Source organism: Schistocerca serialis, chromosome 4 (genome assembly GCF_023864345.2).
Source record: "Schistocerca serialis cubense isolate TAMUIC-IGC-003099 chromosome 4, iqSchSeri2.2, whole genome shotgun sequence".
In the NCBI taxonomy this organism is placed as follows: Eukaryota; Metazoa; Arthropoda; class Insecta; order Orthoptera; family Acrididae; genus Schistocerca; species Schistocerca serialis.
In genome coordinates this window covers 418,148,437-418,220,525 of record NC_064641.1, presented here as the reverse complement: position 1 = coordinate 418,220,525, position 72,089 = coordinate 418,148,437, and the positions used below count along the sequence as shown (strand labels likewise).

General features: G+C 47.6%; 1 protein-coding gene across 1 annotated transcript; it reads right to left on the bottom strand.

Annotated features, from left to right (window-relative positions):
- Positions 1–24,079: 24,079 nt before the first annotated feature.
- LOC126474502 (uncharacterized) lies at positions 24,080–68,039 on the bottom strand. The gene is made up of 2 exons (XM_050101972.1): positions 67,418–68,039; positions 24,080–24,294 (listed from the first exon to the last, which is right to left on the bottom strand). The coding sequence occupies exons 1-2, from the start codon at positions 68,037–68,039 to the stop codon at positions 24,080–24,082; spliced, it is 837 nt and encodes a 278-aa protein (XP_049957929.1).
- Positions 68,040–72,089: the final 4,050 nt, after the last annotated feature.

Below are 72,089 nucleotides of genomic sequence, written 5' to 3'. Positions count from 1 at the left end.
TCGCTGCAGCTTCCTAACTTACTATCCTATTCTAATTAACTAAATCTACTTCCTATTCTACGTCATAATCATTGCGTTGTCTCAGTTCACGATCACCCCAGTCCCCCTGCTCCTGCACGTGGCGGATTCCATCTGTAAAGTCGACCTATCCACGAACAGTCGGTACGGGATTGGGGCAGTGGTCACAATCGGTGATTTCTATTTATCTAGTCATGAAGGTCTCTCAAAAAAGTTTTTAATACTTTTTGTGATACCTCGTTGGCTAGCGTATTCAGTCTCTGAATGGTCTCCTCTTATCTTAGAAGGTCATAAGTGTTTGTACTTGGTAGTTGTCGTCTCAGTGTTTCGGCTACATCATCGAAAAGGGGGCACTCGTAAACCACATGGTCAGGAGTACCCTACGGTGCGCCACAGTCGCACGCAGGCGTCGCCCTTTTCCCAAACCGACATAGATAAATCGTGTAGGGGCCATGACCAGTGAGGAAGTGGATCAATCCCCGAGTTGGCTCGAAGTATTTCATTTTCAATCTTTCCTTAACATCTGGTAGGAGCTAAAAGGTTCTTCTACCAGTTTCTTCTGACTCCCATATCTCCTGCCATAGATCTTACCCCTTCACCGTATCTCACCTTTTTCCCTGACTGGTGCCCCCATAATTTCCTCTACTTTGGTGATGATATCTTTCTTGGCCCAGTACCATGCAGCCGGTTCCCTTATCTTTATATCCAGGGGACAGAGCCCCATTATAATTAAAAGGGCTCCTCCCGGAGATGTTCTATATACTCCCACGGACCTTAGTATCATGTTCCTTTGTACTCTTCTCACCATCACGGCAGGCACCACCCTCGTGAGCCTGTGGGCCCAGACTTCCGAGCCGTAACCTACTATTGACGTCAGTATGCTATTATGATAGAGCTTAATTAGATGAGGCAGGAGGGGGAATCTCTTATGTCCGATGGAAATCAGGTTATTTAGTAGTTTTAGTGCTTTCTGGGTTACGGTTTCAATGTGCCTTGCAAATTTCCACCTTTCATCGATGACGAGTCCCAAGTAGCCTGTTTCTCGTCTCCGAAGAACCGGCGTACCATCAATTTTCACGGTCGGGTTTCTTATTAGCTGTCCTTTGAGTAATAGGTAAGTCAACTTGGTTGGTGAGATAGTCATCTTGGTGTTGCGGCACCATAGTTGTAGTTTGTCTATTGCTCTCTCTCTATTTTCGGTTCTATGTCCTCGCGACTTCGGCCACCGGCCAGCAGGAGGAGGTCGTCAGCGTAGGCTATCACCTCTAGCACCTGTTCGCTCTGTTGCAGGCTATCCAGACATTATCTTGTTATTTAGCCTTTCCCTTACTGTGGGTAGAGACCCGTGGACTCTACGGGAAGGTGTCTCTTTTTATTTTTTTTTAAATTTTCTTTATTTCAACATCTATAATATTTATACAAAAGGAACCCAGCACCTTAATGATTAGTGGGTCATAACAATACTACAATGTTATATATTCAGCAGCTATTTTCATTGTTATTACAATGGTACTATGTTTATTATTGTGAGCTACAGGCAGGATACAATACAGGGTAATAGGCAGACTACAGCTATTAATCTATACTACTTGCTAATTGCTAGTTTTCTTTCCTACTTGTTAATTCCTAAATGCCTGCAGCGTTACAGGAGTGTCAGCGTAGATATAAACCTACTATTTTAGGCCCTGCTCATCTAGCTAATCCCGATGAGCGTGCCCCTGACACTGGGCAGGCCAAGATTGTTTGTCGCTGCAGGTTCCTAACTTAATATCTATATCTAAAGCTACAACTACTGTACTAACCTACGTCAATTCCGGTGCTTTTGGTCTAAATTAGTGTACCCCAGTCCCCCAAGTCCTGCACGTGGCGGATTGCAACTGAAAAGTCGACCTGTCCACGCACAGGCGGTATAGGATCAGGGTAATTGGACACGGTCGGTATTTGTCATTAGTCGTGAAAGTCCCTCAAGTATTCTGTCAGTACTTTCCGTGATACCTCGTTTGCCAGTCTATTTAAAGTTTCAAAAGTTTCTTAATGTCTTAATAGGTCATATGTATTGTTATGTGGAAGCTGTTGTCTTAGTGTCACTGCTACATCATCGAAAAGGGGGCACTCGTAAACCACATGGTCGGGAGTGCCCTCCGAAACGCCACAGTCACACTCGGGTGTAGCCTTTTCCCCAAACTGACACAAGTATGTCGGGTAGGGCCCATGACCAGTGGGAAAGTGTATTAGACCCCGTGTCGGCTTGAAGCCTTTCTTTTACATTTGGCAGGAACCCAAAGGTTCTTCTGCCAGTTTCTTCCGTTTCCCAGGACTGCTGCCATAAGTTCTCACCCCTTCTACGTATTTCTCCATTGTCCCTCACCAGTGCTCCCAGGATATTCTCTATTTTCGTGTTGTTCCCCTTCTTAACCCAATACCATGCTGCTTGCTCCCGTATTTTATATCTAAGGACAGAGCCCCATTATAATTAATAGTGCACTTCCTGTAGATGTTTTGTACGCCCCTATAGATCTTAATAGCATGTTTCTTTGGACTCTTCTCACTGCCATGGCAGGCACCACCCTCGTGAGCCTATGTTCCCAGACTCCCGATCCGTAACCCACTATTGACGTTAATATACTATTATGATACAGCTTGATTAGGTGTGGTGGAAGGTGAAATCGTTTGTGGCCTATGGAAGTGAGGTTGTTCAGTACTTTAGTGCTTTTTGAGTTATGGACTCAATGTGCCTTCCAAAGTTCCACCTTTCATCGATGATGCGAGTCTCTTGTCGTCTTACAACTGGTGAGCCTCCGATTTTGACTGTAGAGTTCCTTACCAGCTGTCCCTTCAGTAATAAGTACGTCGATTTTGTTGGTGAGATCGTCATCTTAGTATTTGTACACCACAGTTACAATTTGGTCATTGCTCTGTCTATTTTTGGCTCAATGTCCTCATGGCTCTGGCCGCCGACCAGCAGAAGGAGGTCATCTGTGAAGGCTATCACCTCCAGCACTTCTTCACTCTGCTGCAAACTATCTAAAAGCGGTTCCATATGGATTTCCCAGAATAGGGGACCTAAGACAGAACCCTGGGGACATCCCTTAGTTATAGTTTTTCCTACTCTACCGCTAGGGGTTGACAGCCAGACCTCCCGCCCTTCACAATAGCTCCTCAGACAACCATATAGCAACCCTGGACACTCCTTCTCCCGCAAGCAGGAGAAGAGTGAAGGCCACAACAAGTTGTCAACCATGATGCCAACAACGTACTTGTATGGGGTAGAGCCGCAGACCTCAGCCGCCAGTGCGATCGCATCAGTTGCCGATCGCCCCGGCCTGAAGCCGAACTGCCTGCCACTCATCCTGCACAGCACTCGGTGTGTAGTCAGTCTGTCAGCTAGCAATTTCTCAAGTAATTTCCCGAAGATGTCCAGTAGGCAGATCGGTCTATAGGACTTGACATCTGCTGGGTCCTTGTCAGGTCCCTTTTTGATGATCACAACGTTTGCCTCTTTCCAGATTTTCGGGAATTTTCCCTGTCTTAGGCACTCATTGTATAGCTGGGTTAGTGGCGCCACCAGTTGGGGTGCCAGAAACTGCACCACCTCCGCCACAATGCCGTCCGGGCCGGGGGCTTTCCCTGATTTTAGTGCTTTGATGTGGCCAGCTACCTCCTCTTCAGGGAAGGGGTAGACTGCCCTGTTGTTAGCTATTCTGTCCAGATCTTGATTTCGTAGCTGGACTGGCCTTCCATATCGCTCGCCTCATCGTCATCAGGCAGCAGGGATCGGAGAAGGACCTCGGCAGTCTCCTGCCAGGACTCCGTCATCCCATCCCCGTGCCTGACCGTTGATAGCATCATTGGGGAACGGATCTTTTCCCTTACTAATTTGTAGGGTACTCCCCATGGATCCAAGACCAACTGGTCCAGCACAAATCTTTCCCAACTGCATATTCTGACGTCTTTCAGTTCTTTTTGAAATTTCTCTTTTGCCTCCCGGTATTGCAGTAACCATCTTTGCTTTTCCCACCAGATGACACTGCGCTGGTAGTGCCTCCTCAGCCTTCTGACAGACTGACGCATTTCCTCAAGTTCAGCTGACCGTGGTGACGGGGAGGCCGCCATGGCCCTCCTCCTGGTTAGAACAGCAGCCTTTACCGCTCTGGTAACCGCGCCCACCAGTTCTTCGGCCCGCTTGTCTATGTCCAGGTCCTGTTGTGAGTCACCTTCTGGCAATGGAGGAATGTCGCACTCTCTCGCTAGTCTCTCCCAGTCAGCTCTCTTGAAGTTCAGTTGCAACTCCCACCCTGTGGCCCAGAGACACCATCTATTTCCTAGGCTGAACATAATAAGATTATGGTCATTTGTTGTAGCATTCTCTTTAACTTCCCAGTTCTGGATGATGTTGGCAGTATTTGGTGCAACTAGCATTACATCTATATTGCTGCCGAGGCCCCCTCCCGCCGCATAGGTGGGAGGGTTTCCAGGTCTATTTGCAACCACAAGTTGTAAAGCCATAATCATATCCTCCACTTTTTCGCCACTTTCATCTCTTGTGCCACTGTACCGTAGGGGGGATTTTGCATTTATGTCGGCTGTTATAGCCAGTTTGCGTCCCCGCAACGTCGTGGCTACTCTTGTTAGGTGATCCAGATGTTGTTCAATATTGTCTCCATATTGAAAATACATATTTGTAAAGGTTATAATTCCCATGGGAGACTGTATCTCCACGACGTTGCAGTGACTGGTGGAAAATTGTGCGAGTGTTGTTACATGTAGAGACTGGTTTGTAATGATAATTGCCGCTTTGGGGGCGTCCCCACTACTAGCTATTTGCCATGTAGTGGCTGCAAATGAAAGTTTCCCAGCTTGAGAGTACGGCTCCTGTAAGCAGAGTACGTCAAGCCTCTTCTCCTCCACCTCCCTTCGGAGCTCCTGCATCACAAGTCTGCTGTTACGCGTGTTTAGTTGTCCAACAGTTAGTTTGGTCATTATGGGAAGTAAGTATGCATTCTGTCATCAGGCCAAGTCTTGCTCCAATCAAAGGCGATTCGACCGTGAGCTAGGGAAGGTGTTTGCATGTTTTAGCTCTAGAAATACCACAGTTAACCAAGTAACATGTGTACGATCTAAGGAAACATAACTGATTTAATTAGCCATTCGCGGTTTCACCTTAGTGCAGCTTGTACTGAGACATGCATGGCTTAATCTTTGAGACAAGCATATGACTACTGGCAGGATCAACCAGGGACCTATGTCAACTAGAGCTGAACAGCCGGGCGCCCGGGAATGTGTCCCAGGGTCCCACGTGAACCCGCAAGCGTTTGCTCAATTATTCTGCAAACAGGAGGAGGCAGAGCTCCCCTACACGATACACCTCGAAACCCTCTCAGGTCCCGGCGGCGTGCAGCGCCGTCCTAAGTGCTTGGTCGGGTTCGAGAGTGTGCAATCGCCTGTAGTTAGGTGAGTAGACACTTTCAGTGCGGCCCCCCGTGCTCCCAACTAAGCTTGTCGCTGCCGACAGAGGCCCGGGAATGCGCTGCCGTGCCGTCACCGGCGGGAGACAACACGCGGTCACCTATGGTTACTGGCAGCTCCAAAGCCATCGCCACGGAAGGGCTTAGCCCCACTTGGGTGCCAAAGCAAACTCTCCCAGCACAGCGCACACGACAACACGTCCACACAGCAGCAATACAAACCACCAGCAAGAACACCGGGGCGACCAAGCAGCAGACGGCGTCGCGGCACCGAGTGCTGGGCGGCGGCGCATCCTCAACGCACATAGTCCTCAATCGCACCAGCACACTGCAGATGTCCAAAGCGCTTCACACCAGGTGCGCAAGAACTGACTTTGGCCTCACGGCGCCGCGCGCGGGGTGTACCAGCGCGCAGCTGCGTCTGGTGCCGCGTCTGTCGGCGGACACGCCTCCCACTGGGCGCCCCCGCCAGCAGGCTGTAGTGCGTGCACCCACACAGCGTGTGGCCAGCACGCCAGGCGGTCCCCCCTCACTGGCTGGGGACAGTCCCACCCAGTCACAGTCGCATATCGCTTCACACTCACATGCCTATTCACGTTCGTGTGTATGGCGGGTATCACTGAAAGAACCAGTTAGTAGCCGTACCAATCATCACCATCACTGGCTGAACTCCAGCCTTAACAACCGCTCAACAACGGGTTTCCAGTTGTTCATTTGCATAACTTGGACATTGAATGTTGACGTCCATCTCCATTTGCGAATTCAACGATTCTTGCATGCCTGTATGTTATGTGCCATGACACGCCATGTCTGCCCACATACACGCAGCAAAATTGCACGACAAGAGAACACATGGAAGATGGCCCACATATGTATGCGATGTCCATTGCGCGGCCGACTGTCAACTGGCCTCTATAGCATGTAGCAGATGTGGAACGCCGTGCACCATGCTATCACATTGTGTGAGAAGAGATGAAAATGGTTCAAATGGCTCTGAGCACTATGGGACTTAACATCTTAGGTCATCAGTCCCCTAGAACTTAGAACTACTTAAACCTAACTAACCTAATGACATCACATACATCCATGCCCGAGGCAGGATTCGAACCTGCGACCGTAGCAGTCCCGCGGTTCCGGACTGCAGCACCTAGAACCGCACGACCACTGCAGCCGGCGAGAAGAGATGACTAAGTCCGTTCCTACCACACGCCTCTATGGCGTACCACACTGCAATCTAACTGTAATGGGGAGACGAGACATGTAGCTGAGTGCACAACATATGGAACCTGTGGGTCGCCATTGTTGGGTGCAGCCGTTGTACGGTCACACATGTGCCACACATGCAAACTCCTGACTGACCAGCTTGAGAATGCGGGGGGTGATATACGTCCTGCTGCCATACACATTACAGTGGATAGCGTGAGAATATGGAAAGTAAGCAACACTCGCATGGTGTTGACATGAGGGTACGCACTGTAACATGAAGCGATACGCAGGACACCGGGCAGTGCGAACCGGCAAACTATTTTGAGAGGGTTGCAGTTAGGCAACGCTACATTAATTTAACCATTCATATTACAATTAAAGAGCAGGTTAAGCCACAACGTGGGTTAGGTTAAGCCACAACATGGGTTAGGTTCAGCCACAATGTGGGTTAGGTTAAGCCACAACGTGAGTAATCTTAAGGCACAACGTGGGTTAGGTTAAGCCACAACGTGGGTTAGGTTAAGGCACAACGTGGGTTAGGGTAAGGCACAACTTGGGTTAGGTTAAGGGACAACTTGGGGTGAGGGAGGGTGTATGGGGGCAGGGTTGATTCATAGTGAGGATAGTGGGTGGATGCCTCAGGCAGCATCAGATATGTCAAATCAGGACGCACGTTTGGCTCATGTCAGGTGGCGCTCCGGTTCCGTGCCTGTAGCAGTGGAGTAGCAGACCTGTGCCTTTCAGTCCTGCTATTGTTTATGTCTTTTGGCATGAGGTAATGTGGTGATGTTGGGTGCACCCTATGTAGGACACGTGTGGGTGTTGGTGGCTGATCTGAGCAATGCTGCTTGTGGGCAGAGTGGGACGTTCTGTCTTATGAGTGGACCTCACGTTCTGGTTGTGAAAGTTTGGATGGTGTAATGTGGCGGAGAGGATGCACTGGATGATGTTCTGTGCTGGTGCATAAGTGTTGTGGCTGTGTCTGTCACAGGCATAGAGTAGTGTGTGATAGAGTGTATGGGTGAAGTGGGGTTTACCTTGTGTGCAGCGAATTTAGGCATGTATAGGGTCAATTTCTTCTTTTATTTCCAATTTTATGAAACATACATAACCCACTGTCTGACACTTTTGAGTGGGCGTATTAAGACTAACTAACTCTGCTATTAGTACTACAGAAGTGGTTTATTAATGCATGCGCACTATCTATTTAATAAGCAACATTGTGCTATATGTGAATGATTGGCCTCTTAGGCTCTCTGGAATCCTCCCAGACAGTTGCCCATCCCTAGCCACGTGGAGGCGGGCCACTGCTACTAGAAGAAACCACTCCACTTATACTACTCTTTTGTTCCCCCACCACCATACTGAGCTAACTACTACTACTAGCTACTACAAGTCAAAGACTTAAACAAGCATAGTATTTACATATTTGCAATTTCGCATTAGATCTGAAGCGCTTTTACCCTCTCCCTTGAGATTTTATTTACCAATATTGCGAAATTGCTGCACAATTCGCCATTTGTCAATATTTCATTTACATTCCTTGTTTGCAGAAGCTGTCTCTCAACTGAGACAGCCTGTTCGTATATTGGACACTCAAACACTGTGTGTTCTGGCGATCCTTCATGGGCACCACACTCCTGTGTTGGCCTATTTCCTATTTTATGCAGGTACGTGGGATAGGGACCGTGACCTGTAAGGAAGTGAACTAGGCCCTGTGAGGGCTTCATTATCTTGTTATTTAGCCTTTCCCTTACTGTGGGTAGAGACCTATGGACTCTATGGCCTGTACTGGACCCATCCCTTTCGTCCTGCCAAATGTCAAACATTTGCTCTGTTCAATAAGATAATATCATTTGGACAAAGAAGATTTCATTTGCCGTCAAAAGCAATAAATATTTATCATAGCAGTATATTGGCACCAATAGTAGGGCACACACCCAGTGTGTGGGCCCACAGGTTAGCTCTGGTGTGGCCTGCCGCTGCTGTCAGGCGAATACAGAGGAACGTTTTGTTGAGATGCATTGGAGCATTCAACACAATTCTAACAGATGCAGGCCCTGTGAGGGCTTCATTATATTGTTCTTTAGTCTTTCCCTTACTGTGGGAAGAGACCTGTTGACTCTACAGCCTGTACTGGACCCATCCCATTCGTCCTGCTAAATGTCAAGCATTTTTTCTCGGATGGCTTCAACGCTTACCAGAGGACTGCTCATTATATTTTGCACCATGTCGATGTTCTGTTTGTGCAGCCAGTAGAATACTGCATGCTGCCTTATTATCAGCTCTAGTGGACATAGATCCATGATTACCAACAGTGCATCTGCTGTACTTGTGCTGAATGCTCCAATGTGTCTCAAGTAAACGTTCCTCTGTATTCACTTGACAGCAGCGGCAGGCCACACCAGAGCTAACCTGTCGGCCCACACACTGGATGCGTGCCCTGCTATTGGTGCCAATATACTGTTATGATAGATATTTATTGCTTTTGACGGCAAATGAAATCTTCTTTGTCCAATTGATACTATTTTATTGAACAGAGCTAAGGACTTTGACGTTATTTGCTCAATATGCGGAATGAAACTCCAATTCTCATCTAGATAAACCCCTAACTAACGGGCATATCTTTGTCGCGACACTGCCTGGCCATTAAGTCTGACTATTGGGTCCATATTTAACCCGCCTTTTAAGAGCATATACAGCGATTTTTGTGGTCCAATAGACATTTTAGTCTTCTCACACCAGTTTATTAACAGACTAATAGCCAGTCGTGATCGATCTTCGATCACATTGCGTCACCTTCCACTAGATTTACTAGATCATCCGCATAAGCAACGACACCCAGAACTGCAGTATCTCCCTGCAGGACGTTCAACAATGATTCCATGTTGATATCCCAGAAAATGGGACCACACACCGATCCCTGGGAACAATCACGGGATACTCTTTTAGATACGGCGGCTCCAGGAGCCGTTATTTTAGCAGTTCTTCCATCACAGTAGGCCTCCAGACAGCCATATAGCAGCTGCTGGCACCCAATCTCTCTTAGGCGAAAGAAGAGTGCCGGTCACCGTAGGTTATCGAAGGCCCCTGAGATGTCATTATGCCAAGAACATACTTTGATGTAGCAGAGTGAACAATACAAAAAACCTCATTGATCGCGTCCTGAGTGGGGGTGGGGCATGTATGGGAGCGGGTGGAGTGGTTGTCAGTCGACCACTTGTTACGGCATGGGCACTGGAGTTGGGGCGCCTGTGGTGGCCAGAGGGTGCAGGCTTTGTGGGTAGGGTCGTAAAATGGGCACTGTGGGCACCATCGATGTCGTAGTCAGCTTGGCGTCTCATAGATGGCGGTATCGTCGTTGGAGGCGGACTGGAGGAGGCCATGGTTCGAGAGACTAACAGATAGCGGTGTTGTGTGTGGTGTGCTCGACACGGTGGACGTAGTGTTGTCAGATTCTCGTAGATGGAGGTATTGCATGTGGTTTCGTCATATTTCGGTAGATGGAGATACTGTGTTTCGGCAGTATGGTGGGCATAGTTTCGTTGGATTCCTATAGATGGAGGTATCGTTTCTGGGCTGCATGTGAATGTAGTTTAGTCACATTCTCATAGATGGCTTTGTTGTGCATGTGGGTGGCATTGTCGATGTCGTTGAATCGGAGTCCGATAGATGGCAGTATGGTGTCGTCACAAAATAGGCAAGTGAGTGGCGCGGGTATTTCACAGATGGCGGTATCGTCTGTTTTATTATGTTTATTGTCGACGTTGATGTCGTGACTACGAGAGGGCACGCACGAATGCGTTGTCTATGTAACATATGTCGGTGTCGTGCGAACATTATCTTTTTATTTATTTGTCATTTGTTTTTGCTAGTATTTATTTGGTTTTTTACGTATTTATTTCCTTATTTTTTATATATTGTTTATTTATGTTGTGATTTAATTTATGTGCGTGCAAATGTGCCGATACTACTGTGTTTCCTTTCTATTTCATTTATTGTGTAGCTGCCTAATACCTCTACACACTGTCCTCACCGTATCGTCTGCAGGCAACGCTCACCTACGGACTTATCCCCACCGACACCAACCGCCCCGTGGACTTCCCAACGACACACCCTATCCAAAGTCTATTTTCTTACAAGACATCATCTGTTTTAAAATTGTATTTCACATTAATAGTTAAAGGTGTTTTAGTTCACCGAACTGCGGTGCACGCTATGTCACCACACGTCGGTGGGGTGGAGGAAAACGTACCATTGGCTGGCAGGCACCACAAGCCAGTTATCCCTGTGGTAACTTCTCTGACACTTCTTGCTGGAAACTCTCCAAGCCAAAGGATGGATAGGCCGTGCTATCACAGTCCCTATGCGTACTGAACATCGGGATCATTCCAGCTTTTGCCCTTTTGCTCTACGCAAGGTTTCTGTCCTCGCTGAGCTGGCCTTAGGACACCTGCATTATTCTTTGATAGATGTACCACCCCAGTCAAAATCCCCGCCTGGCAGTGTCCTCGAATCGGATCACACAAGGGAGTAAACTGCGCCGCACACTCGGACGCGCCGACACACACGGGACAGGCTTGCACCCATACACACCGCATGCTGTGGCACACGGACACGGAGCCGCGGCGCGAACGCAACCAGAACACGCTTGGCTCGAGAACATCGTGACGCCGGGTTGTTATACCACAATGCACGCATTCCACCTAACAAAGTAAGTAAAGAAACAATGAAAGTAGTGGTATTTCACCGGCGATGTTGCCATCTCCCACTTATGCTACACCTCTCATGTCACCTCACAGTGCCAGAGTCAAGCTCAACAGGGTCTTCGTTCCCTGCTAATTTTTCCAAGCCCATTCCCTTGGCAGTGGTTTCGCTAGATAGTAGATAGGGGACAGCGGGAATCTCGTTAATCCATTCATGCACGTCACTAATTAGATGACGAGGCTATTGGCTATTTAAGCCATCTTTATTCAGAAGAATAAACGATACATACATATACAAGTAGCAGGTATGGTATACATTGGTGTTCACTACCTCGCCATGTCCTCCACCGGAGTGGGGACTTACAGGGAGAAACACCAATTAATATATGTATATACTAAAGGAAAGGAAGAAAACACATAAATGAAAGAAGAAGAAAAAGCAGAATAAAGACGTTCTTCCTCCTGTGAAACTCCCCAGGAGTCAGGGAATTAAGAATATCCAGCACTCTATCCGACGCCGGCGCATGGCATCAGCCTATTCGCCGCTCGAAGATACGGTAGCTGATGCAGCAGCTCTGCAGGACTCTGGTGCTAAGTACCACCAGCTCTTGAGGTTGGAACCCCAGGTTAATGAGGTCCCTCGCCGACGCAGGAGACCATGTCCCCCTCCAATTCAACGTTGAGGTGGACACTGTCAAGTCCTGGACGTCTTGGTGCAGGTTGGAGATTGCACGGCGGATGGACGGCGTGTTATATTAGGTCGCCCTCTGTGTGTGACACCAGTCGAGCCGAAGATGGTTGCAGACTACCTCGGCGTCTATCACCCAGGCGCTGAGCGGAAGCGGTTATCCCCGCTAGATGCTCCCAGATGGTGGCATCGGTCGACCCCTCCGTCGGCGGCCGGGTAGTGTCGGCCGAGAAGTCCTCAGCTGCGTCATCGGCTGGCGCAGTCCTGTCGCCCGCGTCGGGCTGCGACCTCTCCACTCCCCAGTGGGACGCCGGCTCTTCCCCCTGACCAATCCCAAGTGCCTCCATAAACTCCCAGACGAGCTGCCTTCGGCCACTGGCACTTGATCGCTTCGAGTCTTCGGCAAGGGAACATCTGTGTCAGTTCGTGGTTGACAAAGAAGAACCGTGCGTCCCTCTCGAGAAACAGCTCGGCCTCCACTTTGGCGAGCGACAAGACCTCTTCCTCTGTCAACCTCGCATGATGTCTCACCGTGACGATGTCCACGTTGGCGGCGGAGGTGGACCCCAAGTCCGCTCTTGGTCATAAATGTGTGGTGACACTCGCTGCAGGCGTAGATTGCTGCAACTGCTACCGGATCGGCGGCACGGCCGTTTGGCCGGCCAGGTGCTGTGGAAGCATGGGTGGCACCTTCAGCGGAAGGGCCACCACTCGTAATTTCTTCTGTGCTGCCCTGAACTGTAAAGGGATAATGCGATGGAGGGCTGGTAACCCCACGAAGCCCCTAATGCGGTCTTCCACTCTGCGAAATCAGTGGGCCCATGTGAAGGGGAGAAGACCGCAGGAGAGGAGAGGAGAGGTCCATGTGTTGTGCATCACACTCTGTGTAACTATGACCCAAGGATGGCGCCTGACAGCAGCAGTATAACTACAGCAGAATCGCGCTTCAGAAAGCGGAGTCCAGATGCAGCCGTGACTGGGGACGCCGCCTGATGTCATCCTGGGCATGCTCCTGGATGCCCTTGCATTTGTCGGGTCCACATCGGACCTCAGATCCTCGGTCGCAGAGTCAACGCTGCGGACTTTTCTGATGACATCCTGTTGTTCGCGTCGACTCTGAGGGGCCTACAGTCCCTCATAGATGCAGCTGTCACAGCCCTCGCTCACCTGAGGCTGCAGATCAACACCCAGAAGTGATTCACCATCGCCTTGGTCATGTCTGGGCGCGAAAAGAAGGTGAAGGTGGACGGCGACGTCACCTTCGAGGAAGGAACACCACCGTGCCTGCCCTGCAAGTGGGTGAGACCTTCCAGTACCTGGGGCTGCAGTTCTCCACCTCGGTTCGCTGCGTCTTCAACCCCCAACGCCACCTGGGGGAACAGCTGCATGTCGTCTCCCGACCTCCGCTGAAGCCGCAACAGCGCCTCTACGTTCTCATCAATGTGCTTCTCCATGGCTTGTACCATGGGCTGGCCCTCAGCCGCACCTGGGTGGGTTCCCTGAAGTCGGCGATCTCTATCATGTCCGCCGTCAGGAGATGGTTCCGCCTCCCAGCGGACACTTCCCTGGGCTACTTCCACGATCCTGTTGCCCAGGGGGCCTCGGCATTCCATCGTGCTGCTGGATGTGGCCAACCCTCCGTCATTCCCATCTCCTGGCGCTGAAGAAGATCTGGCCAGCCTTCGATGGTGCAGGCCTGCACGAGGTGCAGCGTGAGATCGAGGTGCTGGAGTGGCACCAGATGTGGAAGGATCACCTCCTCAAATCGTCAACACAGGTTGGAGGGATGTGCGCCGCGCACCTGCACATCGCCATCGACAGTGCGGCGCTGTCATCACCTGCCGCAGTCTGAGGGCAGCACCAATGGGTCGACTACCATCTGGGCATGACTACATCGACGCCCTCCACGCCTGCATCAACGCCTTCCCAACGAGGGTACAGAGCAGTCGGGGGCGTGAGGGGAAACCAGATGTCGCGTGGGCTGCCAGGCCATTGAGACTGCCAACCATGCCCTACAGGCTTGCTACAGGACACACGGGTCCTGTGTCAAACAACATGACGCATTAGTGCAGTATGTCGCTCCTGGGCTCGTGCAGAGGGGATTCAATGTCTCCGTGGAGCCCCACCTCCGAACACCTGAGGGGGTATGCAAGCCTGACGTGGTGGCAGTAAAAGATGGCATGCCTGCGTGATAGACGCCCAGGTAGTCGCTGACCATCTTTGGGTCGACTGGTGTCATACACATAAGGCGGCCTATTATAACACGCCGTCCATCCGGCGTCCAATCTCCAACCTGCACCAAGATGTCCAGGAATTGACAGTGTCCACCGCTACGTTGAATTGGAGGGGGTCATGGTCTCCTGAGTCGGCGGGGGACCTCATTAACCTGGAGTTCCAACCTCGAGAGCTGGCGGCACTTAGCACCAGAGTCCTGCAGAGCTGCTGCACCAGCTACTGTATCTTCGAGCGGATGATGGCGAATAGGCTGAAGCCACGTGCCGGCGTCGGATAGAGTGCTGGATATTCTTAATTCCCTGACTCCTGGGGACTTTCACAGGAGGAAGAATGTCTTTATTCTGCTTTTTCTTCTTCTTTCATTTATGTTTTCTTCCTTTTCTTTAGTATATACATATATTAATTGGTGTTTCGCCGTGTAAGTCCCCACTCCGGCGGAGGACATGGCGAGGTAGTGAACACCGATGTATACCATACCTGCTATTTGTATATGTATGTATCGTTTATTTTTCTGAATAAAGATGGCTTAAATAGCCAATTGCCTCGTCATCTAATTAGTGACGTGCATGAATGGATTAACGAGATTCCCGCTGTCCATATCTACTCCAAAATGGCTGCCATCGCGTGTCGCGTCAATTATGCCATGAGAAGATATCTGTAGTTGTGTGTGTATTACTCGCACTTTGTTGTTTGGTGAGAGTTCTTCTCGATATCGTCACATTCGAGATGCGTTTCGCGTGGGTGTGTTCGTGTCGGTATTCGAGAACTGTCGAAACGTGTGGTGGAAGTGGTGTGTTTGCGCCATAACCTCAACAGTGGGACGAATTATTTATGTTGTTGTGTGGTTCTTGCGATTTCGTCGCTTTTGAGCTCAGAGATTCTTCTACCGTGTGAATTGTGAGAACTGATTTCACTCTTGATTGTGACTATCTGATTGTGACTATTTGATTTTGAACCTCCTAATCTGTACAGTGTGCCTCGAGATATCGAAATCTGATGCTGCAGGTATGCTTCTGCACCTGGAGCGGTAACTTACGTTCATGTGATCTAATCAGTGACTAAAATTTATCAAGTAACAGTATCAGCAGCAAATTAACCTTTAAAACTTTCTGTCAGACATGGTTCGATCTGTGTACCACAGGTGTGCATAGTTCGATCTTTGTACCACTATCGTCAGTAGTTCGATCTGTGTACCACAGGCGGTAGGAAACGACTTTAGTTCGATTTGCATACCACTAGTCTCTGGGTGACTCTTGTTCGATCGTTGTACCACTGCGAAATATTACATCAGCTTTACATAAGACTCTGAATCCGACTCTATCTCACTCTTAGCGAGAGTGCGCCAGACGTTGGGTGAACCCTGCCTCGCTCTTTTGCGAGATATTGTGTGTGCTTACAGTTCGTCCAATAAACTGTGCTATATGCTGTTATAATGTCATCCTCAGAGGACGAAGAAGGAAATGTGGGGGATGAAAGTGGTGGGGGCACCAAAACAAAGAATTTTGAGGACTATTATACGATCATCCTGAAATTCATAGATGAACACACGACACCTACCAAAAAGATTACAGTAAATGTAATGAGTGAATTGCAGAACGATCTCGCATTGTGGGTGATATTCCAATACAAACTAGTTGGTAGGAATGAGGAGCTCGTCAAGCAAAATCAGTGTCTGCGAGAGACACTCATTGAGAAGAGTGAGGGAATCTCTAAAGAAATCAAGACCATTAAAGATGAGATCCCAAAAGTGGCTGCACCTACATTTGCTGAAGTTGTAGCAAAATCTAGTGGGTACATACCCACCACCAAAGCTAAAATAGCATCTGCATAAGCAAAGGCGTCGAATACACTATTCGTGAGATCAAAAGATGAGAGTGACGCAAAAGTAACAAAGCAGAGGTTTGTAAGTATAATTGACCCAAGAAAAGAGCAAATTAAAATTAAAAATATGCGTACTGTAAACAGTGTTCTCATTGTTGAAACTGAATCCCCTGCTGATATCCAAAAGGTCTCCTCAAATAGTAAAGTCGCTGAAATTTTGAAGTGTGAGCCACCTAGAAAGAAGCCTTGTCTTATCATTCTTTATGATGTGCCAAGTGAAATGGGTGAGCAAGAGCTAGTAGAGACAATCTGGCAGCAAAATCTTGCTGACAAGATAACCAAACAAGAGACCTCGGAAGAAATGCGACCCTGTTTTAAGACTGGTCCTAAAGGAAAGGTGGAGGTAAACCATGCGTTTGAAGTAAGTGCAAGCAAAACGTGTGTATGTGGATTTTAGATCACTGTCAGTGAAAGACTATTTTGCTTTCAAATGCTTTAAGTTCACCGGCCGGGGTGGCCGAGCGGTTCTAGTCGCTACAGTCTGGAGCCACGCGACCGCTACGGTCGCAGGTTTGAATCCTGCCTCGGGCATGGATGTGTGTGATGTCGTTAGGATAGTTACGTTTAAGTTTAAGTAGTTCTAAGTTCTAGGGGACTGATGACCTCAGAAGTTATGTCCCATTATGCTCAGAGCCACTTCCTTTAAGTGCCAGAATTTCGGTCACAGAAGTGCAAAGTGTACTGCCAAGTCCCTTGTGTGTTCACATTGTGCTGAAGACAATCACCAAAAATCAAGTTGTCCGAACTCAAATAAGCCAGCAAAATGTATTCCACGTTCTTCCAGAGGCAAGGTGTGCAATACACCAGGTCCTGAGTGCTCTACCTATCATCTATACCTGCGAAGACCAAAATGTACAGATTATGGAGAGTAATCTATAGTGAAGAGTTCACACCATGTAGAGACTTCAAATGTCAGGAAATTGCACAAATAGCTGAGAAGAATATGACACGTAAGAAACATAAGCCACTCTCTACGAGGTTTAGGAATTGGCGTAGGGCAATCGCATGGAGGAACATGCTACATGAAAACAGACAACCTCCACGTACTACAGAACAAGTACATTGTATGGATGTTAATACATTAGAGGATAATATGGCAGTTGTAAGTGAAGATAGGATGTACTTTAAGGACACGTCAGATCGTGAGTTAGACAACAGTGAAAATAATGATAACAATATAGTTGATCCCGAAAAGAACAATATCACAGACATTAGTATTTTCCCCCAAGAACAGAGGAAAAATCGTTTTTCATCTATTCAGGACAGAACTATTAGCTCTAGCGTTGCAGGGAGTAAAATGTGTGTCAACGCTGGCCTCGAAAATCATGGAATTTTTTCCAAGATTAGGTCTAAGTTAAAGAGCAAAAGCAAAAAGACTATCGAGCCCTGTCATAAACCTGACATGATCACTACTAGTACTCAGACCGACTTTATAGACAGTGAATACACACTGAAGCCTTCAACAAATGAGGGAAATGATTGTAAACAGTTGGATCCTTGATCGATCTATGTTGATCTCGAAGAGAATTACAGACTATCTAGATTAGAGGATATGAGTGTTTTAGTTGTAGTCCTTAGGCACATTGTCAGAATAGGGCATCCGAAAGGGAATACAATTAGCTTTCCATATTCAGAACTGCCGATAGGCTGTATTTGCGATGTAATAATCTACCAACCGGAAGGCAAAAGAATTGGGCAAGATACTTCAGCGGGCATATATCTGATGCAACGAAAAAATTGATCACGAGGAGATTTAGAAGGAATTTGTGGACTGTTACGGTAGAACAGTTTATGAGTACGACAAGACAGGCTTTAGATTTTATAACCATGTCAGACAACCTTAATGAGTAGTAGGAATTTAGGTATAGCCGTTGCTCAGATTAATGCTATGCGCAGCATCACCGTAATGACTGAAATATGGAAAGTTGCGGAGGATCGAGGTCTGGATATTATATGTATCCAGGAGCCTTACACTGCGAAAGGGAAACTGATACATTGCCCAATGGGTCCAAGAGTGATTCTGAATGGAGAGAACCCAATGGTGGCCGTTGTGATACTGAAAAGAGAAGTTTCAGTGACAACAATTGCTTAGGTAAGTGATGAACACTTTGTTACTGTGGAGCTAACGACAATTGAGGGTGTCTATCTCTTAACTAATTTGTACTTTCGATATGCACATAAGATACAACCTTATCTCGATAAAATGATAAGAGCCAACGAGATTGGAGGTAACAGATACCACATTTTCACAATAGACGCAAACGCTAAATCAGTACTGTGGAACAGCAGAGAAACTAACGAGAGAGGACTAGAACTACAGGATGCTATTGCAGAGTAGAACTTAATAATTGTGAATAAACCTGGGTTTACCTACTTATCATAATAGGGCAGGGGCAAAATCTAACATTGACATTACTTTGGCAAATGGTAGTGTGCTAAAGATGATACAGGCACGGCAAGTTCTGAACAGAGTGATTACAAACGATCATAATATGATTACTTTTAGCGTTGTAAGTGTAAACAATGTAAACAGCGAGGAGAACTATATAGGAATCTACTTCGATTATAAAAGAGCAGACTGAAAGCGTATGAGGGAGGAGATCCAGCAACAGGTCCCAGTTGGAAATTGCTTTGATATTGATTTAGCGGCAGAAACAATACAGGTTCATACACAAAATCTCATGAATACCTTCATACCTAAGCGTCCATTCTTTCGAGGCTCGAAAGTGCAATGGAGTTCCACACTAACAGAATTGAAGATAAATGCTCGTAGAGCACGGCGGGCGTATCAGAGGTCTCTCGGTCACAGAGATAAGCAGAGAAGGTTACTAATTTATCGGGAAATCAAAGCAGTTTATAAGGAGGAATTAATCAATACGAGAATAAAGCACTGGGAAACCTTCGTCAAAAAGGAATTTCAAACTAATGTATGGGGCTTACCATATAAAATTGTGAGTCAAAAGCTTAAGACACCTCTCATCCTATCTACGCTTCATTGGCCAGATGGCTCTACCACATCAGGGTGGCGAGACTCGGCAGAATATTTAATGGAAAGTTTGCTCCCAAGTGATGATCCAGCTTCAGATAATGAACACCAGGCACTCTTGAGACAGAAGATGCAAGAGGAGTATCCAGATGAAGGAGTGGTTCTACCATTTGCTCAGGAGGAAGTGAGTCAGGCCATTGACTCCATGAAGAAAAATAAATCCCCCATAATAGACAAGATCACAGCAGAAACGTTACAGCAACTGAAAAGTAAAATCGTGCCATATCTAACAGCTCTTTTTAATGAGTGCCTCTTGCAGGGAAGAATACCAAAGGTATGGAAGATCGCTGAGGCAACCATTATCAAAAAATGGGAAGACAGAGATCTGAAATTAGTGAAGAGTTACCGTCCAATATGCCTGCTGAATACTATGGGGAAGGTCCAGGAACGGTTGTTGTGTTAACGGCTGAGCGATCATATGGAGCTCCATGGGCTCAACCAATGTCAGTACGGTTTTCGGGCAGGACGGTCGATAGATGATGCGGTTAATCAAGCATTACATATAACCTCAACCTCACTGGCGAAATATGTTGTCGGTGTGACGATCGACATACAGGGTGCTTTCGATAATCTGTTCTGGCCTTCGCTGTTCGCGAGACTGCGAGAGCTACGAACTCCAAAGTGCCTATACATGTCGCTGTTTGATTACTGCAAGGACAGAAGGGTAATATGGAGATCCCCAGAACACACGATAATAAGGCACATTAGTAAGGGATGCCCCCAGGGTTCCATCTGTGGGCCTATATTCTGGGATGTTTTGATAGAACCACTCTTGGAATTATTGGAAAATAATGAAAATGTAGCTGGTATAATAGCATATGCAGACGACCTGCTCGTAATCATAACTGGCGATTCTAGAAATTTAATTGAAAATCGAGCAACTACAGTGTTAAAAACTTTAAGTGAGTGGTGTACTTACAATAAACTTCAAATAGCGGTTAGTAAGACTAAATATATATTGTTGAAAGGTAAATTATCTACAGGCAGGGGTCCATCCATAAAATTGCAAGACACTCCAATCAGCAGAGAGACAGTTTGTAGATATATTGGGCTGCACCTAGATGAGGGGTTGAACTTAAGTGCACACATTAAATTGGTGTGCGAGAAGGCACTGAACCTTATGAACAAGATCTGTACAATTGCTACGTCCAGTTACAAATTACCCTTCAATGTTGTTAGAATTAATCATGAGGCTATCTTAATGTCAATAGTGTCATTCGGGGCAAGTGCCTGGGCACATAAGCTGTGGCAGGTGCAACCAGTTAGGCATCTGAGAAGAATGCAACGTAGTGTTCTCATCAGAATGAAAGGAGCCTTCAAAACCACCTCAGTGGAGGCACTGTTGGTGATCCTATATCTATACCCTGTAGATCTACAAATCAGACGTCGAGGAGCCCCATACCGGCTTCAGAGGTGTAAAGCTGACGAAGTGGAGGCAATCACAGGTGCGCGAATAGAAAGCAAATTAGAGCTCAAGCACTGAATGGATAGAGAGTGGCAACAAATCTGGGACAACGTTAATACAGGTAGACGAGTGTATGCAATATTTACGAACATCAACGAACGACACCGGATGCGACATATAAATGTGAGTAGGGGTATGGTCCATTTCCTTACTGGACATGGTCTGTATCCCACTTACATAAATAGTTCAGATAATAATAGCTGTATGTGTGGTGCTGAGGGAGATCCGGAACACATGGTGTATATGTGTCAAGGAAATGATGTAGCAATGGAATTATTTCACATTTTACGTACTAAGAACTTATCTGAAATCGTGCGAGACGTAGATGCGTGTGAAGTATTGCGTGGGTTGGCAGATGAGTTTTCTGCTAAGCATATGCGTGTGCATGTGATGGCAGGGAGAAGAGCAGCACAGCAGGCAGCAAGAAGAACGGACCGATGGCGACGCGCAGATGCAGCAGTTCTGAGACCTGCAGTGGCGACGAGAGCACGGCGTTGGAGTTCCCCAGATGAAGGAAATGCTACAGAACGAACCCCATCTGTATCAATGAACATTCATAATCGCCGTCGCTTCTTGTGGTACGCTCCGCGTGGCCGCGCGCGGGCCGCCTATCTGGCGGATCGTCGGGCTCAGGAACGTGTTTCCTCTGAGTCTGGCGACGAGTCAGATGGCGGCGACGGGCGTGGCGATAGCGGGGTGCTGCAGAGAGATTCACGGCGATGAACAATGAGATTTAGAGTGTTGTCTTATCTGGTTTAGCTAGTACCTCAGGCATTTTCAATGCTACACTACATTTAGTACGTTAATAATTGCGTTTAAATTGTAGTTAATTTGATTTCATGCTTAACAAGACACTGTTGGCACACACCCTGGGCTTGTCACGACATGATTGTTGCCAGAGATTATTCTGATGTTTTCCATGTCGTGGCTATGTGGATAGGATGTAGTTCTCAGTATGTGACACAAGACTGGTGCTTCATGGGATGCCAGGTCTTGAAGATCTACCTAGACCTTCGCAAGTGTACATGAGGTACAGATTTGATGGACAAGGCACCTGCCAAGTTGTATTAGATTTTGAGGTAGGTTAGGTTGGTGATGGGTCTTTTACACTTCTACTAGCTTCCTCTTTTGCACTCCAGTCTATTTTCTTGGTAGTTAGGTTTTCATTTATAACTAATTAATTAATTGAAATGATTGTATTGGAAGTGGTTTGGCATGTAACAGCAGCCCGGGTCCACGGTCCTAGGTACGGGTAACTCAGAGATGAGGGAAAGAAGGCTGAAAACTAATGGTAATTATGTAATTCACTCATGCCAATAATGTAATAAATTTTTCATGTGTATGAACTGCTTTAGTAATCTCTAGGTAGCAGGTCTTACGTTGCATTCAATGGAAAAAAAAGTCAATATCTACTGTCTGCGGCGTCTCATGCTGCCTGGAAAGTCACTTGGTGGGCTTGGATGGTGCTGTCATGGTGCCGTCCTCGCCTCCTAGTCGACTTTTTTTCAGGTCAGCGGGAAATAGACATCAGGGCGCGAGACGTGGCGATCCGGCCACCTCTAGGTCGGTTCTTGATCTAGTCGTCGGATTTCCGGTCGCCATTGTTCTTGAGCTTTGGGGAAGGATGCGCTAATAGCATCTCTTTCTCAAGTGCCCCTGCCCGCCTTCATGTGGTGCAGATGTTAAGCCTTCGGGCGACCGAAGGTTAGGGGTGTGACAGTGCACTGAACATCTTGCCCAGTGGTTCTGACGGCCTGGCTCGCCAGAGTGGGATTCCAGCCTGAGCCGTCAAGTGTCCTTTGCTGTGTCTCTGGATTCCCGAGACATGATCTGCCAAGCCGGGGCATGGTGACATGTCCCCAGCTAGGTTAGATGAGTCCAGACCCCCGAACGTCTGCATGACCGGCCTGGCACCTGAGTAGGACTGGGTCCTTGGCCTTGCGTGGGAGCTCGGCCAATTAGGGACCAAAGTACGGAGGGTGAATCCGCCTTCCTGGAGTGTGGGGTGCACTTGCTGGGGAAGGGATGGATGAAATCCTCGATGGTGAGGCCGTCAAAGAGGACGAGGGTGCTGGAAGCGGCACACTTAACCTTGCAGCTCAAATGTGCCCTTGGTCCAGAGGTGAGACCGGTGGGCGAGCTGCCATTAGCCTCCCCCAATGCCAGAGGTTCCAGTCTAGGGTACCAGACGGGCCCCAAATTTTTCACTCTTCTTCTTAACTATGGCTCAGAATACGGAGAGTGAATCGGCGCTTTCGGAGCCCATGGCTTCTAATACGGCATTAGAAGAAAGTTACGATATGTCGGTAATAGAAAGACATTCGCGCTACCTCTGCTTGTTGAAAGGTAGCGTGATACATGGAAAAATTAATTCAGAGGAAATCAAGCTTCTAGAAGAGACTATTGCGAATTGGGCTCTAGCCCATGCCCACGTTGAAGGTCAATATGCGGAACTAAAAAAGGCAAATGAACGACTCAGGAAAGAGTTGAAAAAACCAGTTCAGTCATATGCCGCAGTTGCGGCTGCCACACTTCCCTAGACAACAGTACAGGACACAATAAAACGAAGTATTGAAAAGGCGTCGCCGACCGCGTTTGTCAAACCCAAGAAGGGTGAGGACATACGGAGGTGCGAGAAAATTTTGAAAAAAGTATAGACCCAAAAGCTGACAAAATCAAGATCAATACAGTACAGAACACTCGTAATGCTTTGATTGTTGAAGTAGCCACGCCAGAAGACAGTGACAAACCACTGAATAACGTAAAATTAAAAGAACACTTTGTGTGTGAAAAACCGCGGAAAAGACGTCCCTTGATGATGATTTATGATGTACCTGTGTACATGAATCAAGATGACATTTTGGAGGCCATTTATATACAAAATTTTGAAGAGAAATTTTCAAGGCAGGACTTTCATGAAACGTTTTAATTACGATTCAAGGCAGGACCCAGAGACAAATCCACTGTCCACCATGTGGCGGAAGGGGATCCAGAAATACGAAAAATAATAATTAAGACTGGCAGATTATACATTGGTTACGTGCACTTTCAATCAAGGACTATACAGCCTTGCCAAAGTGCACTAAATGTCAAGACTAAACATACGTGGCTAAGTACTGCGAATTCAAAAACCGTGTTTGCGCTCATTGCGGAGAAGAAGGACATGAGAGGAAAAACTGTCCAAATCAATCACTGCCGGCGAACGGTATCCCATGTAAGTATCGAAAACGTACATGTAACACCCCCGGTAGGTAGTGCTTTACATACAAGCTGTTACTACAAAGGTTAATACAACGAACTGATTATGGAGACCCATAAAAAGGCTCCAAAGCATAAATCAACAAGTAAAATGGCGAAGGATGCAGAACGCTAGCAGAAGCTGAGGGCCTCACAAACTTCTCTTGCAGATGCGTCGGCGGGTGCGGCTGGGCCGTCCTCTGGTGCGGCGGACTCCGTCCAGGGGCCGGAGCGGCGCGGGTCCGACGGCGGTGATCGAGCTGAGGTGGCGGTGGTTTCCATCGTCACAGGCGGCCGGAATGACACATTTAATGACTCAGTAGAAAATTTGGCTTCTGGTGTTGGTTCTGTAGAAACGTTAACTTTAACAGATAGCTCCCCAGCCATTAAGACTTATAAAAATTGTTCTCCTAACGATACTTATGTAATTTGTGAACATGCGATGAAGCTTAGCAAATTAGAAGATCCGTTAATGCTTACAGTGGCTCTTAGACAGCTTGTGCGGGTCGGGCACCCAGATGGGTACAGAATTACATTCCCAACTCTGGAGGATATCGACTGTACTCAGTTGGCATCGGTCAACTTGCCTTTTGAGCATGAGGAATTACTGAAATTGGTCAAAGAAGTTTACCGAAGAAGGGGGGGGGGGGGGGAATTCAGTTTGCAAAAAATTTATAAGGAGATGGTGAAAATGTACGGAAGGGTAATGTTTGTTCCCTCCCTTCAGTTTCCTAACAGCTACGTTTACACGAGATACCCTCCTGATGACTGACCTAAGAGTAGCACGGATAAATGCAATGCGAAGCTTTCTCGTAACACAAGAACTGCGAAAGCTTGCGGAGGAGCATACTTTAGACGTTCTAACAATCCAAGAACCAAACTTTATCTCTGGCCGCGTCTCTGGCTTTCCAGTTACATCGCAGGTAATAACGTTTGGAGAGAATCCTGTGGCAGCAGTTGTTATTTTTAATAAATTAATTAAAACAACCATATTAACACAGTTTTGCAACACATATGTTATTGTTGTAGAATTGAATGTGCTGCAAACTTGTCTGTATTTAGTTAATGTCTATTGTCAATATTGTGAACACATAGATCATTACTTACAACAGCTTACAACAATTTTAAGATCCTTAGAAGGAAACCCAGTAGTATTAACAATGGACTGTAACGCGAAGTCCCTCCTCTGGCATAGTCTCCAGGCAGATGTACGAGGTAGCGCTATGGAAGATTTCATTATGGAATTTCAATTGCATGTAGAAAATATACCTGGTAATCCGCCTACGTATAGAGTTGGTGTTGAAATTAACATAGACGTTACTTTAAGAACGAGAAAATTTACAAATAGAATTACAAACTGGATGGTACATAACGGTTTAACTGTCAGTGACCATAATGTAATTGAGTTTCAAATTCTTTTCAGAATGGAAGACATGCCAGAGGAGTGGGTGACGCAGTATGACTATGGAAGGGCCAATTGGAAGCTGCTAGAGTCGGAGTGCAATCCTCCAGAGTTGGGTGACGGACCGTTTGATATCGATGCAGCAGTAGAGGCCCTTACAGCCTCTATTAAGTCGGCTTTAGCTGTTGCAATACCATTAAAAAGGCGGCTCATCCGCAAGGCGACGGCGCCATGGACTCCAGAGCTTACCAGGCTCTGGCAGTCTATGCGGCATGCAAGGCGGAATTACCAGAGAAGCTTCACAAGAGGTAGTCCATTCCCTCACTGGACATGGCCCCTATCCGGTTTATTAAAATCGGATAGGGAGTCGGCCTACGCCGGAGTGTGTCTGTGGTGTCCCAATTGGGATGCCTGAACACATTGCATTCGAGTGCCATGACTTTGCACAGGCTGTATCGGATGAGAGAAGACAACTAGATAACGTACAAATGAACGATATAATTATGGACCCTGAGAAATATGTAGTCCTACAATGATTACTTGATAAGGCGTCGCAACATGCCAAAAGAATTTTTGTTCAATATCACCACTGACGAAAACATAGGGGAAAAAGGCCTTGCTTCTCAGCAAAGTAACTGAGAAGCATTGGCAGTTAAAAAGGAACTTTACATAAAGAAGGTGACAGCTCTGTCGCAGGTGGCTGGTGGATCCATGGCCTGGCCGCCGCAGTGGGCAGGAGTTCAAGTCCATTGGGGAGAGGCTGTCCGATGGTCTGGCCGCTGCTGCCCGGACAGAACACTAACTAGGGACAGGACGGTGTTAGAGGGCTTGAAGGTCGTGTAGGAGAGGCTCCCCTATCTATTGTGAAATAGATTAGGTGGACGCCTCGGGACGTTAGCCAAGGTGTGAGAAGCCCTTGCACTTAGTCCAACAATGTATCAAAAAATTACAAATACACAGAGTGATCTTATAACCGTAGTTGACTTGTAAATACTTGTAAATACTTGTAGTAGTCCATGTTGTTGTACAATAGTTGTAGCAGTAGGCGCACTAGCGCAGGTAGTGTTACTAATAAGGAAGTAATGTAGAAAATGCTTTGTAAAATGTATTGTGAACATAAAGGTAATGGAGGGATGTAATGTTACTGTGCAGTGGTTTTGCTGTAATAGAAACTGGCCCACCTCCAAGTCGTTGGGTCGGGCAACGCTCCTGGAAGCCCAGGAGTGGCTAAGTGGCCAGATTATTTCCCTTTGTATTATAATTCTGTTGTGTTTTAGAAACTAAAATCACTAATTATGAATTGTTAACTGATGTAGAATTGTCTAGTGCATAGTAAAGCCAACTTAAATAACTTAGATGATGGGCTTGTTTGTAAACCTCGACGTAAAAAAGAAAAAAAAAACCACTGCCAGGCGGGGAGTTTGACTGCGGCGGTACATCTGTCAAAGAATAACACAGGTGTCCTAAGGCCAGCTCAGTGAGGACAGATACCTCGCGTAGAGCAAAAGGGCAAAAGCTGGCTTGACCCCCATATTCAGTACGCATAGGGACTGCGAAAGCACGGCCTTACGGCCTATCGATCCTTTTGGATTGGAGAGTTTCCAGCAAGAGGTGTCAGAAAAGTTACCACAGGGATAACTGGCTTGTGGCGCACAAGCGTTCATAGCGACGTCGCTTTTTGATGCTTCGATGTCGGCTCTTCCTATAATTGCAAAGCAGAATTCGCCAAGCGTTGGATTGTTCACCCACTAATAGGGAATGTGAGCTGGGTTTAGAGCGTCGTAAGGCGGGTTAGTTTTACCCTACTGATGACTGTGTCTTTGCGATAGTAATCCTGCTCAGTACGGGAGGAACCGCAGGTTCGGACATTTGGATCACGCACTCGGCCGAGCGGCCGCTGGTGGGAAGCTACCATCCGTGAGATTAAGCCTGAACGCCTCTAAGGCCGAGTCCCGTCTAGCCATTGTGGCAACGATATCGCTAAGGAGTCCCGGGGGTCGAAAGGCTCGAAAATACGTGACTTTACTAGGCGCGATCGACCCACTTGGCGCCGCGCCATACAGGCCCAACTTGTTTGAAGGACGGGGCACTCGGGCGGCGCTGTCTGGGATCTGTTCCCGGCGCCGCCCTGCCTCTACCGGTCGACCATGGGTGTCTATATTTCGATGTCGGGACAGTGTATCGCTTTGGATGCCAGTAGTTGGGTGCAGATGGACGGTGTCGGGCCACTGTTCGGAGCGTCGCGTGGAGGCAGCGGTGTTGGGTGGGTGTCGTGCAGTGGTCGCGGCAGCGTCGTCCCAGCGACGTGTGTAACACAGTGTACACCGCAGTACGGTGACCTACAATACCATAGACCATTAATGTGATATAAAAATAATAACACATGAAGTTTTGTAAGAAAATAGACTTGGGATAGTGTGTGTAATTGGCAAGTCCACGGGGCGGTTAGTGTGGGTGGGGATAAGTCTGTAGGGGCGCGTCGCCTGCAGAGGACAGGGTGAGGACGGTGCATAGAGGTATTACGCAGCCTCACAATAAACGAAATAGAAAGTAAACACAGTACTATCAGTACATTTGTATGCACATCAAGGAAATCACAAAATAAATAGACAATTCATGAATAAACCAAATAAATAACATCAATAAGTAAATGTGTAAAGAAATAACTGTCCCACAATGCTGACATACGTTACATATACAACGCATTCGCGCTCCATCTCGTAATCACCACATTAACGTCCACAACAAATATTCCAAAAACAAACGATACCGCCATCTGAGAAATGCCCACGCCACTCACGTCCCTATTTCATGACGCCACCATACTGCTACCTATCAGACTCCGACGCAACGATGTCGACAATGCCACCCAAAAGCACAACAAAGCCATCTATGAGAATGTGACTAAAATACATCCACATGGAGCCAAGAAACAATAACTCCATCTATAGGAATCCCAAGAAACTATGCCCACCATACTGCCGAAACATCTATGAACATATGACGAAACCACATGTAATACCTCCATCTACGAGGATCTGACAACAATACGTCCACCATGTCGAACACACCACACACAATACCGCCATCCATTAGTCTCTGAAACCATGACCATCGATGTCGCCTACAGTGCCCATTTTACGACCGTGCCCACAAAGCCTGCACCCTCTGTCCACCACAGGTGCCCGAACTCCAGTGTCCGTGCCGTAACAAGTGGTCGACCGACAACCACTCCACCAGCACCTGTACATGCTCCACCCCGTGCCCAACTCACAACTACAGCAGATGCACGGCGACCTTTTCCGCACTCCTAAACTACAGACCACACCTATTTCATCCAGTTCATGAACAGTTATATCCCATATAGCTAATTCCCGCTGTCCCTACACACGCCTAAAGTCGGTGCACACAATGTGAACCCCACTTCACTTACACACTCTATGAAACAGTACTCTCTGCCTGTAACAGACACAGCCACTACACTTACACACCATCTTGGAACAACATCCAGTGCATCCTCTCCGCCACATTTCACAATCCACACTACGACAACCACAACGTGAGGTCCACTCAAAAGACAGAATGTCCCACTCTGCTGACAAGCAGCACTGCTCACATCACCCACCAACACCCACACATGTCCTACATAGGGGTGCACCAAACATCACCACACTACACCGTGCCACGAGACATAAGCAATGGCAGGAAAGAAAGACACAGTTCTGCCACTCCCCCACTGCACCCACGGAACCGGCGCGCCGCCTGACATAGGCCAAACATACAGCCTGATTTCACATAGCTCATGAGGCATCCAACCACTATCCTCACTATAACCAAACCTCGTCCCCATGCACGCTCCCTTACAACAAGTTGTGCCTTAACCTAATCCAAGTTGTGCCTTAACCTAACCCACATTGTGGCTTAACCAAACCCACATTGTGGCTTAACCTAACGCACATTGTGGCTTAAAATAACCCACATTGTGCCTTAACCTAACCCACGTTGTGGCTTAACCTAACCCAAGTTGTGCCTTAACTTAACCCACGTTGTAGCTTAACCTAACCCACATTGTGGGGTAACCTAACACACATTTTGGCTTAAACCAACACATGTTGTGGGTTAACCTAACCCATGTTGTGGCTTAACCTGCTCTGTCATTGTAATACGAATCGTTAAATTAACGTAACGTTGCCTAACCACAATCCTCTCAACATAGTTTCCCGGTTCGCTACTCACGCTGACGTATGGTTACCGATGACACCAGATGTGTTGCGGCTGATGCAAGTGGGACCAACCAACTCCAATACAACACCATAAACGGTTTTCGTTGCTGACGAACACCACTGGAAGGAGGGTGCATCGGCCTGGTACCCCACTGCAGGCTCCCATGTGTTGCCTGGTTGTAGTTGTGTTCGGCGGATGGGGTTCTCCTGGCTTGGCAATTGGTGTCTCTGGTGACCTGCGTATCACTTCATGTTATGGTGTGTACCCTCATGTCAATGCCTTGCTAGTTTTACTTGCTTTCCACATGCTCACACTATCCACTGTAACGTCTACGCCAGCAGGACGTACATCACCCCCTGCCTTCTCATGCTGGTCGGTCAGGACTGTGCGTGGTTGTTGGTTTGTGGGATTAAAGGCACCAGACTGCTACGGTCATCAGTCTCCTTTTTCCAAAACTTAAAAACACCCATGGAGAATAAAAACGAACAAGGAAAAGATGACAGGCGACACAGGACAAGAGAAACTTAGACAAAGACCAGACAAAATGAAGTAAAATCACACAGAGTGTGATAGTGGTTGGCCGACAAGAAAGAAAAAAACGAAAAGCCAACCACCGAGAAACATATTAAAAACTCAGTCTAAAACCATAGGCCAAAGGCCAGACTCAGCACAAAATAAAGACAAACATTTAGAGCAAGTGATAAAAGCCCCTGCCCAAACAAAACGCAAAATTAAGCCCGCCATGGCAGTGTCATCTGTTAAAAGGGCAGGGAGTGTATCAGGCAGCGCAAATGTCTGCCTGACCACAGCTAAAAGCGGACAGGCCAATAAAATGTGCACCACCGTCAAAACAGCCCCGCACCGACAGAGAGGCGGGTACCCACGGCTCAGTAAATATCTGTGGGTCAGCCGGGTGTGTCCAATACGGAGATGGCAAAGGACGACTGAGTCCCTGCTAATGGCTCACATGGATGATGGCCACACAGCTGTCGTCTCCTTGACAGCACAGAGTTTATTAGGTGTGATCAGATCGAGCCATTCAGCGTCCCAAAGCGAGAGAACTGCACGGTGTAAGACTGCCCGCAAATCACTCTCCAGGAGGCCTACCTCCAGAGTTGGTTCACAGGTGGCCTGTTTGGCCAGGCAGTCTATGTGTTCATTGCCGGGTATCCCAACATGGCAAGGAGTCCACACAAAGACCACAGAGCGGCCACAATGGGCAAGAGTCTGGAGGGATTCCTGGATAGCTAGCACCAGACGAGAGTGAGGGAAACACTGGTCGATAGCTCGTAATCCGCTCAGAGAGTCGCTACATATTACAAAGGACTCACCTGAGCAGGAGTGGACATACTCTAGGGCACAAAAGATGGCGACCAGCTCAGCAGTGAAAACGCTGCAGCCAGCCGGCAATGAATGTTGTTCGTAATGGTCCCCTAGAGTCAGAGCATAACCGACGACATGACCAGCGACCATCGAACCATCAGTGTAAACGACGCCAGAGACCTGATATGTGGCACGGATGGAAAGATAGCGGCGGCGGAAGGCCTCCGGAAGGACTGAGTCCTTCAGGCCCTGTGCCAATTCGAGCCGAAGGCAAGGGCAGGGCACACACCACGGGCGTGTACGCAGAGGGGCCTGGAAAGTAGGTGGAAGAGGGAAAACCACAAGCTTGAAGAGAAGCCCTCTGACACAGACCATGATTGTACAACCCGACCGGCGCCGACGTTCTGGGAGTTGGACGACTGACTGAGGAAACAGTAGACGATAATTAAGATGCCCGGGCAAGCTACAAACATGCGTAGCATAAGCGGCCAGTAAACGTTGACGCCGTAACCGCAGTGGAGGGACACCTGCCTCCACAAGTATGCTATCCACAGGGCTGGTCCGGAAAGCACTAGTAGCAATTCGGATCCCACTGTGAAGGATTGGGTCCAGCACCGGCAACGCAGATGGGGATGCGGAAACATAAGCCAGGCTCCCATAATCCAGACAGGACTGGATTAACACCTGGTAGAGCTGTAAGAAGGTACATCGGTTGGCGCCCCAGCTGGTGTGGCTCAAGCACCGCAGAGCATTAACATGCCTCCAACATATCTGTTTAAGCTGCCAAATATGTGGGAGCCAAGTCAACTGGGAACCAAAAACCACACCCAAAAACCAATCCGTCTCCACCACAGCAAGAAGTTCGCCAGCAAGATAAGCCCATGGCAGAAATGCATAACGCAGGTCTTGGCAGCCGAAAACTGGAAGCCATGCGCTACAGCCCAAGACTGTGCATTGTGGATAGCGCCCTGCAGCTGACGTTCAGTAGCTGCAATGACAATGCAGCTGTAGTAGAGGTAGAAGTCGTCAGCATACAAAGAAGCTAAGACAGACGTTCCCACTGCCGCAGCGAGCCCGTTAATTGCAATTAAAAACAGGCAGACTCTGAGGACAAATCCCTGTGGTTCCCCATTCTCTTGAACTCGGGAGGAACTATGGGAGGCCGCGACTTGCACGCGGAAGGTACGATGCGACAGAAAATTTTCTAGAAAAATCGGCAGTGGACTCCGAAGATCCCAACCATGAAGCGTAGAGACGATGGGATGGAGCCATGTCGTATCGTACGCCTTCTGCATGTCAAAAAAGACAGCGACGAGGTGCTGACGGCGGACAAAGGCCGTATGGATGGCTGACTCCAGGCTCACCAGATTGTCAGTGGCACAGTTGCCTTTGCGGAACCTACCCTGAGTTGGAGCCAGGATGCCCCGAGACTCGAGTACCCAACTCCACCGCTGGCTCACCATGCATTCGAGGAACTTTGCAAAGAATGTTGGTGAGGCTAATGGGGTGGTAGCTGTCCACCTCCAATGGATTCTTGCCAGGTTTCAAAACGTGGATAGAAATGCTTTCCCGCCATTGCGACGGAAACTCACCCTCGACCCAGATACGGTTGTAAAGGTCGAGGAGGCGTCGCTGGCAGTCCACTCAGAGGTGTTTCAGCATCTGACAGTGGATGCGATCTGGCCCGGGAGCTGTATCAGGGCAAGCAGCTAGGGCACTGTGGAATTCCCACTCAGTGAATGGGACATTGTAGGATTCAGGATGGTGCGTGTGAAATGAAAGGCTCCAATGTTCGAACCGCTCTTTAATGGAGCGGAAAGGCCGTGGGTAATTCACAAATGCGGAACTGAGAGCAAAATGGTCTGCTAAGCGGTTGGCAATTATGTCGGAGTCAGTACAAATTGCCACATTCAGTGACAGTGCAGTGACGCTGACAGGGGTCCGATAGCCATAGAGGCGTCCAATCTTGGACCAGACCTGCAATTGAGAGACATGGAGGCCACTGGTGGGGACATACCGTTCCCAGCACTCCTGCTTGTGTTGACGAAAGATGCGGCGGACCCAGGCACGGGGCCGTTTAAAGGCGGCGAGGTTTTCTAAAGATGGATACCGCTTGTAACGTTGGAGCATCCGCCTACGATCTTTAATTGCCTCGGCGATCGCAGGCGACCACCAAGGCACCGTCGTCCACCGAGGGGACCCAGAAGAACAAAGAACGGCAGATTCTGCGGCAGTAAGACTGCCGGTGGTGACCGAGTGAATCACTGCATCAATGGCTTCATTAGAAAAAGGCTCAATAGCGGCAATGGAGGAGAACAAGTCCCATTCAGTCTTATTCATAGCCCATCTGCAAAGGCGCCCAGAAGAGTGACGTTGTGGCAGTGACAGAAAGATCGGAAAGTGGTCACTACCACACAGGTCGTCATGCACACTCCATTGGACAGACAATAAGAAGCTAGGGTTGCAGATCGAAAGGTCGATGGCGGAGTACATGTCATGCACCACACTCAAATGTGTGAAGGCACCATCGTTTAAAAGAGAGAGGTAGAGCTGTGCCAATACATTCTCAGAGGTGCCACCTCGACCCGTTGCCACTGACCCACCCCACAGAGGGTTATGGGCGTTGAAGTCGCCCAGTAATAGGGAAGGTGGTGGCAATTGGGCTATCAGCGAAGCCAGAACATGCTGTGGGACATCACCATCCGGTGGAAGATACAGACTGCAGACAGTAACAGCCTGTGGCGTCCACACCCGAACAGTGACAGCCTCTAAAAGTGTTTGTAGAGGGACAGACTCGCTGTGAAGAGAGTAAAGGACATAGATACAGATGCCACCAGATACACTTTCATAAGCTGCCCGGTTCTTATAATAACCCCGATAGCCAAGGAGGGTGGGGTTTCGCATTGCTGGAAACCAAGTTTCCTGAAGAGCAATGCAGAAGATAGGCTGAAGGCTGAGAAGTTGTCGGAGCTCAGCTAGATGTTGGAAGAAACCGATGCAGTTCCACTGGAGGATGACATTATCCATGGCTGAGAAAGGCGTGAAGGGACTGGGGAGGGAGATACGCCTTCTGGGCCCCTGCTGCTACCGATTGACTACCTGTGCAATAGCTATCCATCGCATCTGAGAGACCGGCGAAATCCAGGTCCTCAGCGGACGCCAGAATCTCCACCTCATCTTCAGACTCAGAACTGGAAGGTTGTAGTGGGACGAGTGGCACCGTAATGTCAGATTTCTTGGGAGCCTTTTTCTTTGTGTTCTTTGCACGCTGTCCCTTTGGAGGTTTTGGTTGGGAGGGCCTCACTGGGTCAGTCTCAGGGATGGACGACGACCGTGAGGCCCTATGACCAGCGACGACGATCATGAGGCCTTACGATCAGCAAACGGTGGTTGCTAAATATACCTGCGGGTGTCTGCTTTGGCACTGGGCAAATCATGGGATGGGAGGCCCCCTAGCGTCCCCTTCCTGGAGAGAGGAGCCAAACAAGTCTCACGCTTCTCTGCTGGGATGTGGGAACTAATGTCCCTGATGGTTGGGGTGGTGTTGCTCCTGAAGTAGATGGAGCATGAGCAACAGGAAGTGAAGTGCCCCCCACAATCAAGGGGGCAAGTGGATTCTGACATAGCAGAGAGCCAACTCTACGTGACAACACTGAAGATGATAGAACCGTTGTTGCAGCAGCGGCATAGGTTGATGGCATTGGCACAGGATGTAGCCGCTCATATATCTGCCTAGCCTTTGTGTAGGTCAGGTGGTCCAGGGTCTTATATTCCATTATCTTCCGTTCTTTCTGGAAAATCTTGCAATCTGGGGAGCAGGGGGAATGGTTCAAATGGTTCAAATGGCTCTGAGCACTATGGGACTCAACTTCTGAGGTCATTTGTCCCCTAGAACTTAGAACTAATTAAACCTAACTAACCTAAGGACATCACAAACATCTATGCCCGAGGCAGGATTCGAACCTGTGACCATAGCGGTCTTGCGGTTCCAGACTGCAGCGCCTTTAACCGCACGGCCACTTCGGCCGCCAGGGGGAATGGTGTTCTCCGCAGTTAACACAGATACGAGTCGGGACACATGGAATATTGGGATGTGAAGGATGTCCACAATCACGACACGTGATGCTGGTAGTACATCGGGATGACATATGCCCAAACTTGCAACATTTAAAACACTGCATCCAAGGAGGGATATATGATTTCACATCACAGCAGTAAACCATCACCTTGACCTTTTCGTGTAAGACATCACCCTCGACGGCCAAGATGAAGGCACTGGTGGCTACCTGATTATCCCTCAGACCCCGATGGACGCGCAGGATGAAGTGAACACCTCGTCGTTCTAGGTTGGCGTGTAGTTCACTATTGGACTGCAGAAGAAGATCCTTGTGGAAGATAATACCCTCGACCATGTTTAGACTCTTATGGGGCGTGATGCTAACTGAAACATCCCCCAACTTGTCACAAGCGAGAAACCTCAGTGACTGGACAGAGGATGCTGTCTTGATGAGAACTGAACCAGAGCGCATTTTGGACAAGCCCTCCACCTCCCTGAACTTGTCCTCTATATGTTCCACAAAAAACTGAGGTTTCGTTGACATAAATAATTCACCATCATCTCGCCTACAGACAAGGTACCAGGGTGAATAATCTCCGCTGCCTTTTTTAGCTATACGTTCCTACCATAGAGTGGCCAGGGAGGGAAATGATCTCGGAACATATTTCATCCCTTCGATTGCTTAGAGACTGCTGGTGCAGGCCCACCAGCGAGAGATGATGTGCCACGCTTCATTGTGGGTAATCCGCCCTGATGCCACCCATTCTAACCAGGTGCTCTCCACATGGGCGTCACCCAGCCACAGAAAAGACCACCTGGCAGGATGGCCTTTGCCGGGGTCCTGATGCCCCAGAGGGATAGGCATCTACTCCTTGGCATACGTGGGGAGGTAGCAGCTCAGGCATCAGCAGTGCGATCCCTGTGTAGTCAGGGGCTACCACCAAGAGGGTACATGACGACCCCACCATAACAGACTGGCTACTGTGCTGGATGTTGGGTGTCGAATATCCGTGTATAACACAAGGGCAAGGATGGAATTGCACAATAGATTTAATGTATGCCACCCAGAACACACTGCAGCCAATGTGCCTGGAAGCTCGATGTAAGTCCAGCTCCATGACAATAACGAATGTGTCACATCTTAGGGCAAGATGGATATGTAATGCACCATGTAAGGCGTCCTTCCTGAAATGGTACGCACTAACGGAAAATTTAGAAATGTAGTAGTCAAACCCCTTAGGGGACCATCACATTGTAGGCCGGAACAGTTGAGACTCCTTTTAGTCGCCCCTGACGACAGGCAGGAACACCGCAGGCCTATTCTTACCCCCGAACCCGCAGGGGGGAACTGTGCATGATCAATGCCCTTTGCAGCTTTTCACTGGCATTTGCGCGCCGAAGCACTCATTCTATGTCGTGGTATGGCTTGTGTCCACTGTCTGCTGATGTCGTACACCTAACCCACACATTGTACTGAATGACACACCATGGCACACGTGTGACCGTACAACAGCTGCGCCCAACAAAGGCGAACCACACGGTCCATACGTTGTGCACTAAGCTACGTGTCTCGTCTCCCCATTACTTCTCGATTGCTCTGTGGTACGCCATGGAGGCGTGTGGGTTGAACAGACCAATGCATTGCGTGTCACCCTGGATGGCGTTCAACGTGAGCCATCTGTTGATGTAGTGACACATGTATTCCAACTTAGTCATCTCTTCTCACAAAACATGATAGCATGGTGCACCAAGTTCCATATCTGCGACATGCTACGGAGGCCAGTTGACAGTGTGTCACGCGGCGGACACCGCATACGTATGCAGGTCACATTCCACGTGTTCTCTCGGCGTGCACATTTTGCTACGTGTATGTGGGCGGACGTAGCATGTCGTGACACATAACATACAAGCATGCAAGACCCATTGAGCTCGCAAATGGAGATGGACGTCAACGTTCACTGTCCAAGATACGCAAATGGAAAAATAGAAACCCGTAGTTGATGGGTTGTTCAAGCTGGAGTTCAATCTGTGATGGCGACTAACGATACAGCTACTAACCGGTTGTTTCAGCGGTACCCGCCATACTCACGAACATGAATGGGCATGTGAGTGTGAAGCGATACGCGGCGGTGGCTGGGATGGGACTATCCTCGGCCAGTGAGGGGGTGCCGCCCAGCGTGGTGTCAGTGCACTTTGTGGGCACGCGCTGCAGCCGGCAGGCGCACCGGCCAAAGGGGGTAGCAGGTAGCGCAGCTGCGCGCAGGCACACCCCCTGCGCGGCACCGTGCGGCCAGAGTCGGTTCTCGCAGACCCGGTGCTAAGCGCGGTGGAAATCTGCAGTGTGCTGGTCCGATTGAGAGCTGCGCGTTGAGGGTGGGCCACCCCCCGGCACTCGGCGCTGCGACGCTGTCTACTGACCAGTCGCCACCGCGGTTATCGCTGGTGGTTTGTATCGCAACTTGTGCGGACGTGTTGGAGCGTGTGTTGTGTTGGGAGAGTTCACTTTACCACCCAAGTGGGATTTTGTCCTATTGTGGCGCTGGCGTTGAAGCTGCCAGACACCGCGGGTGGCTACATGTTTTCTACCGCTGGCGACCCCACGACAACATGCTCCCGGGCCTCTATTGGCAGCGGCAAGCTCAGTTGGGAGCACGGGTGGTCACACTGACAGCGTCTACTTGCCTAAATCAGGGTGAGTGTGACAATTTCGAACCCGACCAAGTACGTAGGATGGCGCTGCGCGCCGCCAGGATCTGAGTGGGTTTCGAGGTGTATCATGCAGGGGAGCTCTGCCTCCTCCTGTTTGCAGAATAATTGAGCGAACGCCCCTGGGACACACTCCCGGGTGCCCAGCTGCTCTAAGCTCTAGTTGACGCAGCTCCCTGGTCAATCCTGCCAGTAGTCATATGTTTGTCTCAAAGATTAAGGCATGCATGTCTCAGTACAAGCCGCATTAAGGTGAAAATGCGAATGGTCCATTAAATCAGTTATGGTTCCTTAGATCGTACCCACGTTACTTGGATAACTGTGATAATTCTAGAGCTAATACATGTAAACAGACTCCCAATCAGAGATGGGAGGGACGCTTTTATTAGATCAAAACCAAACGGTCGGCTCGACCGGTCCGTTTGCCTTGGTGACTCTGAATAACTTTGGACTTATCGCATGGTCCTCATACCAGGGACGCATCTGTCAAATGTCTGCCTTATCAGCTGTCGATGTTAGGTCCTGCACCTACCATGGTTGTAACGGGTAATGGGGAATCAGGGTTCGATTCCGGAGAGGCTGCCTGAGAAACGGCTACCACATCCAAGGAAGGCAGCAGGCACACAAATTCCCCACATCCGGCACAGGGGGGTAGTGACGAAAAATAACGATACAAGACTCATCCTAGGCCCTGTAACCAGAATGAGTACACTTTAAATCCTTTAACGAGTATCTATTGGAGGGGTAGTCTGGTGCCAGCATCGCGGTAATTCCAGCTCCAATAGCGTATATTTATGTTGTTGAAGTTAAAAAGCTCGTAGTTGGATTTGTGTCCCAGGCTGTTGGTTCACCACCCATCGGTGTTTAACTGGCATGTATTGTCGGATGTCCTGCTGGTGGGGCGTCCTGAGGCGGACCACGTTGAAATCCTACCAGGGTGCCCGTTATTGAGTGTCTCGGTGGGCCGGTATGTTTACTTTGAACAAATTACAGTGCTTAAGGCAAGCAAACCTGCCTGAATACTGTGTGCGTGGAATAATGGAATAGGACCTCGGCTCTATTTTGTTGGTTTTTGGAACCCGAGGTAATGATTAATAGGGACAGGCGAGGGCATTCATATTGTGACGTTAGAGGTGAAATTTTTGGATCGTCGCAAGACGAACAGAAGCGAAAGCATTCGCCAAGTATGTTTTCATTAATCAAGAACGAAAGTTAGAGGATCGAAGGCGATCAGATATCGCCCTACTTCCAACCACAAACAATGCCAGACAGCGATCCGCCACAGTTCCTCCGATGACTCGGTGGGCAGCCTCCGGGAAACCAAAGTTTTGCGTTTTGGGGAAAGTATGGTTGCAAAGCTAAAATGGAAAGGAACTGACATAAGAGCACCACTACGAGTGGAGCCTGAGGCTTAATTTGACTCAACGCGGAACACCTCACCAGTCCTGGACACCGGAAGGATTGATAGATTGATAGCTCTTTCTTGATTCGGTGGGTGGTGGTGCATGGCCATTCTTAGTTTGTTGAGCGATTTGACTGGTTAATTCTCATAACGAACGAGACTCTAGCCTGCTAACCAGTCGCGTGACATCCTTCGTGCTGTCAGCAATTACTTTTCTTCTTAGAGGGACAGGCGGCTTCTAGCCGCACGAGATTGAGCAATAACAGGTCTGTGTTGCCCTTAGATGTTCTGACCCCCACGCGCGCAACACTGAAGGAATCAGCGTGTCTTCCTAGGCCGAAAGGATGAGGTAACCTGCTGAACCTCCTTCGTGCTAGGGATTGGGTCTTGCAACTCTTCACCATGAAAGAGGAATTCCCAGTAAGCGCAAGTCATAAGCTCCTGTTGATCACGTCCCCTCCCTTTGTACACACCGCCCGTCGCTACTACCCATTGAATGATTTAGTGAGGTCTTCAGACTGATACGCGGCATCGACTCTGTCGTCGCCGATGATACCGGAAAGACGACCAAACTTGATCATATAGAAGAAGTAAAATTCGTAACAAGGTTTCTGTAGGTGAATCTGCGGAAGTATCACTACCGACTACACCGCATGTCTTTCGATGTGCGTGTCGTGTCGCGTAACACGCTACCTGTATGGCTTGCAGTAGCAGTGCGCCGCACGCGGAAACACGCATACTTCTCAAAACTAACGCAAATGTTGTGTGGTACCAGCGCTGAAGCTTTGGAGCGGCAGGCCAGCGGCACCTGGCGCCTAGCGCCGGTTTTGAAAGACTTTCGCCCAAGTGCCTGTCCCCTCCGATGTGGAGGCTGTTGGACAAAACACTGGAACAGGGGCCGTCAAACGCCTCAGTCCCGCCTATGCAACTGTTTTGAAAAAGACAGTGGAAACTAAAAATGATCACCCAGGATGGTGGATCCCTCGGCTCGTGGGTCGTTGAAGAAGGGGGTTGGCGAATGGGAGCTGGCTGTTGGCAAGAGATCTGCTAGGAGAAGAAGATTTTCAGATAGTTTTACTATTGGTGTTTGCAATAGATATGACCAACTGTCAGAGTCTAATGGAGAGGAATCTCTAGTAGCTGTAGATGTAGGCAGTATGCAGCAGACCTCAGTAGTTACGGTGGCTAGAACAGTTGCAAAGTCGAAGAGGAAGAAGAAGGTTCTGCTGTTAGGTAGCTCTCATGGCAGAGGTGTAGGCCAGCAGTTGCAGGGAGTGCTGGGGAGTGAGTATCAGGTCACCAGCATTGTAAAGCCTAATGCAGGATTGGCTCAGGTGACTGTTAACATAGGAGGGTTATGTAGGGATTTTACTAAAGAGTATCAGGTAGTGATTGTGGGTGGGGCTGGTAATAGTATTGATAGGGATGGGGAGTATGACATAGATGGTGACCCGGAAATGATAGCCACTCAGACTGGCAACACGAATGTGCATTTCGTGGAGCTGTTTCAGCGTCACGATCGGTCTCATCTTGATACAGCCGTCAGGCGTAATAACATGAGACTTGGGGGTGCCCTGATGACAGTAAGCATGGGTCACATTTCAGTGGTGTCGGTCCATCAGCAGGACGGGTTCCACTAGACATGGCCTGCACCTCAACAGGTATGGGAAGGAGAGGTTGGCAAAGCTTATAGGTAACAGCATAGGTGGGGTGTGTGGGATCACTCATGGGAAAATTCCTGCAGTAGTGGGTGTTAGAGCTGCACCTTTTTTAGATTGAAGTCAGCTGATAGGTATTCCTGCTGAAGGGAAGTCTCTCTAACAATGGAATCACTTTCGACAAAGCTTAGGTATCCTAGTATTGAGGGAATTAGTGTATTTCATCAAAATATACGAGGTATTAGAGATAAAGTTAGTGAACTGCTTATAGATGTTGACTCTGAAATTATTGGTATATCTGAACACTTCTTAAATAAGGAGATAATTCAGAGGCTTCCTTTACCAGGATACAGGTTAGCTGGCAGCTTTTCGAGGAGCTCTTTGCGATGAGGGGGAGTAGCCATGTATGTGAAAAACGGCATCCCATTTGAGTCAATTGATGTTTCAAAGTACTGCACTGAAAAGGTGTTTGAATGTTGTGCAGGTGTGGTTAAATTTAATGGAGCTAAATTTCTAACTGTTGTTATTTATAGATCCCCAGACTCCGATTTCACAACATATTTGCTAAAGCTAGAGGAGGTTCTTGGTTCACTTTATAGGAAATACAAAAATTTAGTTATATGTGGTGACTTCAATATTAATTGTATAAGTGATTGTGCAAGGAAGAGGATGCTGGTAGACCTCCTTAATTCATATTATCTTATGAAAACCGTATTCTTTCCAACGAGAGTGCAAGGGAACAGTAGAACAAACATAGACAACATTTTTGTTCATTCCTCATTACTAGAAGGGCATTCTGTTAGCAAAAAGGTAAATGGCCTTTCAGATCATGATGCACAAATTTTAACTCTAAAGGATTTTTGAGCTGCAACACGTGTTAAATATTGACATCAACTATTTAGGAAAGCTGATCCAGTTGCTGTAGAGACCTTTGTAAACCTTATCAAGGAACAAGAGTGGCAAGATGTTTATAGCGCTGATACAGTAGACGATAAATATAATGCTTTTCTCAAGACTTTTCTCGTGCTCTTTGAAAGTTGCTTTCCGTTAGAACGTTCAAAACAGGGTACTAGCACAAGCAGGCAGTCAAAATCTAAATGCAGCAGCCCATTACAAACAGTATTGTAAGGTGCTTAAAAATGTTATTAGGAAGGCAAAAAGTATGTGGTATGCAGATAGAATAGTTAAGTCTCAGGATAAAATTAAAACCATATGGTCAGTCATAAAGGAAGTGGCTGGTCTGCAGAGACAGGTCGATGATCAGTGCGTAGTGGGAATGTACGTGTTACTGATAAGTCGCATATATGTACAGTATTTAATAATCACTTTCTGAGTAGTAGGTGAACTAAATAGAAACCTAGTCCCAACAGACCTCTTAGAAGAAAGTGTTTGAAGACTGTTAACTGAAATGCTCCTCCATGATACTGACAAGAGGGAGATTGAGTTAATAATTAAATCACTAAAGACCAAGAGCTCTCATGGATATGACGGGGTATCTAGCAGAATACTGAAGTATTGTATGTATGTTAGCCCAGTACTTAGCCATATCTGTAACTTTTCCTTTAGGAGTGGTCGGTTTCCTGACCGATTAAAGTACTCGGTAGTGAAGCCGCTTTATAAAAAGGGAGACATTGATAATGTTGACAATTTTAGACCGATTTCTATGCCATCGGTGTTTGGTAAAGTTATCGAGAAGATTGTATATACAAGGTTACTGGAGCATTTAAATTCACATAATTTGCTGTCAAATGTTCAGTTTGGTTTTAGAAATGGTTTTACAACTGAAAATTCTATATTCTCTTTTCTCTGTGAGGTTTTGGACGGATTAAATAAAAGGTTGTGAACGGTAGGTGTTTTCTTTGATTTAACGAAGGCTTTTGACTGTGTTGACCACAAAATATTACTGCAGAAGTTGGACCATTATGGAGTAAGGGGAGTAGCTTACAATTGTTTCGCCTCTTACTTTAAGAACAGAAAGGAGAAGGTAATTCTCTGCAATATTGAGAGTGGTAGTGATGTTCAGTCCCAATGGGGCACTGTTAAGTGGGGCGTTCCTCAAGGGTCGGTGCTGGGGCCACTGCTGTTTCTTATTTATATAAATGATATGCCTTCTAGTATTACAGGTGATTCAAAAATATTTCTGTTTGCTGATGACACCAGCTTGATAGTGAAGGATCTTATGTGTAATATTGAAACAGTATCAAATAATGTAGTTCATGAAATAAGTTCGTGGCTTGTGGAGAATAATTTGATGCTAAATCACAGTAAGACTCAGTTTTTACAGTTTCTAACTCACAATTCAACAAGAACCGATATTTTCATCAGACAGAATGGGCATATTATAAGCGAGACAGAACAGTTCAAGATCCTAGGCGTTCGGATAGATAGTAAGCTGTTGTGGAAAGCCCATGTCCAGGATCTTGTTCAGAAACTAAATGCTGCTTTATTTATCATTAGAACAGTATCTGAAATAAGTGACACTTCAACACGAAAAGTAGTCTACTTCGCATATTTTCATACGCTTATGTCGTATGGTATTATTTTTTGGGGTAGTTCTTCTGATTCCAAAAGGGTATTTTTGGCTCAAAAACGGGCTGTTCGAGCTATATGTGGCGTAAGTTCGCGAACGTCTTGTCGACCCCTATTCAATAGTCTGGGAATTCTGACATTACCCTCACAGTATATATTTTCTTTAATGTCGTTTGTTGTTAGCGATATTAGCCTATTCCCAAGAGTTAGCAGCTTTCACTCAGTTAATACTAGGCAGAAATCCAATATGCATGTGGAATGCACTTCCTTGACTCCTGTGCAGAAAGGAGTGCAGTATTCAGCAGCATCCATTTTCAATAAGCTACCACAAGAACTCAAGAACTCAAAAATCTTAGCAGTAGCCCAAACTCTTTTAAGTCTAAACTGAAGAGTTTCCTCATGGCTCACTGCTTCTATTCTGTCGAGGAGCTCCTGGGAGAGCAAAAAAATTAAGCAAATTCCAGTGTTACATTGTTGATTTTATTTAAACCTACTACTTGTGACCTGAAAATGTTTTTTTTTTATATTTAATTTTATCTGTTTCTAATATCGTGTTATAATTTCATGTATTGACTCGTTCCATGACCATGGAGACTTCCCCTTAATTTGGTCCCACGGAACAATAAATAAATGAATAAAATAAAATAAATTACGGGTCGTCATGTGAACAGCAGGGCAAATGAACATCGACGTTTCGAACGCACATTGCAGTCCATGGATTCCATTCCCAGGCCACGTCTGGCTGAGGGTCGGCTACGTATACTGGAGCGTGTGGCGTTTGTCCCGCTTTGGAGACCTGGGAGTGTCGTGGCTACCTAGGGGGCCTGCCGTGTATCCATAAACGTGTGATGCACGCCCATCGCCTAGCGGGTCACATACCAGTACTGTCTCGGTAACATGCACAGTTGGCTGGTGGTAAGGCGCTAGATAACTTGTACAACGACCTCAGAGCAGGCGAGACTAACTGCTGAATTAAGGCGTATTTCTAAGCGGATGAAAAGATTCCCCAAGTAGCGGGGAGTGAACAGGGAAGAGTCCAGCGCCAACAGGCTGCCCCCTGTCGTGACATGTGGTGTTTGGGAGGGTCCACTACCCCGTCGCCTCGCGCCGAGCCCAAGTCCAACTTGAATGAGGTCACAGCCTGTAGAGGGTGCCAGGCGCGTAGCAGCTGGTGCGAGCATCGGCAGGACCTCTCCTTAGAGTTGGGTTGCTTGAGAATGCAGCTCCAAGTGGGTGGTAAACACCGTCTGAGACTAAATATGACCACGAGACTGACAGCGAACTAGTACCGTGAGGGAATGTTAAAAAGAACTTCGAAGAGAGAGTTCAAAACTACGTGAAACCATTCTGGGGTAAATGTGAGAAGTCCAAATGTTGAATGGGTGAGATTCACGCCCATCCGTCCACGGGCCACCGCCCTCGGCAGATGGGGCCCGCCGCCCATGCGGAGCAATCCGCAGGGGGGCGTGTCCGGTTGTCTTTCCACTCGCCGTGGGGTGGGGCCATTGTGGTGTGTGGTGGTCCTCACTTCTCCACTAGTAGGGTGTTGCGACCCACTGGGTTCCAGCCTACAGCCTGGGTGCGCAGCTTGTCCTTCCACGGGCCTCAGCTCGCGTCTGTTGGGCAGAGCCCTGGTGTACTGGCTGGCTGCTTGGCGGTATATCTGAAGGAGTCGTTTCGCCCCTTATGGCGCTCGGGCTCCCAGCAAGTACGCGCGGTTCTTCACATATGAGAGACCTACGTGGCCCGGCCCCAGACCTGTGCCACTGGTGGCTCGGGTTTCTCTCGTCAGTGGCACTTCATTTTTGGACAATTTCACGACTCGTCTTGAAATATGGACCAAGGAGTCTAACATGTGCATGAATCACTGGGCTGTACGAAACCTAAAGGTGTAATGAAATTTAAGATCTCGCCTTGCACGGGATGAGGGGGGTTGGGATTCCCTGGCCTTCACGGGAATGCAGCCTCCACTCTCGTGGGGCGTCTCGTCCTCATGGCGAGGTGAGGCGCACCTAGAGTGTACACATTGGGACCCAAAAGGACGAAGTGAGGGGAAACCATGACGGAGGTCCATAGCGATTCTGACGTGCAAATCGATCTTCAGAGTAGGGTATAGGGGAGGAAGACTAATCGAACCATCTAGTAGCTGGTTCCCTCCGAAGTTTCTCTCAGGATAGCTGGTGCTTGTACGAGTTTCATCCGGTAAAGTCAATGATTAGAGGCCTTGGGGCCGAAACGACCTCAACCTATTCTCCAACGTTAAATGGGTGAGATTTCTGGTGTACTTGATATGCTGAAGTCGCGAGCAAACGACTTGGATCGGAATGCCAAGTGGGCCACTTTTGGTAAGCAGACCTGGTGCTGTGGGACAACCAAAAGCCGAGTTAAGGCGCTCGAATCGACGTTCATATGAAACCATGGAAGGCGTTGGTTGCTCAAGACAGCAGGACGGTGGACATGGAGGTCTGAATCCGCTAAGGAGCGTGCAACAATACATATGCTGAAGCAAGGGATGGCGCTGAAGCGTCGTGCCTATACTTGGCTGATAGTCTGGCAGTCATGGCCGGTCCTTCCAGCTGGCCATGAAGCCCTGATGAGGGTGGTGGGTGTAGAAGGATCTGGGCGTGAGCCTGCCTGGAGCCGCCGTCGGTGTAGATCTTGGTGGTAGTAGCAAATACTCCAGCGAAGCCCTGGAGGGCTGACACAGAGAAGGGTTTTGTGTGAATAGCCGTTGCACATGAGTCAGTCGATCCTAAGTCATAGGAGGAATCCGATGCTGATGGGGGCTGTCATAGCATGATGCACTTTCTGCTGCCCCTGTTGGGCGAAAGGGAATCCAGTTCCTATTCCGGAAGCCAGCAATGGAACCGATACAAGTCAGGACCCTCTTTTAGAGATGCTCATCCGGGTAACCCAAAAGGACCCGGAGATGCCGTCCAGAGATCAGGGAAGAGTTTTCTTTTCTGCATGAGCGTGCGAGTTCTGTGGAATCCTCTAGCTGGGAGATAGGGTTCAGAACACCAAGAGCACCACAGTTGTGGTTGTGTCCCGACCTTCCTCTCGCACCTTGAAAGTCTGGGAGAGGACCATGTGGAGGTGCCACGCCGGATCGTACCCATATCCACAGCAGGTCTCCAAGGTAAAGAGCCTCTAGTCGATAGAATAATGAAGGTAAGGGAAGTTGGCAAATTGGATCCGTAACTTCGGGATAAGTATTGGCTCTGAGGCTCAAATGGCTCTGAGCACTATGGGACTCAACTGCTGAGGTCATAAGTCCCCTAGAACTTAGAACTAGTTAAACCTAACTAACCTAAGGACATCACAAACATCCATGCCCGAGGCAGGATTCGAACCTGCGACCGTAGCGGTCTTGCGGTTCCAGACTGCAGCGCCTTTAACCGCACGGCCACTTCGGCCGGCTCTGAGGATCGGGGTGTGTTGAGCTTGATCGGGCAGTGGGTCAGCACTAACATGCCAGGTCTGGGGGAGGAGAGTACTGTAGGGGTGCCGGTAAGTGTGGTCGTTCAGCGTGGGCGTGGTCTGCTCTCGCCATTGGTCGGCCTCGTCCTGGCCAGCGGATGCACGCACCTGCATGGTGTGCATGCCCCAATGCTTCAACCTGTATGCAGGATTCGAGCTCGGTCCCATGACTTGGCCTCCCACGGATGTTCCCTGCTGCGAGGTCACGTCCGCCTTAGCGTGCTCCTCTGCACATATTCTATGTGGCTGCTATTCAACTATCGGCTCAGAACTGGCACAGACTGATGGAATCCGACTGTCTAATTAAAACAAAGCGTTGCGATGGCCCTAGCGGGTGTTGACACGTTGTGATTTCTGCCCCGTGCTCTGAATGTCAATGTGAAGAAATTCAAGCAAGCACGGGTAAATGGCGGGCAAGTCGTTTGAGGTGTTGGGCCATGTACACCGTGGGAATCACTTGTATCCAAGGTTCTTCGGGCCATGAAAATTTCCCGGTTCAGACCACATGGCGTTTACCTGTAAAGTTGACATTTGGTCTACTCAATCCCATGTATGTGGGCAAAGGGCGCCGGTGGCAGCAACAGATGTGTGGTAGAGGTAGTGCGCAAGCATCCTCGGCGTTGATTTGTCAGATGTTGCAGGAGTAATCCTGCTAACACAAGTACTATGGGCCGTTGGGGGGGGGGGGGGGTGTCGCCGGTGCCAGTGCCCTCCCGATGGTGTTGGCCTCATAGTGGCAGTGCGCCATTCTGCTAGAGGGTGTTGTTGGAGATCGTAATGATTGAGTGTTGCACATGCGACCTTATACTGGGTGGGGGCCCTTTGGTCTTAAGCCTGCCTGTACTCACGCTAGGATGGGCAATGATGTTTTGGTTCTGAGTTGGTGTCTGGACTACGGTCTGGGCACTGGCCTGGAGATAGTATCTGAGCCTGTCCACCCAGACCTTCTGTGATAGGTGCCACAGCAGGGTATCTTATGACACCTTATACCGGCGCGTGTTGGTGGGTCCCATCCTCTGGGGGATCAGGAGAGGTTTTGGAGTCTTATTTGGGGTCTGAGTGTGTAGGCGTGAGGTGTAGAATAGTCCTGTCCTCACATGTGGAGGTAGCCTTAGCGAGCCCACATGCCCTGGATGTAAGGAGTTGGCCCCGGGTTTCTACCCCCAGGAGGGCCAAAAGTCTGAGATGCTGGGCAAGCGTGCGGCCCAAGTATCTGTTTACGATTGTTCCAGTCCGAATGGTGGATTCTCTCAAGGACGTAAGTTTATCCCATTCGTCCATGGGGCTTGTGGAATAGAACCTTGCCAAGACTGCTGTCAACACCCTCAGAGGTGAGCTGGGGGGTCTAACCGGCCCCCCAGTCCCCCCCGGTGACGGTTGTAACTATGACTCCCTTAAGGTAGCCAAATAGAGTTGGTGTGGCTGCATCCAGTCTCAGCGTTCCAAAGTGCAGTTCTACTGTAGTCATGCTCCTGCTGTAGGGCGCCTTCCTTGGGTTGTAGTTACAGGGAGAGTGATGTGCAATACATGGGCCTAGCCGTGTTAGCCTCTCCTCTCCTGTGGTCTTCCCCCCTTCACGTGGGCCCGCTGATTTTGCAGAGTGGAAGACCGCACCTGGGGCTTACGGGGTTTACCAGCCCTCCCTCACATTATCCCTTTACAGTTGGGGGCAGCACAGAAGATAAAATGAGTGGTGGCCTTTCTGCTGAAGGTGCCACCCAAGCTTCCACAGCACCTGCCTGGCCAACTGGCCATGCCACAGATCCGGTAGCAGTTGCAGCAACCTACGCCTGCAGCGAGTGCCACCACACTTTTACGACCAAGAAAACCTTAGGGTCCACCGTCGCCACCAACACCCAGTGGCCGCCAACGCAGAGATCGTGACAGAGAGACATTGCGCGAGGTGGACAGAGGAAGAGGTCTTGTCACTCGCCAAAGTGCAGGCTGAACTGTTTCTCGAGAGGGACACATGGTTCTTCTTTGTCAACCAAGAACTGACACAGATGTTCCCCATCCGAACACTCGAAGCGATTAAGTGCCAGCGGCCGAAGGCTGCCCACAAGCATTTGGTCCGCAAGTTCATGGAGGCACTTGAGATCGGTCAGGGGGGGGGGGGGGGGGCGGAGAGCCAGCGTCCCGCCAGGGAGAGAGGTCGCCGCCCGATGCGCCAGACAATGACGCAGCTGAGGACTTCGCGGCCGACATCACCAGGCAGCCGCCAGAGGAGCCGACCGACGCCGCCATCTGGGAGCATGTAGCAGGGCTACCAGCAGCCGCTCAGTGCTTCTCGGCCCTGGATCGTGTCATCAGTCTGGGACCGCGGATGCCACGTGACGTAATCCTGGGCATGCTCCCGGATGCCCTTGCATCAGTCGGGTCCAGAGGGGAGAGGACGAGTATGAGGACGCAGAGGCCGTGCCAACCACTGAAGCAGCCACCGTAGCAGAGGCGCAAACGGCGCCGTTGGTACTACGCAAAGACGCAGAATGCCTTTCGAAGGTCACGCATGCATTGCATGCGTGGCCTCTTGGACGGCACCCTGCTGCAGCTGCCAACTGATGTCCACTGTCTGTTGGACTTCTGGGCAGACCTCTTCATGAAGAAGCCCATTTCCACTTCGGGCTTCGTCTGTGACCACCTCCTGCTGCACTTGGAACCTGTAGCTTTTGAGTGCCTGTGGCGGCTGGTCAGCGCTGATGAGGTCGCGGCCGCCTTGCCACCCAGGGGATCAGCAGCGTGCCCGGACAGCCTGACTCCCTCTGAGCTAAGGCTGCTGCTGCACGAAGTTAAGCTTATGAACCTCTTCGTGTTGGCCAGAGTCCTACCAGAGCATCTGCATCCCCCCGTACGTCCCTTCTCCCCAAAACCGCTGCACCAACATCCCCCGCTGACTTTCGCCCCATTACAGTCTGCTCAGTGATGGCATGGACCTATCACAAGGTTCTCGCATCGCGCCTGATGCGTACGTGTGCTGTGGACGAACGTCAGTGGGCATTCATCCCCCGGGATGGGATGATGGAGAACACATTAATCCTGGACACTGATCTCATCGACGCAGTCCGCTCCTGCCACTCTGTCTTTGTGGCGTCGATCGACGTTTCTAAGGCGTTCGATTCGGTGGATCATGCTGCCCTTCGCCCTGTGCTGAGGGCGCATGGCCTGCTGGACTGCTGTATTGAATACGTCGAGTGGTGCTACGAGGGCAGTGCGACGGTGATAGTGGGCAGCGCTGGCGTCAGCGTGTCTGTGCAGCCATCATAGGGAGTCCGTCAGGGCGATCCTCTCTCCCCCCTGTTCAACTTTATGGTGGACTATGTTTTAAGTCAACTCCCCTGCTACATCAGAGCTCGGATTCTTGGTCGCAGAGTAAACGCTGCGGCCTTTGCAGATGACATCCTGTTGTTTGTGTCGACTCTGAGGGACCCGCAGTCCCTCATAGGTGCAGCTGTCGCAGCCCCCACACACCTGGGGCTGCAGATCAACGCCCAGAAGTGTTTCACCCTCGCCTTGGTCACGTCTGGGCGTGAAAAGAATGTGAAGGTTGGCGGCGATGTCACCTTCAAGGCAGGCAACACCACTGTGCCTGCCCTGCGCGTGGGTGAGACTTTCCGGTACCTGGGGCTGCAGTTCTCCACCTCGGGTCGCTGTGTCTTCAACCCCTGACACCACCTGGGGGAACATCTGGATGTCATCTCCCAAGCTCTGGTAAAGCTGCAACAGCGCCTCTACGCTCTCGTCAACGTGCTTCTCCCTGGCCTGTGCCATGGGCTGGCCCTCAGCTGCATCCGGGTGGGTTCCCTGAAGTCAGCGGACATCTCCATCAGGGCCCCTGTCAGGAGACAGTTCCGCCTCCTGGTGGACGCTCCCCTCGGCTACTTCCACGCTCCTGTTGCCCAGGGGCCTCGACATCCCATCATGCCGCTGCATGAGGCCAACACTCCGTCGTTCCCATCTCCTGGCGCTGAAGAAGACAGGGCCAGTCTTTGACAGTGCAGGCCTCGACGAGGTGCAGCGTGAGATCGAGGTGCTGGAGCAGCAAATGATGTGGGAGGGTCACCTCCTGAAATTGTCAACGCTGGTTGGAGAGATGCGAGCCGTGCGCCTGCATATCGCCATCGACAGTGCGGTGCTGTCATCATTCCCTGCACTCTGAGGGCAGCACCAATGGGTCGCCAACAACAGTCGACTACAATCTGGATGTGACTACATCGACGCCCTCCGTGCCTGCATCAACGCATTCCCAACAAGGGCAAGACACAGTCGAGGGCGTGAGGAGGAACACCAGATGTCACGCGGGCTGTCAGGCCATTGAGACTGCCAACCACGTCCTACAGGCTTGCTACAGGACGCACGGGTCCCGAGTCAAACGAAATAACGCCATCGTGCGGTATGTCGCTCATGGGCTCGTGCAGAGGGGTTCAACGTCTCCATGGAGCCCCACCTCCGAACACCTGAGGGACTATGCAAGCCTCACGTGGTGGCGGTAAAAGACGGCATCCCCTGTGTGACAGACGCCCACGTGTTCGGCGACCATCTTCGGCTCGACTGGTGTCACACATAGAAGGCGGCATACTGCAACACGCCTGCCATCCAGCGTGCAATCTCCAACCTGCAACGAGACATCCAGGAGGTGACTGTGTCCACCGCAACGTTGAATTGGAGGGGAATGCGGTCTCTTGCGTCGGCGAGGGACCTCATTAACCTTCCGACCTCGAGAGCTGGCGGACATTAGCACCAGAGTCCTTCACAGCTGCTGCATCAGCTACCATATCTTCGAGCAGATGACGGCGAATAGGCTAATACCATGCGCTGGCGTCGGATAGTGTGCTGGATATTCTTAATCCCCTGACTCCTGGGGACTTTCACAGGAAGAAAGTCGTCTTTATTCTGCCTTCTCTTCTTTATTCATTTGTGTGTTTTTCTTACTTTCAAGTAGTATATACATATATTATTTGGTGTTTCGCCCCGTAAGTCGAGTTATTGAACACCCATGTATACCATATTTACCATTTGTATATAAATGTATTGTTTATTCTTCGGAACAAAGACGGCTTAAATAGCCAAATGCCTCGTCATCTAATTAGTCACGCGCATGAATGGATTAACGAGATTCCCGCTCTCCCTATCAAGATGGTAGATGATGTAGCAGTGTGTTTTCGTCGGGTCGGTATTTGTGTGCGAATTTTTCTATGAAAAATAGGTGGTGCTTATTTTGGAGTGTCTAAAAACAGCATCGAACTGTTTCTCCATTGTAAATCTGTATCTTCCGCGCCGTGTTGCGTCATGAGTGTTGTGAATTATGTGATAACTTCAGTACAGTGAGGTTAACATCTTCCCTCCAATATTGGTGTATATTTGGTGCTTGAAATCAATAGGATGTGAAAATTTAAAGTGTCTCGATCAGTTATGATTGTTCAGATTCACTTCCGATCATTTTCTTCGTCAGTTTTCATCACTCATACTGTGAAACAATTATAACCTACAATTTCGTTTCAAATTCATCAAATTAGCAAATAATTCAGTTAGTGGGTATACTAAAAACGTAATTGCAGTGTTAACCGGTTTGTGATTGAAGTGTGTGCTTCAGTTGGGAATCATCATCAAACTGTGTGTAGATATTGTGGTACATCAATCAAACTACAGATGATACCTGCGCGCAAACATATTATTTTCACTGTGAAAATTGGAAAGGTATCATTATTAAAACAAGGGAAAAAGTCATACAGTAGGTCGTAAAATCAATTATGGACTTTGTGTATATTTCTATTTCTAGTGATATCTAAAAACTGTGGTATTCAGATCGAGCTGAGGTCGTGGTACATAAATCGAACAATGACTGTTATGGAGGGAATGCATTGTATCTCTTGATGTCACATTCCAAAGAAACTGAAGTGTTCCTCCTTGTATCTTTGGCAAGGATAGTACATCTTTGGTTGTTGCAGGAACATAAACATCAAATAATAGGGATCAGTAAGGCACTTAAATATTCTGACGATGTGTCCATCGAATGTTTATTGTAGTCTGTGATCCGAGTGCTACATCTTCATATGATCTTTTTGTCTGCAGCATAGCGACAGTTCAACAGTCAACGCCTCGAAGTGCAAGTAAAGATCTTTCATTATGCATGAACAGTCGAGTAGCTGCATGAGTAATTCTGAGGTATCATAAGTAGAGGAGGATGGTACTGACACTGAACATCAGGATATCTTCGACTTTTTTGAGGATATCACTCAATATGTCTCTAAAGAATTAGGACCTAAAAGAGATCCGCGACAAGTAAATTCAATCTTTCAGACAGAAATTTACAAAATGGGCTTTCTATCAAGCGAAACTTACTGGTCAAATTGAAGAATTGCAGGCAGAAAACAGTAGGCTTCGAGAATAACTAAGTATGTGGGAACTTCCAGTCTTTGCAGGACGGATTGAACAACTAGAAATAGAAAACAAGAAACTAAGAGAAAGTCAAACGGTTCCTCCAGTAACGTAGGCAGCAGTTGCTGCTAGTGAGGGTAAAATATCTAAGAAACAGGCTACTGCAGTGAAAATCAACACAATAACAGCGAAGCAAGTTAATACAGCTTTTGTACCAGCAAATGATAATAGTGATGTCAAGACTGTCAAGGAGAAAATAACAGCACCTATTAATCCTAAGCGACATAGGTTTAGGTTCAGGGCAGTGAGAACCACAAGTAATGTGGTCATTGTCGTGACAGAGTCTCGGGATGACCAAAAGAGATTAATCGAAAAAGTAAATGCCATACCTAACATTCAGTGTGAGCCACCAACGAAAAAGAGGCCATTAGCAATACCACATTATGTGCGTAAGGAGTTAAATGAGACTGACCTTTTGGAAGAGATTTATGAGTTGAATTTGCCTGAGGATATTAGTAGGCAGAATTTTGAGCAAGAGATGAAACCGAGGTTTAGGAGAGGTGCAAAAGACAAACTGGTAGGAAATCACGTTTTTGAAGTAACACCTAGACTGAGAAACGTCCTTCTGGCCAAATCACGTATTTTTGTTGAATTTCGTGCACTGAATCTTCATGATTACTTGGTGGTCCAACGCTGTTTTAAATGCAACGATTTGGGCCACTCATCGAAAATTTGTTTAAATAAACAAACATGTTCACACTGTGGTTCTGAGGGGAGGGACACCTTAAGGCTGAATGTCCCGAGAAAGATCAGAAAGCCGTTAGTATACCCTGTGGGAGAAGGAAGAAAGTATGCAGTATTACGGGAACTGACTGCGCAACCTATCAAATGATGTTCGAACGTATGATTGCACGAACTGATTATGGACAGTGATGTGAAGTCAGGTATCATGAGTGCAACGAACGATTCAATTAGTGAATGCGTTAGAGAGAAGGGGTTAAAGTGCAGTAAGTTAAAGAGAAAGACACCTTCTACGAGAGCAAGGAACTGGCGGAGGGCAATGGAATGGTGAAGACAGATAGGTTTAAATGTACCTATACATGCAAAATCCTCAAATTTGTAACATATGGCTTATCCCCTGAAGACCTGTTGTGTGATTGAAGCACACTATCATGAAAATATAGACTATATAGACAATATGGTTGAAAGTAGGCAAATCCACCCAGAAGTAGGTAAAGAGCTTCGGAGAAACATGTTCTGCTGGGCAATTTTCCAAAGTCAGTTGAAGTTTAGAATTGATGAATTAGAATCGGAAAGTGTTGGTGCATATGATGACGAAGCAGTCCCTGCATCTGAAATCTCTGATGTGGGTGATATGGTGGCATCCAGCGCTGAAATATATGATACTAAAAATTTGCCAAGCAGCTGTAAACCTGTAACATTTGTTAGAAGTGGAACAATAACAGGTTTAGAACCTAGGAATGAAGATACATTACTAAATGAAAGAGTTGAGCAGGTGAAAGAATCAGTAAATTCTGCACATGTTTCTTCCACAGTGTCGAATTTTAGTAAATTGAACCCACTTCAAGTGATACTGGAGCGTGTGTACTTGACAGAGACGATAACAATGTATTAGAAGTGAGAGTTCCTGTTATTAAATGGAAGTTAGACGGTGAAATTAGGATAAATAGTGATAAGGCCACAACTCTACCCAAAGTTGATGTCTTAGCAACGCCTCCAAAAACGTCACAGGAAATATATAGTAATATGGAGCATAACTTAAGGTTAAATAAACATGAGGATACAAACATCTTAAAGGTTGCTCTTCAGTACATTGTAAAAAATGCACATTCTCTAGGAGATGCTTAACATTCCCTACTGCAGAAGATGTCTATAGAATCATTTTAAAAAGCAATCATCTTCCAAAAGATGTGGATAAATTGTGTGATTTAGTGGAGCAGGTTTATAATCAGGGGCTAGAAAAATTTGACTTAGAGCGTCTGTATAAAGACTCTGTAAAAGCGTATGGGCGTGTCTACTTCGATTGGCCTCTGCCAACATCAAAAAGCTACGTTTATACCAGAAAGCCGTAATATGAAAATTATGCAGATAAATGCTATGAGAAGCAAGCTAGTCATGGCTGAGGTGCAGAGGGTAGCCGAGGAGATGAAGGTCGACATGATATGTGTTCAGGAGCCACATACAAGGAATGACAAAATTACTCACTTCGATCCTACTGTAATAGCAGTATCTGGCTCTGGAGTACCTTTATCGGTGATAATAGTTCTAAGCCGATCAATAGTGATCACAAAAGTAGCACAGTTGTGTGATGAACACTGTGTAGTGATTGAGGCCACTGTTGGATTCACTAAGTGGATAATCGCCAACATATACATGCAGTATTCTCACGAAATAGAACCTTATCATGATAAGGTAAAGGCTGCGGTACTATGTGGGCAAAGACATAACTTCATTTTGACTGCAGATGGAAACGATAAGTCTACTGTTTGGCATAGTAATGAAACAGATGAACGAGGTCAAAAATTGTTAGAAGTTATTGCTGAAATGGATCTCTTTGTAGTTAATAAACCTGGACAACCTTGTACCTTTGAAAATAGAGGGAGGGCATCAACAAACATAGATGTGACGATAGTAAATTGAGCTGCTATGTGTAAACTTTGTGAATGGACTGTTCAACAACACTGTACAACTAGCGATCACAATATATTTGCAGATGTTACTTCTCAGAATATAAGTGGGCAAATTGTTGATCCAGAACCAGTTATGAAACTGGATATTAAACGCGCAAATTGGAATAGGATGAGGGAAATAATGGATACAAATCCTTTGGATAACTTCAGGGCACACGCACTAACTGCGCTGCTTCAGGAAGCACAACGAGAAACGATACCAATTAAAAAAGGTAAGGGAGTACAGGAGATGCCGTGGACGCCAGAATTAGAAAACCTGCCTAGAAGAATGAGTGCTGCCAGACGACACTATCAGCGGTCGTTAGGGTATTTGGAAAGACAGAGACGGTTAATTAACTACAGAAAAGTTAAAGAAAGATATAAGAATCGATTGCTTGAGGTTAAAAGAACTTATTGGGAGAGGTATTTACAAACATATATACAACTTAACATGTGGGGACAACCATATAGACTATTAACAGAGAAAGTGAAATCGCCTGTGGTTTTGTCAACCCTAAAAAAGAGTGACGGTAGCGTGACATTAGGGTGGAGGGACTCAGCGGAATACCTGATGAAGACACTCCTACCTGATGACTGCGCAAATGAGGATACGGAAGAGCAAAATGACTTGAGGAGTGCTTTGAGTGAAGAATAACTTAATGACACCTCTGTTATCCCGTTTGCACAAGAGGAAGTTATGAGAGCAGTACATAGATTAAAGAAGGGTAAATCACCTGGCCCTGATGGTATACTTGCAAAGGCTCTACATATGATGGCGACTAAATTTGTATCATTCTTAACTACCTTACTAAACGATACATTACTTTCTGTTAGGGTACCGGAGATTTGGAAAGTTGCTCGAAGTTTTCGGCCCATATGTTTGATAAATACATTGGCGAAAGTTCAGGAGCGTGTTCTGTGCGATAGATTGCAGTCACATAGGGAGCTCTTGGGTTTGAGTCAGTGTCAATTCGGTTTTCGTAAAGGAAAATCTGTGGAAGACGCGATCAATAAAGTGTTAAGTATTGTGGATCAAACTTCCTGGAAGCTTGCCATTGCCATTATGGTAGACACAGCAGGAGCGTTTGACCATTTATGGTGGCCTGCTATGTTTGCCAGATTACAAGAGCTTCGGACTCCGAGATGCCTCTGCAATAGCTTGTTGGATTAATGTAAGGGCCGCACCGTTGAATGGCCAGCAGGAAACCACAATGTAATTAAAAAGATCAAGAAAGGTTGTCCACAAGGGTCAGTATGTGGACCCATATTTTGGGATGTGATGATAGAGCCCCTATTGCAACAAGTAGAAACGGCAGTTGAGGTAGATGGCGTGGTAGCATACGCTGATGATGTACTGTTGGTAGTGTCTGAAGATTTCAGATATAGGATTGAACAGAAAACATGTCGAGTTCTTAACGGATTGCAGCAGTGGTGCACTAGTGCTACCTAACAGTAGCAGCACATAAAACAACGTATTTGTTGTTGAAAGGGAAACTGTCTGTTGCTAGAAATCCAGTAATTAAAGTGAATGGCATCCCAATCCAGCGTAGTACTGTTACCAGATATTTAGGTGTGCAATTAAACGATAGGAGAAATTTTCTCGAGCACATTACAGTTGCAACTCAAAGAGCACAGAATATTATGCATAAAATAGCACGAGTAGGAATCGCACAATATAAATTACTACTGTACACAGTGAGGGCATACCATAACGTGATCTTAGCAGGTATAGTGGAATTTTCTGCAAGTGTATGGGCCCACAAACTACAGTACCGACGTTATAGAATACTTCTTAGAAAGGTGCCAAGAAACGTATTGTTAAGGTTAACTGGGGCATTTGGAACCATTGCTACAGAGGCGTTACTCGTGATTCTTGGAATTTTCCCATTGGACAATATTGTGAAATACCAAGCGGCATGTTACTGGCTGCGAACAGGCGATGGAGAGAGAGTGTACCAGACCACAGGAATAAGAGCAATGCATAAACTGCAACTGAAACAATGGAAATTCGAAGAGTGGCAGTCTGAGTGGAAGTTAATGGAAACTGGCCGTAGGTTGTATCAGTTCTTCCCAAGTATACGGGACAGACACAAAATGAAGCACATCAACCCTAGTAGGGGAATGATTCATTTCATTTCAGCCCATGGCCCATATCCTACATATCTACACAGAATCCAGAAACGACCAACACCTGTATGTGAATGTGGAAGTATTGGCACTCCTGAACATATAATACTCCAATGTCCCATGTATGATGTGAATAGGGCACATTTTAATCATCCTATCAGTGTAGAGGATGCTATCACAGACATCAATCCGTGGATACAAATAGACAAGATAGGAAATAAAATATCTGGAATGGAACTACAAACATATCCGTTAAATCGAAGAACATATAACTTACGTATCAACGGATTATCCAGGAACACACAAGAAGTGATCCCATCACAACAAGATCACACTGAAATGTCTGCTCCTGAAGTGACAGAACCTGTGAGCAATGAAATTGGAAGAAGAAGAACAAGAAGAGGAGCAATAGACATGCAAGGTACAATTCAGCCACAACAACCTGAGCTACCATGCCGGTGCGAACTAACAGAAGATGCCTGTGGATTTCGTAAGAGGATGAGCACGTTTTACTGAACCTGGTATTCTTCAAGACGCCGATTCAAACACTGAGAACGAGAGTGCGGATTCCTACATAACAGTTCAAGATGACTAATTTGAGTATACTGAACAATCACAATGTAATTGGTTTTGTGAAATTGATAATGTAATTACGGACTTTACAAAAATACTGAAACATTGAACATAGAAGTAATGATAAATATATACAGATAGAAACTAGTCTTAGTTTACACATGTCATAAAATCGACCAGACGTGTGCTGACTTTGTCGCGTCCCAAGCGTGGGTATTGCGAGGGATTGGGCGACACGGTTCGTGGATGGGATTTTAGCCGGTTGACCGTAATGAGAGGGAGACTTTTGATCTGGCTAAGATGTAAAAATCCCTGGTTTTCACAAGGCTAGGAAGGTGATGGAAATTAAAGTCGTGATAACTTTAACAAATTGCAGTTTATTCTAACTGAATACAGCTCACCATAACGGCGCGGTGATTGCATTCACAGGAAGGCCAAGTCTAACACAGAGACGGTGACTGACTCCACCGTTCCGACTGCCTACTAGAAGTTCTGCAATGTTTCTTAGCACCCTACGTTAGAGTCCCGCGGCTACGCCCTGACGCGCTCCAGCGCCTATCTCCGGCTGCCTGCCTACAGCCCGTTCCCCAGCCCAAGTCGGCTGCTGCTATCATTCTCTAACTCTTCGCCCTCACCAGACTAGACCCGACACGACCAGGCCTCAGAGCGGCGTGCTCTCGGGTTTTGTTAGCGTTTCCCCTTCGACCCCGCCAGCGCGTGGCCTGACGTATCGTCGAAGGCAACGTGCCCTTATTTGGTATCGTTAAAACATTGTTGTTGCTATTGTTCTTCAGAGGCTGAGTGGAGGGGCAGAGGCGCCTCTCCCTATATGGTCACGCACTGCATCCTGAGCCCTTCATTGGCTCCTCATGACGTAGCGCGGTCCCCACCAAGGGCCCTCTTTCTTTCTCTCTCCACTCCCAGACCTCTCTCTCTAGCCAGGAATGCTTTCTGTTGATATTCTTAATTGAATGCTTATCATGAATCCCTGCACAGACCTTCGTTTGTATCTACTGGTTGTTTACTTTCTTATCAAAGCACCCAGCCGCCCAGCAGTTTGAGTGCCGCCTCGGCTAACCCTTCTGCCACGCCTGGCGTCCGGCGCTACAGTTTTAACTTCTTCCTACGTACTATTCTTAAGGTACTGCAATTAGACTTGGCTTGTTCCTGCGGTTACAACACCTCCCCCGCCAGGGAAATTGGCGTTACTCCTCAGAGTACCGTCAATTGTGATTCTCTCATTTTATTTGATTACATTTTCTTTGTTACATCAACACTTCATATGTTTCTTTATCTTTCGTATACACTTAATTCCATTAAGTTCTTTGTGAGACACAGTCATTTTACACATACATTTATCAAGATACACTTTTCTTCTCTCTCTTTTTTTTTTTTTTCAAATCATTGATACAACACTTATGTATCAAACATACATTTATCAAGGTACACTTTTGTTTTTCCAAGTCATTGATACAATTACAATCAAGGTACATTTTTAAACATTGATACAAAATACCATTTTCATTCAACAAATACATACAGTTTCAAAAAAATGGACAAAACACTAAAATTGATTACACCTTTTCATAAGACACCTCTAATATATTTTACCTTTTGATTTGACTTAACGCCTGTTTCTGAACAGAACTGAATCTTCGTGGTTTTTCCCACATCTTTCGTATATTACTACCTCTTCAGTGTCTTTATTAGCTTGCCTTCTGCTTAAGCTAGTCTCTGGATATTGATTTACTATAGTGTTTCTTATACATAATTTTCCACAACAGTTACTATCGTCAAAGTACTTCCATAAACTTTTGAAGCATTCCTTACAGCATTTACAATTTTTACAACAACATGTTATTACAATAACAATGACTATTGCTATAGCTATGTATGTAGTTACTGAGTAATGGGTAAAGTATCTGGAGTATTTTAGTTCCTCCTCCTGCCTTTCGGCCATCCGCTGGACATCGTCCAACCTTTTCCCAGCGACTTTCAAGTCGTCTAATTGTGTTACTACCTGCTCTAGTGGTAAATCTAACGTTAACATTGAGACATTCTTCTTTTCTTCGTTTACTACACAACAGTCAAATTCTAAATTAATTTGAGGTATTATATCCTTTTTTGTTACGTTACTATGAATTACTCTATCTGTTTGTATGAACACTCTCGTTCCATACCCTTTACATTTGCTATAAAAACTTATCTTTCCTACCCCTTTCATTAATAAATCCTTCGGGGGTTCTTTTCCACATAATACTGTCAGTCCTTCTTCCTTAGGAGCTACATATAGCCATTCGTTACTGTTTAGATGGGTCCAAAGGCTCTGATTCAGTGCGACTATTTTTCGCACACAATCTTCCGGAATTTCTCTTACCGGTTGTAATAACTTGGCTTCGCATTCCTCATGGTCGAATGTCGATAGCAACGCGAATGACTGTCTGCACAGTCTTTTGTTCTTACTCAATTCTTTACATTTTAAATCATCCGCAGAAAGTTTCGCATACTGCCTTTTGGATTCATCTATCAGTAGAAATTCTTTCTCTGGCTGTATGTATATGTACCTCCCTTTCATATTTGGGATCTCCTTTGGTAATGGAAGAACTCTGTACAAATTGAAATTATTATTGTCTATTAAAGGGATATTAATTACGTACCCTAGTATGCTACCGGAAATGAAAACATCTAGATCGATTATTCTTAACAAGAGGTAGCCTGATGACTCCGCGAGAGGAACAGGAAACTTCACGTCCTTTAATTCGTCTCGGATTAAACTTAGATACTTCACAATTTGTACTGGATTAATGATGTGAGGCTGAAGTATTCCTTTTTGAGCATTTACAATGGCGTTTATCATTTGCTCGTACTCTTCTTCGATTTGGCCAAACACTGCCGCTAATTGCAATACTTGTTCCGTTACAGTGGCAAAAGTTGCTACTCGTTTGAAACCCATATCTGTCTCCTTCACGTATTCCTTCATGAACCTCTCTAGTCTCTGCATGCCTGTGCTTAGAATGTGTTTGTTTGATTCTAGTGTATATACTGTTCTGTTTACTCCTGCTAATGTGGCCCTTACCACTGCCACTTGTTCCTTAGTTAACCTCAGCAACCCTTCCGAGTTCTTTTCCATAGCATCTATTCTTTCCTTATAGTATGCTGCGTCTGCTTCGTCCAATGTCCCGAACAGTATCTTACTTACCTGTCCGACGAAGTTGAATACTCCTCTCTTTCTTCTGGTTTCGTGTTTTGTGAGTTGCTGTATGAGTTGCTGTAACCCTGTAACCTTTTCTACGTGATGTGTAACCTGCTGATCTAATACTCTACATTCTATTAATCCAACGTTTAGTTGTTTCAATGTGTCATGGCACCTCTGTACCGCTGCCTTACCGTACCTCTCTGCTTTTTGAAATCTTTCTGTTATTACATCTAAGTTAACATATGTGACTATTCTCCATGTGGTACTGTATATCTCTATTTGTCCTACGTGATCGTAATACAGTCCTGATGAACTTGGTATTGAGGTTACTTTGAATTCGTTCGTTTCGTATCCTGATGCAACGAAGCTGTATGTTGCTACCACTATGATGAGTTGCACCACTTGCCACTTGAGTGCCATGCCTGAAATTTTAAAAGAACTGTTTCAGCCTGTTGGCATGTACTTTTGTTTCCTTATTTCTCTTAACTCTTATGACTACGTTAGGACCTTCCACTTTTAACACTTCAAATGGACCTCTCCATTGCGAATCTAGTTTCCGAGATCTACCACGTCTCACTGATTCGTCGTGTAATAACACCTTGTCCCCTACATTAAATTCTTTTGGAATCTGTTTCAAATCATACTGTCCTTTACTGATTACCTTACTCCTTATAATAGAATCTTTAGCCACTCTATGGGCTTCCTGCATTCTTGCTATTAACTTATTTACATACGAATCATAATCGTAACTTACCTGCGGTGTTTCTTGCTGCAGTACTCCTGGTATGTTAACCTTTCTTCCGTACATTAACTCGAATGGTGTATAACCTGTGCTACTGTGTGGTGTAGTGTTGAACACAAAAATTGCATACGGCACCCATTTGTCCCATGAACTTTGATCTCCTGTTACAAAGTGTCTGAGATATTCTACAATCGTTCTATGGCTCCTTTCTAGAGCACCATTTGACTCAGGGTGGTACGCTGTAGTATTTATACGTTTTACCTTCAACAATTTACATACACTTTTAAACACATCACTCAGAAAATTTGATCCTTGATCTGTTAACAAAACTGATGGAATCCCATACCTTAATACTATATTTTCTACAAATGCTTCTGCTACAGTTTCAGCGTCTTGCTTGTCAATAGGGACTGCTACTGTGAATTTACTCAGATCGTCTTGGAATGTTAGCATGTACTTTTTTCCTGTACTAGATACATCTAGTGGACCCACCATATCCATTGCACATTTTTCAAATACTGTTTCAGCTGTGTCTGTAATTTCTAAAGGCATCCTTGTTTTCATTTGTGTGTTTTTGTTCTTTTGACATGATGGACACTTCCTAATACACTCCTGGAAATGGAAAAAAGAACACATTGACACCGGTGTGTCAGACCCACCATACTTGCTCCGGACACTGCGAGAGGGCTGTACAAGCAATGATCACACGCACGGCACAGCGGACACACCAGGAACCGCGGTGTTGGCCGTCGAATGGCGCTAGCTGCGCAGCATTTGTGCACCGCCGCCGTCAGTGTCAGCCAGTTTGCCGTGGCATACGGAGCTCCATCGCAGTCTTTAACACTGGTAGCATGCCGCGACAGCGTGGACGTGAACCGTATGTGCAGTTGACGGACTTTGAGCGAGGGCGTATAGTGGGCATGCGGGAGGCCGGGTGGACGTACCGCCGAATTGCTCAACACGTGGGGCGTGAGGTCTCCACAGTACATCGATGTTGTCGCCAGTGGTCGGCGGAAGGTGCACGTGCCCGTCGACCTGGGACCGGACCGCAGCGACGCACGGATGCACGCCAAGACCGTAGGATCGTACGCAGTGCCGTAGGGGACCGGACCGCCACTTCCCAGCAAATTAGGGACACTGTTGCTCCTGGGGTATCGGCGAGGACCATTCGCAACCGTCTCCATGAAGCTGGGCTACGGTCCCGCACACCGTTAGGCCGTCTTCCGCTCACGCCCCAACATCGTGCAGCCCGCCTCCAGTGGTGTCGCGACAGGCGTGAATGGAGGGACGAATGGAGACGTGTCGTCTTCAGCGATGAGAGTCGCTTCTGCCTTGGTGCCAATGATGGTCGTATGCGTGTTTGGCGCCGTGCAGGTGAGCGCCACAATCAGGACTGCATACGACCGAGGCACACAGGGCCAACACCCGGCATCATGGTGTGGGGAGCGATCTCCTACACTGGCCGTACACCACTGGTGATCGTCGAGGGGACACTGAATAGTGCACGGTACATCCAAACCGTCATCGAACCCATCGTTCTACCATTCCTAGACCGGCAAGGGAACTTGCTGTTCCAACAGGACAATGCACGTCCGCATGTATCCCGTGCCACCCAACGTGCTCTAGAAGGTGTAAGTCAACTACCCTGGCCAGAAAGATCTCCGGATCTGTCCCCCATTGAGCATGTTTGGGACTGGATGAAGCGTCGTCTCACGCGGTCTGCACGTCCAGCACGAACGCTGGTCCAACTGAGGCGCCAGGTGGAAATGGCATGGCAAGCCGTTCCACAGGACTACATCCAGCATCTCTACGATCGTCTCCATGGGAGAATAGCAGCTTGCATTGCTGCGAAAGGTGGATATACACTGTACTAGTGCCGACATTGTGCACGCTCTGTTGCCTGTGTCTATGTGCCTGTGGTTCTGTCAGTGTGATCATGTGATGTATCTGACCCCAGGAATGTGTCAATAAAGTTTCCCCTTCCTGGGACAATGAATTCACGGTGTTCTTATTTCAATTTCCAGGAGTGTATAATTTTCAATGTCCCGCTTCATTCCGCGCCACTGCTTGTACGCTTTTATCCTCTCGAATGTCCTATGCATTCCCTGGTGCCCTCCCAAGGGATTATCGTGCATCTCCTTTAATATACTTTCCTTTTCTTCGGGGCTAATTTCCTCATTACTATTTGTCTTCTGGTCTATTTCACCTGACACTTGCGCTTGCCGCACGTTTAAGGAACTCTGTTCCGCCTTAGCTTGTGCTACGGAGGTTCTTTCTGCCTCCACATTTCGCTTTGAACTTATCTCTTCCTTTCCTTCCTGCCTTATTCGGCTTAACGCGTCCGCATTACTGTTTAGCCTTCCTGGCTTATATACTACCTCGTAGTCGTACTCTTCGAGCTTCAGTCTCCACTTTAGGAGCCTCGAACTCGGATCCTTCACACTAAATATCCATGTTAGTGGCTTATGGTCTGTCACCACTGTGAATTTTCGCCCATACACGTATGGTCTAAACTGTTTTACCACGTACACTATAGCCAACAACTCTTTTTCCGTTGTACTATAGTTGAGTTCTGCTTTGTTCAGTGCTCTGGATGCATATGCAATCGGCAAGTCTTCGCCAATCTTTTTCCCTTGTGATAACACGGCTCCCAACGCTGCGTTACTCGCATCCGTTGTGATTATAAACGGTTTCGTAAAATCAGGATACTGAAGTAACGGAGGATTCACTAATTTCTCTTTCAGTTCCTCGAACGCATTCTTCTGTCGTTCTCCCCATTGGTATTCCACTCCTTTCTTTAAGAGTTCATGGAGAGGTTTCGCAATTTTGCTGAAATTTGCAATGAAACGTCGATAGTACCCTATCAATCCTAGAAACCCTTTTAGTTCTTTTGTTGTTCTCGGCTGTGGGAAGAACTTCACCTTCTCCACCTTTGCCACATCCGGTGATATTCCCTTGTCCGTGGTACAATGACCTAGGAAGATTACCTCCTTCCTCAGAAATTCACACTTGTCCGGTTGCAACTTCAAATTATGCTCTCACAACCTGTCAAATATTTCCCGGAGTTTTTCGTTATGCTCCTGCAGGTTTTTCCCATAACATACTATGTCGTCCAAATAGACAAAACATTTAACACCTTGTAAACCTGCCAATACTGTGTTCATCAGTCTCTGGAAACATCCTGGGGCTCCTTTCAGTCCCATCGGCATTCTTTTGTATTCGTAATGTTGATAGTTTGAGCTGAATGCCGTTTTCTCTCTGTCCTTCTCGTCCGTCAATATTTGATGGTACCCGCTTGCAAGGTCAAGCGTCGAGAAGTACTTGGCTTCCCCTAATTGATCCAGGATATCGGAGATATTCGGCAGTGGAAATGCATCGCCTACCGTGATGTCATTTAATTGTCGGTAGTCCACTACTATTCTCCATTTCTGCTTGCCACTTGCATCCAACTTCTTTGGAACTAACAGTAACGGTGCGTTCCATGCGCTCTTGCTTTCGACAATTATGTCATCCTTCAGCATTTGTTCTATTTGCTCTTTTAGCACTTCCTTTTGCGCTTCAGGGATCCTGTACGGTCTAGCGTTCACTACCTTCCCCGCGTGTTCCGGCGCAATCGGTATTCTATGTTTCACTGCAGAAGTATAGGACAGTTTGTCCCCCGGTAGATGAAATACATCTCTGTACTCCGTGCAGACCTCTGCTAGAGCGCTCTTTTCTGCGACATTCAAATGATCCATTCTGAGTTGCCTTCGCAACACACTAGCACGACTTTCCGTCTTACCTACTGCTTCAGTGCTACATTTTACTTCGCGTACTTTCGCTATTCTTTCTAACTCTTCCGTTACTAATCTGACATTTCCTAGTCGAACTCTGTCCTCTGACACGTTTAATGCACTTACTATGCATTTCCCATTTCACACTTTTACTAAGGACTCTGGTACATGCACCCCTCGTGCAATCTCCTGCCTCGGTATGATCATTTCTCTTTCGATTCCCCGTGGTACCTTTCCGTCCACTTTCAACAACATTATTCTTTCTTCCCGGGGCCCTATCTCCCCTCCTATTTCTGAATCTGCTTCTATGTCTTGTCCCTGTGGTTCTTCCTCTACTACTAAGGGTATATCTCGCCCTTTTAGTCTTATTATTTTACCTGCATAGTCCAGTTTAGCTCTATGCTGTGTTAAGAAATTTCTTCCTATCAATCCGTCGTACGGAATGTCTAAACCTCTACCGTACACGTGAAATTTCTGTCTCACCTTTTCAGATCCGTCTATACTTAAGTTTATTTGTACCGTGCCTATTGTGCTAACGGCTTCACTCGTTACATCTTTTAACCGAAGCTTTTCTGTTTCATTGATTCCCAGCCTACTCTTTACCGGAATGCTCGTCCTCTTTAACAAACACAATTGTACTCCTGTGTCTATTAGCAACTTTAAATACTTCTTTAGTTCTACGCAGTACAACATTACCACGTCGTTTTCTGTTGCACAGTCGATTACCCTCACTGTGGGTTTACCTATCGCAACAAGGCCCGACTGCGCGCCCTTGCCGCCTCTTAGTTTCCCTGTACCACCTTTCCTGTTTTGCTCGATACTGGCACCCTGCCTTTTCTCCAGGCGTGCCAGGGCCCTTCGTGGCAATCCTTTGCGTAGTGGCCCTGCCGCTTACACTTAAAGCACGCAACATCTTTTACTCTTGTGCACGGAACTCCGCAGTTCCCTGGTAAATTACACTGTGGACATCTCCACTCTCGTAACCCTCCATCGGTTTCTCTGTGATTCCCTCTGAATTCCCTTACATCTATCGGGTGAACTTTCCTTAACCGCACCCTGCATTCCATGTCTGTGTGTCCCGGCTTGTCACACCCATAGCAAAAGTTTGTAAATTCTCTACCCGTCATGGCTCGTATTCTATGCTCTGGCCTGCTTTTCCTACACTTGCTCGCTATGTGACCTCTCAGCCCACAATTGAAACATTTTAACTCTTTACTTTCTCTCACGTTTTTTACAGCTTCTTTATTTCTAGTGTACGTTACCCTCGGGGCTAGTCCCCGCTCTTTCATGGACAATATCGCACTCTCTTCCTGCAGTGCCAACTCCACTGCTGCTGCCAACGTAATTTCATCGCCTCTGCTTCTCACTATTGTTTGTATTCTGTCATTACTTAAACCCTGTATAAAGCACGCTCTTCCTAAGGAATCAACTTGTTCTATTGCACCTCTCAAGTTTTCTCTGGCCATAACTCTGTTTACCGCTTCTCGAAAGTCTCTCTGCATTTCATCAATTCTGCTTGCCCACATTGCTATCGGTTCCCCTTGTCCCTGTCTGGCTTGGAAAATTTTACATGCGTAGTAGTCTATAGTACGCTTACTGGCATAATTTTCCTCTAAAACGCGTTTCACCTCTTGCCACGTACCTGTGCGTTCACGCACCTGCAATCTCGACCTGGCCTCACCGGTTATCTTTGCTTTAACGAACTTCAATAACGTTTCGTGTTCCTCAGGCTTTACTAATTCAAAAGCTGCATATACATTTTCGATAAATTCTCTTACATCCTTCTTGTTCCCTTCGAACACTTTCGGCACAATACATAGGGCCTCCTTTACTGACATCTTACCACTAGTGGAGGATGACGCAACCTCATTAGTTAGGGGCATCTTAACTAAGTTAACACTTTACACAACAAAATACAATATTCTTAATACAGTTTTACAATTACCGCTTCTCCTGTGGTGCGCCGTCTGCTCTGTTGATCCTCGTCGTCCTGCGCTGCTTCGCGCTCTCGTTGTGCCCGCGCTGTCCCGCGCTGCTCCGCGCTCTCTTTGTGCCCGCGCTGTTCCGCGCTGTCTCTGCGCTCGCGCTGTCCCGCGCTGCTGCGATGCGCCGGCCGCCGCTCTGCTGGGCTGTGCCGACCCCGTCGCTCTCCTCGGTTGCCGCTGCTACGGCTGCTGCCGCTTCTGCTGCTGCTCGGCCCGGACCCCCGGACTCGAACGCTGGCTGCTCAGGCACCTCTGTGCCTCGTCGCTCCGCGTCGCGCTGCCGCTGTCCTGCGTCGAACTGCACCCGCGAGGACTACCTTTCAGGACTCTGACGTACTGGTGCTACTAATGCTGAAAGTTGCGAGTCGCTACAACTTCCTGCCAATTGCCACAGTCGCTGTAGCAAAATCTAATGTCTCCTGGAGGTAGGAGCCTATGCGCCTTTATGATAACACCCCACACCTGGCACCAAAAAGTTTTTATTTATGTCGCGTCCCAAGCGTGGGTATTACGAGTGATTGGGCGACACGATTCGTGGATGGGATTTTAGCCGGTTGACCGTAATGAGAGGGAGACTTTTGATCTGGCTAAGATGTAAAAATCCCTGGTTTTCACAAGGCTAGGAAGGTGATGGAAATTAAAGTCGTGATAACTTTAACAAATTGCAGTTTATTCTAACTGAATACAGCTCACCATAACGGCGCGGTGATTGCATTCACAGGAAGGCCAAGTCTAACACAGAGACGGTGACTGACTCCACCGTTCCGACTGCCTACTAGAAGTTCTGCAATGTTTCTTAGCACCCTACGTTAGAGTCCCGCGGCTACGCCCTGACGCGCTCCAGCGCCTATCTCCGGCTGCCTGCCTACAGCCCGTTCCCCAGCCCAAGTCGGCTGCTGCTATCATTCTCTAACTCTTCGCCCTCACCAGACTAGACCCGACACGACCAGACCTCAGAGCGGCGTGCTCTCGGGTTTTGTTAGCGTTTCCCCTTCGACCCCGCCAGCGCGTGGCCTGACGTATCGTCGAAGGCAACGTGCCCTTATTTGGTATCGTTAAAACATTGTTGTTGCTATTGTTCTTCAGAGGCTGAGTGGAGGGGCAGAGGCGCCTCTCCCTATATGGTCACGCACTGCGTCCTGAGCCCTTCATTGGCTCCTCATGACGTAGCGCGGTCCCCACCAAGGGCCCTCTTTCTTTCTCTCTCCACTCCCAGACCTCTCTCTCTAGCCAGGAATGCTTTCTGTTGATATTCTTAATGAATGCTTATCATGAATCCCTGCACAGACCTTCGTTTGTATCTACTGGTTGTTTACTTTCTTATCAAAGCACCCAGCCGCCCAGCAGTTTGAGTGCCGCCTCGGCTAACCCTTCTGCCACGCCTGGCGTCCGGCGCTACAGTTTTAACTTCTTCCTACGTACTATTCTTAAGGTACTGTAATTAGACTTGGCTTGTTCCTGCGGTTACAACAACTTGAGTTATGCCTAGTCAGCCATGTATAAGTCCTTTTCCTGAATATAGCATGATTTGAGAATTACCAAATCGAGTCAAAATCAAAATCATGAGTATAGTTTCTGACATAGGTTAATATACAGGTTAATATACAGTTAGGTTAAGCCACAATGTGGGTTAGGTTAAGCCACAACTTGGGTTAGGTTAAGGCACAACTTGGGTTAGGTTAAGGCACAACTTGGGTTAGGTTAAGGCACAACGTGTTGTAAGAGAGGGTGTATGGGGGCGAGGTTCGGTTATAGTGAGTTTAGTGGGTGGATGCCTCGGGCACCATGAGATATGTGAAGTCAGGATGCATGTTTGGCCCATGTCAGGCAGTGCGCTGGTTCCATGGATGCAGTGGGGGAGTGTCAGGCCTGTGTCTTTCTTTCCTGCCATTGTTTACACCTCGTGGCATGAGGTAGCGTTGTGATGTTGGCTGCAGCCCTATGTAGGACATGTGTGGTTGTTGGTGGGTGATCTGAGCAGTGCTTCTTGTTGGCAGAGGGGGGACAATCTGTCTTTTGAGTGGACCTCACGTTCTGGTTGTTGTAGTGTGGATGGTGTAATGTGGCGGGGTGGATGCATTGGATGTTGTTCCATGGTGGTGTATAACTGTTGTTGCTGTTTCTGTTACAGGCAGAGAGTAGTGTGTCTTAGAGTGTGCATGAAGTGGAGTACACGTTGTATGGACCGACTTTAGGCGCATCTAGGGACAGCAGGAATTTGCTATATGGGATATCACTCTTCATGAAGTGGAAGAAATAGGTGTGGTCTGTACTTTAGGAGTTTTTCCGAGATCGCCAAATGTCATAGACAATGTATTAGATAATTAACTTAATAATGAGAATATTTTTTCTTCTGTTTTCTTTCTATATACATTTTCATGTTAATTAAGATTAAGAATTAAATCAAGAATAGCTTATGTGATGTGGCAGTGAAGAGCCACAGTAGTCGGTCCGGGTCCACGCCCTTAAGGGTGGGCAACTCGATAGCAATACCCACTGGGTAACTATCGAGGGTAAGCAGACCGAATGCAGTAAATACAAAAAGTGTTGTAAATCACTGTTATTTGTTTTTCTTATGTAATGTGTATTTGTACAAGCTGCTTTAAAATTTCAGACAGCACGTTCAATATGAGGTAATTAAAAAAAAGAAGTCCCTATCTACTATCTAGCAAAACCACTGCCAAGCGAACGGGCTTGGAAAAATTAGCGGGGAAAGAAGACCCTGTTGAGTTTGACTCTAGTCTGGCACTGTGAGGTGACATGAGAGGTGTAGCATAAGTGGGAGGTGGCAACATCGCCGGTGAAATACCACTACTTTCATTGTTTGTTTACATACTCGGTTAGGCGGAGCGCGTGCTTCGTGGTATAACAACCCGCGCGTCACAGTGTTCTCGAGCCAAGCGTGTTAGGGTTGCGTTCGCGCCGCGGTTCCGTGTCCGTGCGCCACAGCGTGTGGTGCGTGTGGGTGCAAGCCTCCGTGTGCTGTGCGTCCCGTGTACGCCGGTGCGTCCGCGCGTGCGGCGCAGTTTACTCCCTCGCGTGATCCGATTCTAGGACACTGCCAGGCGAGGAGTTTGACTGGGGCGGTAAATCTGTCAAAGAATAATGCAGGTGTCCTAAGGCCAGCTCAGCGAGGACAGAAACCTCGCGTAGAGCAAAAGGGGAAAAGTCGGCTTGATCCCAATGTTCAGTATGCATAGGGACTGCGAAAGCATGGCCTATCGATCCTTTTGGCTTGGAGAGTTTCCAGCAAGAGGTGTCAGAAAAGTTACTACAGGGATAACTGGTTTGTGGCGGCTAAGAGTTCATAGCGACGTTGCGTTTTGATCCTTCGATATTGGCTCTTCCTATCATTGCGAAACAGAATTCGCCTGGCATTGGATTGTTCACCCAGTAATAGGGAACGTGAGCTGGGTTCAGACCATCTTGAGACAGGTTAGTTTTACCCTACTGATGACTGTGTTGTTGTGATAGTAATCCTGCTCAGTACGAGAGGAACCGCAGGTTCGGACATTTGGTTCACGCAACCGGCCGAGTGGCCGGTGGTGCAAATCTACCATCCATGGGATTAAGCCTGAACGCCTCTAAGGCCGAATCCCGTTTAGCCATTGTGGCAACGATATCGCTAAGGAGTCCCGAGGGTCGAAAGGATCGAAAATACTTGACTTTAATAGGCGCGGTCCACCCACGTGGCGCCGCAATGTACGGGCCCAATATGTTTGCTGGACAGGGCATTCGGGCGGCGCTGTATGGGATCTGTTCCTGGCGCCACCCTGCCTCTACCGGTCGACCATGTCGGGACTCGGAATCGTCCGTATACGACTTAGGTACCAGGCAGGGTGTTGTACTCGGTAGTCACACTGCGATCTGTTGAGACTCAGCCCTAGCTTGGGGGATTCGTCT

Excerpts from the sequence above, each read along its gene's own strand:
- LOC126474502 (XM_050101972.1), bottom strand. The coding sequence starts at position 68,039 with ATGTCAGTAAAGGAGGCCCTATGTATTGTGCCGAAAGTGTTCGAAGGG. Across the intron at positions 24,295-67,417 it reads TGTAAAAAACGTGAGAGAAA|AACCAACACCAGAAGCCAAA; the intron begins GTAAAGAGTTAA and ends ACGTTTCTACAG.